Below are 72,089 nucleotides of genomic sequence, written 5' to 3' on the forward strand. Positions count from 1 at the left end.
GGGGCAATTTTCTAAAATCTGAAAACAAAATAAAAAATATTCCTACAAAATTGGCTAAAATTATTGAAGAGAATGCAACAAATGTTGGAGGGAATGTGGAAAAATTGGAACACTTATTCATTGATGCTAGTATTATGAACTGATCCAAACATTTTGGAGTGCAATCTGGAATTATGCCTCATATTATTTAACTGCTTATATGCTCTGACCTAGCCATACCACTACTAGTTCTATTTACAAGATGAGCAAGGAATAAGGAAAAGAGCTTGTATATTCTAAAATGTTTTTAGCAACTCTTTTTGTGATGGCAAAGTACTGGAAATTGCAGGGATGCTCATCATTTGGGGAATGGATAATAAACTGTGGTATATGATTGTGCTGGAATACAATTGTGCTCTAAGTGATGAATTCAGTGATCTTAGAAAAACAGGAAATGATGAGCAAAATGAGAACCAAGAAAATATTATATACAGTAGAAAAATAAGTCATTTTGACTATTATAAATACCCAAATTAACTATAAATGACAGATAAAGAAAATTATCTGCATCCAGATAAAGAACTGATAAAAAGTAGCATGTATAGAAAATTTTCGATTTATATGTATACATGCATATATATTTATATGTATACATTGTGTCTAATAGCAACCACCTTAGGAAAGGAGGGAAGAAAAAAGGAAAAAAAAGAAATTTCTATGATAATTTTATTATATGTTTAAAAGAAATATCACGTGGTACATAATAGATTTGCAGTTGCATTTTCAATCATCCTTTTACAAAATTTATTCTCTTTTATAGAAGTGCCTGTTTTATTCCATAAATTTAAAATAAAATAAAATTTTAAAAACCTATACCTCACAGGGTTTTCTTAACCTGTAGTCAGTGAACATGTTTTATAAAAATTCTTTTTGATAACTAGGTTTTAGCTCCATTTTTTCCTTTTAAATTCTATTGATTTTATTTCATATATTTAAAAACATTATTCTGTGATGGGGTCAACTCATACTTCTAAAAGGGTTCTCAAGGAATAACCCTGAAAGTTTCTGAAGAATGAATTGTAATCTTCTTGAGAGTAGGAATTGTTTTAATTTTCATAATTGTAATAGCCCTTATACAGTGCCTGGAATATTGTTTAATATATGTTTGTCATATGATTGAGTGGGAGGGAAACATTTCCTCTTAGTACTAGAAAGTTAGGCTTTTGCCTGCTTATATCCCCCCAAAGCATACTGTGATGCAAAGCATTTCCCACAACAAGAATTAACTCATGTAGTTTGAGTCCTGATGCTGACATTTAGATTCCTTATCTAGGTAAGAAATAACACCATAACCACTTCTGGGGAAGTAGGAAATGTGAAGAGAAAAATAGTTTCAAAGGAGAGGTGATCCTTACCTAAAATGTAATTGAGTAGACAATGGAGGAACTGAATTGTTCTTGCAAACCTCTTAATGCTTCAAATTCCACCATTATGCCTGAATAGTTTGACATTATAGTCCTAGAAAAGTCATAAAATCAGTTTTCAGTCTGATAATACAGTAGCATTATATTTTTATGACTCAATAGTTGGCAATAAAAAAAGTAGACTGATGCATTTTTCCAGTGTTAAAAAAAGGAGAAAGTAAATGGATTTGAAGGACTTCAGCATGTAACAGTGGAGGAAGGGAATGTTTTGCTTTGTTAGTTATGGGGTAATAAAGTTGCATTGCTGGGCAGTCCTCTGAAACCCAATACAAGTTGTCTTTGTCTCAGGTCTTGTTTACATAAAACATCACTGTTTTTGTTTGTTTGTTTGTTAGTTTTTTGGGATGCAAGTTCTTAGGATGCAAAAATTGTGCCTTCTAAAACATTTGCAGATTGTTTTTAGATAAACTTTTGTTGTCAGGAGAATAAAAAGATGTATTATTTTATTTTAACAGATGCCAAATATTAGCTTGGGAAATTTTTCCCCTTAAAGTCAATTGAGAAGAAGATTACTAAAGAGTCTTGGCAGGTTGTTTTAGGTACACAGTTGGTTTTTTCAACTTAAATTCTAAAATCAATTGAGAAGAGGTATTTTTAGCAGATTTAGAGTCAGGAAGATTGGGATTTAACAGATACTTGTGTGTGGTTCGCAACTTCTACCTTCCCTCTGAGATTATGTATGTTTCATGTACACAGTGGCTTGCTTGTTGTCTCCCCATTTGAATGTAAATTCCTTTAACATATGATATATGTTTATCTTTATATATGTACTACTTAGTCTAATTCCTTGCACATAGTAAGCATAAAGGCTTATTGGTAATCTTGACTTAATCTCTCTGAGCTTCAGTTTTATCATTTGTCAAATGGGATTTGAGAGGCAATGTGGTTTGAAAAGGGAAGACCTGAGTTCACTTCTTGCCTTTAATGCATTCTAGTTGTGTGACCATAGTCCAGACAGATCACTTATGTTTTAGTGATTCTAGCACCTCTTTAAGGTTGTTATAGATTGTCTTATTGTTAGTCTGCATTTGTACACAAGTATAAGACTACTGGTCTGAAAAACAATAACAATCAACCAATCATTTTGGAGTTGAATCATTTCATTCATGTCTTTACAGATAAGAAACCGAGACAAGCAAGGTTAAATGATTTCTCTATGGTCACACAGCTAAGTAAGTGCCTGAGATGGGATTTGAACTCAGGTCCTTGTTACTCCAGAGATAAACTTTATACACCGCACCACTTAGCTGTTCCTAATCAACAAATCAATATATCAATAAATATTTATTGGGTGCCTACCAAGTCCAAGCGTGAATAAATAGAATGTGACTCAAAAGTAATCAAATCAATCAAGTATCATAATATAGGCAACATAATACAGTGTAGTATTGAAAGAATCTTGGAGTCCGTCAAACCAGTTTGGATTATACCTCTAGAATTGCCAGTTATGTAATAAAACAGTTGCACTGGATGGTCTTTGAGATCCATTCTAGTCCCTTATCTGTGGTTTTCTGTATACATATACATACATACATACATACATGCATAAACACATAAATATTATTTATGTGAATGAATATGTAAATGCTTTGTAAACATTAAAGCTCTATAGAAAGATGATCTATTATTATATCATTCTTGATAATGTTTTTATCAGTGAGAGAAATTTGATGTATTATTTTCAAATTAATCTATTTATATTTATAAATTCAAATTTTAAAATAGGGGTTTTTAATCTTTTTTTGAGTGATAGTCCCATTTTACCTTCTGTTTAGGCCTTATGGACCCTTCTCAAAATTACTTTTAAATACTTACTATAAAATGCACAGAATTATAAAGAAAATCAATAATATTGAAATTTAAGTATTTAAAAAAATAAAAGGTAATGAATTCCAGGTTAATGGAATTCCAGGTTTTTGAATGAACAACTCATATTAGATATATAGATAAAACATTTATTAAGGAGTTACTATGGGTCAGGTAGTATGTTGATAAATAAGATATTAAAGCTAATTTGTGCCCTTTTTTTGGAATGATTAATTTTTTCAACTTTTCCCTGAAATAGAATTTCAAATTCTCATTTCTAGTTAGCACATTTTAATGTCAAACTTGAACAAAGCTATTAGAATGAGTCTATCAACTTCAGATCTTTGGACACTCTTTATTAGTTGATGACTAGAGAAACCAGGATATTTAACTCCTTACTGTCTATTAAAACACATAGCTCCAAGGGTGTTAGAAAAAATTTCAATTTTTGCAATCTGATTATTTAATTAGTTGGTGTTTCAACATCCACCATATTTCAATGATGCTTGGTTCTGTTCATGCCCCACAGGTTTATCCTTTATTTCTATAATATCCCAACTTGCCAATTGGTTGTCTAGAACATCAGTTTATGCCACACTCTGATTTACTTCTCTTCATCCTAGTTTTAATTATCTTGTTGAACCCTCTTTGAATCCTGCTGTCTTTAACAAGGAGTTACAGAAAGCTGCATCTATGTTACTTAAAAATCATTATTCACATCATGAAATATTAATGGACATTCTCTGATAGAGGAAGCATATACCTACTAAACCATCTTTCATCAAGAAGTTATAAATATATCTATAGATGTCTCCTTAAATTTGCCTTGATCTCAGATATTAGATCAGTGTTTAGTTTGCCATTTCATTTGTGGATAGATGTGAGGTGCTGCCTGCTGCAATATTATCCCATCCATCAATGAAAATGCTGCTGCAGATGGAGAATTATTTGTAAGTTAATCAAACTATATGTTAAGATAAAGTTTTCTTCAACAGTTTTCTTCTCTCAGGGTGAAAAAAAGCAGCTTGAGAGTAATGATGAAATGGAAGGTTTAATGAAAGCATTCACTGGATAGGCAGTACAAATTGTAACTGGAGATAAAATAAATCCCCATAAAATATAATAGAGATTGATTCTTTCTCCTGGGAGTTGTCAGGAAAGGTAATCACAGTTCCAGTTTATATCTTCAGATGTCCAATTCCCTCAAAGGAGAAGGACAGATGATCTACTTTTAGAGGGGGAAACTTCTCCTAGGAGAAAATAAATACAAGGTAGCAAAGATTTCAAAATTCAAAATCTGTATGATTATCTCAAATAAATTTGTATATGGATCCTTATTGAGTTCTTGTTGTGGATGCAGAGTATATCACTATAAGAAGTTTACCCATATGAGGCACCCTTTATGAAATTCAAAGTGCAACTCTGATTTTCATGGTGGTGAACATTGGAGGATGGTTAACCAGCATATTAAAATCATTTCAATGCTTTACTGATTCTGATGGATAAGTAGGTATAGTATCTCATTAATGGATGTGTATAGCAGATGTTATTCAAGCTGTCTCTAGCATCAGGCACAGATGGGTTGGATGTGTGGCCTGCCAAGACAATAGATGGACTTTGGCTCACAGGCAATTCTCACTGACCAGAAAAATGCTACTGGCAAACAAAAAATGCACTGAGATAATCCAACACTGAAGATTTAGGTTAGTGACAAAAATAATATATTTGAATCATTTTGTTACAGGAAGAATTACATAAAATGTTAGGTATGTTTAGGGAAAGCATTAGAAATTTGTGGAGAATAATGGTTGGTCCTTGATGATGATGATGATAATAATATAACTAAGCAGTGGAAGTTTCAAAAAAGAGCAACTAAAATGAACAAGGATATAGAGAGACTGTCAAATGAAGTTAGACTAAAAATATTAGAAAACTTTTCTTTGAAAAAAAACAAGAAGTGGGGTTTGATAGAGATTATCCAGAACAACCACACTTTGTTCCAAATTAAAGAACTTGTGCAATATTGCTCTACCTTGAAGTTTGTCTTTCATTAGTCATATCTTAAAAAATCATTAAAGGCAGTCATTTTGATACAAACAGATTCATCAACCCTTTTCTTTTTTAGTATTCTCTTAATTCTTGTCTAATTGTGAAAACCTCATTCTCCAGTTTCTTTTCATTCTAACACTTCCTCTTAATTTTGTCTCCGTGAAATCCCTTATTATAACAGATAAAGAGTATTGTTCATGATATTATGACATTTATATGATAGGATCAGAAATTTAGAGCTGTAAAAGATTATAGAAGCCCAAGTCCAATTCCCCCTTTTTTCCCCATAAATTGAAATCAATTGAGGTGATATTTATAAAGCACTTAACACATTGCCTTTCACATGGTAGATGCTATTCAAATGCTTATTCCATCCCTGTTAATAACGATAAGATAGAGGCACTCATGGATATTAAGTGATTTGATCAATTTAATACAAGTAATAAACACAGGGGCAGAAATTAAACCCAGGACCAACCCCTGGTTTCATAGTCACTGTTTCCTTCCACTGTACTGTAGAGCAAAGCTAAATGGTTTAGTGGATAGAATACTGGGCCTGGAGTTAGGTAGACCTGAGTTTAGATGTAGTCTTTGATACTTACTAATTGTAAATCACTTTAATTCCATGAAATAAGATTAATAAATAGCTCTTCTTAAAATTATTGTGAGAATCAAATGAGAGGTTTTTAGTGAGGATCAAATGAGATGTTCTTAGCTTACAGTTCCTGGAACATAGTTGGTACTTATTAAATACTTTCCCTTCTTCCTTCCATATATTTTGAAATGAAATTATGTAAAAAGAAGACTCAGTTCTTCAATATCTGCCCCTTTATTTCCTTTTACAGCATCCCAGTTGAATGAAAACTGTTATTTCAAAGCCTGCCTAAGACTTTTTATGCACTAATAAAATTATATTTTCTATTTAATTCAACACATATTGAACACCTACAATGTCGAAGGCATTGTATATTGGCAAAAGTGGAAGATTATTTGCCCTTCAGCAGTTTACATTCACTGGAAGTTGAGTGGGAAAAGATATGCTATACAATTCATATGTACATATACATACTTATATGTATATATATATATATATATATATATATATATACACACACACATATATATGTATGTATAGTGAGAAACTCATAAGTACTAAGATCTATCGAGATCAGGAACAACTTCATGTAGCAAAACACAGTTGAACCTCTTCTTTCTTCTCTCACCTCTTCTGATTTCTAAGTCATCATGCTTTCTTCATTGTCTTTTTATATCTCTAATCTCTCTGTCTCCTTCACTGTCTCATCTTCTACAAACTTTTCAGCTAAACATTCCCTTTCTTTAAATTGATTTTCATGCAATATTATCCATATGGTTCCATACCACAGTAATGACTATGTTGAGATTGCAGTTAATATTAAAGGGACCATTCCTTTGGTAACTTTTAGAATTTTATTAGGAAACAAAGGGATATTCAGCATCCTACAGAATCCATTCCTTTTCATTCTTTGAAAATCAGCATAACACATGTCTTTGTTCATTTCTTTAGAATATTTCTGATTGTCCAGAGTCTTTCTTACTTTCTTTTATTTACTTATTTAGTTCATTTTTTCCTCAATTACATGGAAAGGCACGTTTATCCTTTTGCAAGATTTTGAATTTCAAATTATTCTACTGTCTTTCTTTCACCACCCCTTCCCCATAGCAGGATGCAATCTGATATAGTTTGTACATGTACAAGTATGTTTAATATATTTGCATATTTGTGAAAAAAGAATTAGAATATGAGAAAGAAAAGCATGAAAGAAAATTTTAAAAAGGTGAGCATAGTATTTATGTTTTTCTCTAAGAGGAGCTACATCCATCATACTTAATCATCTCATAATGTTGCTGTTAATGTGTATAGTATTTTCCTGGTTCTGCTCACTTCATTCAGTCTCACTTCTTGCAAGACTTTTCAGGCTTTTCTAAAGTCAGGGCACTCATGATTTCTTATAGAATAAAAGTAGCCCTTTACATTCATATACCATAACTTGGTCAGTCATTTGCCAATTTATTCTGTTTCCAATTCTTTGCCACTACAAAAAGAACTGCTATAAATATTTTTGTACATGTGGTTTTCCCCCCCTTTTTATATTGTTTTTTTGGGGATAAAGGTCTAGTAATAGAATTGTTAGATCAAAGGGTATGCAGTTTTGTTGTCCTTGGGGCAAAGTTCCAAATTGCTTTCTAGAATAGTTGGATCAGTTTCCAACTCCACCAATATTGCTTTGGTGTTTCAGTTCTCCCACATACTCTTCAATATTGATCATTTACACTTTTTTGTCATTTTAGTCAATCTGACAGTTGTGAAGTGGTATCTCAGAATTGTTTTAATTTGCATTTCTCTAATCAATAAGGATTTGGAGCATTTTTTCCATATGTCTCTAGATCTAATTATTTCATCTGAATATTGCCTTTGACCAATTATGAATTGGATAATGATTTGTATTTTTATAAATTTGACTCAGTTCTCTGTATATTAGAAATGAGTTCTTTAACAGAAATTAACCATGAAAATTATTTCCCACTTTTATTTATTTTTCTAATCTTCATTGCATTGATTTTTTGTGCAAAAAAATTTTTATTTAATGTATTCAAAATTATCTCTTTTGAAATTGATTATGGTTCCTTTCTTGTCTTTGGTCATAAACTTCTCCCTGTTCCATAGATCTAACAGTTAGACTTTTCCTTCTTTTCCTGATTGACTTATGGTATCACCATTAATGTCTAAATCATGTATTCATTTTGATTTTTTCTTGGTATAGTGTGTGAACTGCTGATCTAGGTCTAGTTTTGTCCATACTAATTTTTAGTTTTCCCAGCACTTTTTAATCAAAGAATGAGTTCTTATCTTGGAAGCAAGGGTCTTTGGGTTTATAAAACAGTAGATTATTATAGTCATATACTACTCTTTCTTTTGTATCTAATCTATTGATCTATTTCTCTGTTTCTTAGCCAATACCAGACTATAGTCTTTCAAAGATTATTCAGTGACTAAGCCATAGCTTTCAGTACTTTAGGATATAGTTCATTTGGTTTTGGTCACTTGAATAGATGTTCTATTATTATCTCCCTTTTAATGGTCTCCCACTTCTTTTAGTCATTTTTGGTCCCTCCTTTCCAATCCAAAGAGTAGTCTTCTTGAAGAAATCAGAGGAAAGTAAAGCAGTATAAGAAATTTGTTTTGTTCTCTTTAACAGGTAGAAGTCTTGGGATCTTTGTATTTCTTCCCTTTCAAACAATGTCACTTAGGAATCATTTTGTGGTCCTTCATTGTATTGCCTTCATTTTGTATTATAGTACTCCTGGGACTATTCTGACATTTCCATAGAATGTTTTAGTTTTCATCCTTTATTAGGTGCTCTTGCTTCTATCTCTATGTATTTTATTAAAATCTAGATTGATCAGTGAAATTTCTGTGCTTCTGTACCTTCAGACAACTTGCATTTTTCCCTCTCTTTTTTTCTATTTGTATCTTCAGAATTTCATCACTGAGTGAATTCCATCCTTCCTGGTATAGCTCCCCATGTAAAATTTTAGGTAATTTTCCTTCTGCAATAACTTTTCCCTTCTCTTTCTCTGATGCCACTACCCTATTATATATGCTCATTACCACTCCCCTAGATTATCATAAAAGTCTCCTTATAGGCCTTCCATTTTTATTCTCTTCTTCTTATCAGTTTTAAAAATACTAGAATCAGATTTAATTTCCTTATATTTAGATCATCTTCATTCCATCTTTGTTCAAAATTCTATTGCCCTTGTCTAAATTTTCTATTTCTCTGAAATTCATGCAGAGTGCTCTGAACAAAGAAGGTACATTGTTAACATTAGATAAATTTATTTAAGTCCCTAAATGTACACAGAAGTCATCAAGATAATCTATACAAATATTTTTAAACCTGTAATTAAAACTATTCCCCCTCAATACTTAAAAATAAGAATAATTAGCTATCACGTCTCACTGATGATTTTGTTTCATGAGAGTATAGAATTTTAGAAAAGAACTTTTTATTTTTGAAGGAGATGTTGAAAGACCACTAGAGCAATGGATTGGTTATGTCAATGAGCAAAGATTATTGTCAGTCCACCAGTTGTGGAATGTATAGTTTCTATTGAGTATATTTCCTGGTATATATGGTTAAACGAAGAGAGCCCAATTTCTTCCAGATGCTTTCTCCTTTCTACTGGCTAGGTAAATGAAAAAAACACTGGGGTACTGCTAGAAATTAATTTTTTTTTCATATATGAGGATGTCCAGAACACTCAGGCTTTCCAAGAGAAAGGAAGTTTGAAGGAACATATATAATGGAGGCATAAAGCAAAGAGAAAAGTCATTGTTCTTCCTTGGAAGTGATATAGAAACATTCTCTGTTTGAGTTTACAGTAGAAAGAAGGTCTAACATAAAAGCAAATTTTAAATGTTAACTTCTTATGGGAGGAATGCTTAGCCTTCACGTTTTTGGATTTGATGAATTAAGTATGTGCCTCACATGTTGTTGCAGCTTTCTCATGGTTTCTGTGGTGTAGACCTTCCAAGATCTTAATGGAGTTGATTGAAACCTTACAAATGAGAAGGCTCAACAAAGTAGAGAGAGAACTCGATTAGAATTAGAAAATTAAAAAGCCAGGTCTACTTGTGTGAAGTTATGAAGATCACTTTACCTTTCTCCACCTCAGATTCCTTATCTGGAAAATATGAACATTTGCAGATTATCTCCAAAGTCTCTTTCAAATCTAAATCATTTGGCCCAAAATATGTTTGTGCTGATTCTGTATTTGTCTATACCCCAGGATGGACACCTATGACTTTTTTCTTATGTCTAGTTATGTTTCTTCTTGTAAGTGAATAAATTCATGTTCTACTTTAAAAATCATTCTTTTCATTTTAATTAATTCACATTTTATAATTCCTGATGTCTTTGATAAAAACACATTTGTGAACTTGCAAAGCCAAGGAACAGAGCTTAGAAATGAAAGGAAGATGTAGCAGCTATAATACCAATATGATCCTGTCAGATATTTAGGTCCTGTCATGATACAGCCTTGAAAGGTTTGGTTATTGAATGCATAATCTTCATAGTACAAAGTTAGCTTGTCTCATTGATCTTTATGAAGGCACTTCAAAGTGGCTGGTTTCATAGCAAGTTTTCAATTCAATTTTGCTGTGTGCCATCAAACAACAGATGTAATGGAAAGAGACAATTGCAATTACTCTGGAGAGGCAATTTTTAGAGCCATACATAGGTAGTATTTGGAAGTACAAATTTAGAGTCATGAACTCTTGGGTTTTAAACTTATTTTTAACATAGATGAGTATTGTGTAAGTCGCTTTATTTCCTAAGTCTCTATTTCTTCATTAGTAAAATGAGGATAGTATTTTGAGTAGTAATATATAGTAGTAAAATGAGATAGCACTGACCTCAATGATTTTTTGTGAATTTCAAATATGATGATGTATGTAAGTACTTGTTTTTCCTGGATAGTGAAATAATAATAATAATAATAATAATAATAATAATAATAATAATAATGAACAATAATACAAGACTTCTCCCATTTCCTGCCAGTTGCTAGCCCTCCTTGATTTTTTTTGTATTTGTTATGTATATATTTACTTAATGAATATTTGTTGATTCTCTAATAGAATGTAAAGACCTTTAAAGGCAGGGAACTATTTAATTTTTGTATTTGTAAATTCAGTGCTGAATGTAGTGCCTCACCTATAGTAGGCATTTAATATATGTTTATTGACTGACAAATCAATTAATGAGAAAATATGGATTTAAATCTCAATTCTGTCACTTAACAGATGTTTTCCCCTCTCTAAAATGGGATTAAGCAATATAATACTTCATAATATTGTTAAGAAGGCTTATCTGTATAAATTATAAAGTACATTAGAAATATTATTGTGGGGTGCCTAGGTGGTGCAGTGTATAAAGCACTGGGCCTGGAGTCAGGAGTACCTGGGTTCAAATCCGGTCTCAGACACTTGATAATTACATAGCTGTGTGGCCTTGAGCAAACCACTTAACCCCATTTGTCTTGCAAAAAAAAAACCCTAAAGAAAATTATTGAATGTTATAAGTGCTTGAATGAATAGTAAATATTTTAATCTCTCACTTTTTTCCTATGGTCGCTATTGTGAAAATGAAATATATTGAGGACTGAGTTTTAATCAGAATGGTTGAAAAGGTAGCATATTCTCAGTAGAATTTCTATAGAGTTTTTTTTTAGATGATGGGTTCAGTTCTGAAATTGTCATGGTACAGATAATACATTTACATTAAAAGGATAATGTGAAATGGAATAAAAGAAGTCTTCTAAGCTGTGTTGAAAGAAGAGAATATAATAATATATATTAATATATACATGCAGCAGATTTATTAGTTGAATAGAAAGTCAGAGTTAGAAATCCTTGTAGGTTGTTTCAATCTATGAGGAAGGAAATAATCTTCTCAAATATATCATGAAATTACATTAAATTTCCCACCCACTGGTCCCTACTGATTGAATAGTAATGAAAACTCAGGTGCAACCCCTTGAAAATGAAATTGTAGTGAAAGAATTAATTCAATAGAATTCATTGTTGGTAGGGAACTTGAAGAAAAATAAAGTTGATACTGAGAGCCCTCCCTCCCTCCCTCCCTCCCTCCCTCCCTTCCTTCCTTCCTTCCTTCCTTCCTTCCTTCCTTCCTTCCTTCCTTCCTTCCTTCCTTCCTTCCTTCCTTTCTTCCTTCCCTCCCTCCCTCCTCCCTTCCCCAAGAGAGGGAGAAAGTGGAGGAAGTATGATAGTAAAGGAGTTTCTGAGGGAAGAAACCACAGGATCAGGAAATGTATGCCTAGAATGGACCTAAGCACTCATTTAGTTCATTTTACAAATGAGAAAGTTGGAGGAAACTAAAGTTTTTTTTAACTAAGATAAGTAGCATAACTAGGATTTTTCAATCAACCTTGAAGTGTGTGTGACTTGAGCAAAAAATATAGTGAAAGAGAGTATGATATATGGTAGATGTGAATAGAGCAGTGGACATGGAATCAGGAAGATGGGATTTCAAATCTTGCTTAAAAATTTACTAGATGTGTAAACCTGGAAAAGTCACTTGACCTGTCTGGCCCTTATTTTCCTCATATATAAAATGAAGATGTAAGAGTCTTTTACTTTCTCCTCCCCAGAATTCAATCCAAAGAGAATATAGCATCATTTGTATCTCTCTCTCTTAAGGAAGAAATGTGGAGTCTTCTGCTTTATAGATTGCGTGCCAACTTCAACCATCACTTGGGCAAACTAGCATATCCTTACCAATTAGAATAGTTTCCACAAAATGTGACAGGTTTGGCTGGAAGCCCATGAGGAAATTATTGTGAGAGGTAAGTGACTTGTTCATGATCACATGACTAGTAGCAATATTAAGAAATATAAATTTGTATTACAGGAATGAAATCACAGAAAGATGAAATTGCAGGAAAAACACAAAAATCCCTTTTTCCTACCACAATAAGAAATGTAGGCTTGTTCGCTCTCACAAGGCTGGAATTTTGATGTCATCTTTTCTCTGCCAATTTTTATGAAGTTCTAACATCATGGATGCCTGTGGTAAGAGCCTTCTTTGAAAAGAAATTCTAAAGAAAATTCTATAGGCTTGGTAGGCAAATTATATAGAAGATTGTTAGCACTTTAAAAGCACTTTTAACATCATTGGAGAAGAATGCATACTCTACATACATATGACTAATTTGAAAGTGTAACAGTCCTTTGGATGTTGATTTTTATTAAAAAAAACCCTCATTTCAGTTTATAGTCACATTTTATGGAGGAGGAAAGATCAATAGCCCCAGGTTTGAATAGAGTTGTAGTGGCAATTTCATTGAGGTTTTTCATGGGAAGTAAATTTCATAAATTTACTTGTCCCTGTAGGCTCACAGAATTGAAATTTTTTAGATATGAAAGTGTGATGTCTTGCCAGAGTATAAGACAACCAGCTGCCGTCAGATGTGCAATGATCATCTACAAAGAGAGAAGAGATTAAACTCCTGAGAGGATGCATATTTGACTGTATACATTTTTTATCTTTACTTTCACTTGTGAGAAGAGGGAATATTAGAATTAGAATGATTTTGTAATCTCATTATTTAAGAGAACTCCATCAAAATTTTACATAATTTAGAAAGTTCTTTTTAATGAACTCCCCTCTTCATTGCAGATTCTTTTTATTAGTTCCTTCCTTCTTACAATGAGACAGCTAGATTTTACAGAGGATTGAGTACCAGACTTGGAGTATGAAGGACTCAAACACTTAATAGCTGTTTGGTCCTGGGCAAATCCCTTAACCTCTGGTTGTTTCAATATTCTTATTTGTAAAATAAGGGTAATGATAATATTTATTTCCCATAGCTATTATGAGGATAGAATAAAATAATTGTAAAGCATTTTGAAAAACTTAAAACTCTCTACAATTACTACTACTACTACTACTACTACTACTACTACTACTACTACTACTACTACTATCATTACCACTATCACCATCCTTTCCTTTGTTCTTGTAATTAAGCCTCTAAATTCATTATGATATTGGATCTATGAGTGTCTTAAGAGTGCCATGTATGCAGATTTCATCTGATACATCTCTAATAGTTGATAAAGGCTGACTTAGAATCACTGAGTTTGTTCTTCTGGGGACTCTTTCATTATGAGACTGCATGTGACAGTTTTCATATTTCAAGAAAAAGGGTGGAAATAGGTTTCTCTTCTGTGATAACTGAACTGACAACTGATAACAAATCTGCTTGATATGTCATATTATCGTTACTTGCAATTTTGTTTTTAAGTCTCCTGGAAAGCTGGATTCTCAAGAGAGCTTTAACAAAGCTTCCTATATATATATATATATATATATATATATATATATATATATATATATATATATATATATATATATATATTTACTGATATACACAACCTATAAAAATATAAACAAAGAAGTCACAGATAATGGAATAACTATCCTTTTTTACAAGGACATTGTTGTTAGATCTATAATGTTTCAAAAACCTTTGTCATTCATCTATTTGATGCATTTAGTTAGAATCCATTGACTAAGTTTCTATTTGTAAAGTGAAAAAAGAAAGAATTTTTTATTTAGAAAAAGTGATGAAGATACCTTTCTCCCTCAGGTATCTCTCCCCTCCTTCTTCCCTTCTTTAATCTTCTCTGGACTTCACAAAATTATCACTATTGTCCTTATATGATTTTTGAGCCAAACCTGCCTCTCCTGGATTTTCTTTTCTAATTTCTTAGTTTCTTACTTTTTCATTACTACCATCCCTTTCTCCTTCCCTCCCTCCCTCCCTCCCTCCCTTCCTCCCTCCCTCCCTCCCCTCCCTTCCTTCCTTCCTTCCTTCCTTCCTTCCTTCCTTCCTTCCTTCCTTCCTTCCTTCCTTCCTTCCTTCCTTCCTTCCTTCCTTCCTTCCTTCCTTTGTCCCTCCTTTGCTTCCTTCTTTTCTTTCCTTTCCTTCTCTCTTACTCCTATTCTTTCCTTCTTTTTAAAAAGCATTACTGAGGGTCTTGATACATGCTACCATTTTTACTTAATGTCCATACATAATTAATTAGACTTTCAAGTAACTTAGAAGAGCTTACTTGTCCCAAAATGTTGCCATTGATCTTTTAATATCCACTAGATGGTTCCTAGGATTTCTCCAATTTGTTTCAGCATCAGAATAAATAACTTATAAAGATACATGTATCACAAAAGATGACTATGAGGACCTAAAAAGGTCTTGTTTTTTTCATGTTTGGAGTTAGTGGAGTTATTCTAGTCAGGGATCATTCTTTATTAGAAAGGAATATTTTGGAAATCACATTTATTTGGAACTGCTCTCTTTCTTGCAACTAGGACAAAGAAAAACTATGGAGGGAAGGCTCAAGAATGGACCAATTATAAAACTTTTGTGCTTTAGTAAGGAAAACAAATTTATTGTGAATAATAAATGAAATTTGATGAAATTTTTGCTTGGAAGAATAACTTTTAAAGATTTTTTTTCCTTAAAGGAAAAACAATCCACTGGCAGTGAATGGTCCTACCATTAGATCATTTGTGTCTGAGCCTATAATCTGCCTGGGGAACAGGCATCATGCACTGCTTAATTGGGAGTATTTTTTAAAAATCTCATGGCCTAGCATTTTATGTTGCACATACTTAATGGCTTAATAAATACTTGATCAATGTTCTAAAATTTTTTGGGTTAAATTAGACCTTAGAGTTCATCAAACCCAATCTTCTTTTTTTAACAAATGGAGAAATTTGAGTCACAGAGGAAACTTAACCAAAGTCATAATGCCAAATAAATTATGGAATCATGAGCTTAATCTGGCATCTGTTATCTAGTGTTCTTACCATACTACTGATTCATACTTCATGAAATTGACCCTTTATGTTGCTCTTTATAATTATTTTCCCCCTAATATACAGATACTAATGGAAATGTCACAGTCTCCCAGATCTAAGTGTAAAATACCCACTCTATTTTGGATGCAAGCAAGAGAAGTGTTTCGACATTTTTTGCTTAATGTCCATATATAATTAATTAGAATTTCAAGTAACTTAGAAAAGGTTACTTGTCCTAAAATGTTGCCATTGATCTTTTAATATATACTAGATTGTTCCTAGGATTTCTCCTATCTATTTTAGCTCTATCTTTATTTTTATGCTTCCACAGTGGATACAATGTCAGCCCTGAGTTAAGAAAACCTGAGTTCAAATCCAGCCTTAGACATTCACTATTTCTGTGACCCTGGACAAGTCCTTTAACTTATGTTTACTTCAGTTCCTTCATCTGCAAAATAGAAAGAATAATAGCAACTTTATCCTAGGGATGTTTGAGGATTAAATGAGATAATAATCGTAAAGCATTTAATGCAGTATCTGACACAGAATAAATACTATGTAAATATGAACTATTTTTAACCTACTATATCACGGTTCTTCTGCTGCTGATAAACAGAGGAATTTGGTAGTACACAAAGGAACTGAAGAAGACTTCTAGTAAAATGGTGTATCTGAATATAATTAAAATTACTTTCTATACCTTAGAATAACAAGGAATACATCAAATCAAAATAAATTAAAAAAATCCAAGTAAGAGGAAGAATAAGGAAGCAATTTCCTCAAAGGTAATTCCTATAGAAAAAAAGCCTGACTGATCCACCTGCAATTTAGAAGATGTCTATGAATTCATTCAGGCCTGGTTGCCTGGATGAGAAAGACAATGGATTGGGAGAGCACTCTTTTTGGGTCTTTTGTAATACTATCTGGAATAGAAAGAAATTAACTTCTGGCAAGAAATATAAGTTAAGCAGAAACCAACTATTTTCTAGAATTTCTAAGATACTGAAAAAACCAACATACCAACAACATAAAGGAAACTGTTAAAGGAGGGAAATGTGTAAGACTTTCAATATGGTGATAGAAATAGTGTGGAAAAGATCAATTCCCCTTCAACATCTGAAAATAGCAAACAATATACTTTGTAGAATAAAAGAATAACAAAAAACAACAAATAAAAACTTCCTTGTAAATTTCACTGGATTATCAAAAGGGTTCAGGACACCAAAATATAAAGAACCTGTGATATAGAACTAAGTGATTTTTAGCATCTTCTGTTGCCCCTTATTTTTAACTTTGCTTATGTTACTCTAGAAATTGAGGGAGATTGTATAAGGTTGAGAGTAATTTTACTTCCTGGGTTGCCAAGGACAAATAATTTATCTTTTTAAGTGACTATCCTATTTGAGATAAGTTTCTTCTTGACTCCTAGGCTTGTCCTTGGGAAACAGCCATTTCAATGCCAGGGCTATAGTCAAATACTCTCTAGTTTGGTAAAACTTGTCAGAAATTTAATAACATAGAATAACTTTATAGAACCCAAAAGTCTTGTCAAACTATGATGAAACATGAGAATACAATTGTAATTGGAATCTCAAACTTAAATGTTACTTTATTTTCCAATTCTTGATGGCAGTAAGGAACAATAGGAAATAGGGATATTATAGGCAAATATAAACAACAGGTTGACATTACTTTAAATAAATACTACCAACGTCTTCTACAAATGCAGTTCAGTCCTACTTGGCATATGGTATTACATTTACAAAGTTCTTTCAGAGAAATTATTTTATTTAGTTCTCAAATTCCATAGTATAGAAAAAAGATAATCCTGATAATTCTGAGGAGTTTGCAATCCCTTTATCAACATTTTTATTTTTATTTATATATTTACTTTGAAGTGTCAAGTATATTTCAAATATCTAAACAAAACCATAGTAAAGTAAATTCCACAAATAGAGGAAAGAATGTTTGTTAGTAATTATGACTGAGGTTATATATGACATTTTACTGTTAGAAGCATGACAATTTTAAATTTTAAAATCTCGACAATTTAAAATGTTAGTAATGTGGCACTGAGTAGTATAACATTTTGGTCAGCTTCATTTATAGATTTCTATATATTTTCTTTTATTTTTTTGCTCTTTATCAATCATACAAGTCTTTCATGAATCTCTGAATTTTTTACATTTTCCATTCCCTATAGCATAGCAATATTCTGCCAAGTTTGCATGCAACAATTTATTTGGCCATTACAAAATCGTTGGATAAGTTGATAATTTCCATTTTTTTTACCCTGTCGGAATTATTGCTGCTATGAACTTGCTTTTTTGTTAAATTTTAGTCATTTATTCACTTCTTCAAGATTGAGTATATAGTTTATTCTCATAAAAATTGGTAGGCAAGAGATAAGACATTTGAGTCATTAAGTATTTTTATTCTCTTGGCGTCCTCTCTCCTCCAACTCCTTCACAGTGCTTTTGGTGCCTTAACTTTTTGCATATTGAGAACCAATTGCTTGTCATTCGGAAAATAGTATCACTTGTTAATATCTGTTTCTGGTACTTGATTTAGTCTGGTTGTTCTTCACATATTTATGTTCTTTAATACTCTTTATCATGAAGGAACTATTCTACTGATCCTAAGACTAGTCCTCAAATGAGATTTCAGAAAGCGGGTAAGAAACAACTGTTTATTAAGTGCCTACTATGTTCCAGGACCTATATAGTAAGAGTTTTACAAATATTATCTCATTTGATCTTCAAAACAACTTAAGGAGGCAGGTGCTTTATAGGAATTCTAAGTCTGAAGTCTAAAGCACAGTTTTTTTTTCTTTCCTCCTCATCCCTGCCCCACTCTAAACATGTCATCAAAGTTCCTGAACACATAGGTTTAGTGGTCACATGACAAATAGTCAACTGAATGATCTTGCCACTGGACTTTGATAACTCTGGAGGAGAGAGTGAGGTTAATGATTGTGCACAGCTCCGTCCCACTCATATCCAATTAAGATGTTAGTGAAGACATTACCTTTGTGATAATGTTGGTTCTCTTCAAGAATTAAAAATAACAAGTTAACTGCTTTATAGACAAAGCTTAAACGGCTTGTCTATAGTCATGCAACTAGTCTGAGGACACTGAGAAATTGAAATTGGGTCTTGGTTTCCTATTCCAGTGCTTATCTGTTTTGCTGCCTATGTGCATCAGAAAAGTAAAAAAAAAACAAAAAAATAAAAAACAAGCAGAGTCTGTTCCTGGGATTATTTAAATTTATGTCCCATTGACAAAACCTGCAGACCTCAGAACTAAATTCATGACACAGTGAAGCATTCATATTAAGACTATGTAAATAACTTTATTATCTGACCCTAGGGAATAATAGAGTTGATTTGTTTTGGCCTGTTGAAATCAGCATCCTTATTTTATTATTATACCTCCTATTTTAACTCTTGAAGTTTATTAATATGGCTATATGGATGATTGTGATCAGAATTCTTAACTCTTTTGTCTAGGTGAAAAGAAAATACATTTAAAGATTATATCTTTATAATAGCCTGAATACATCTCATTAATGGAAAAGGAAATAATAGAGGAGTTTTAGTTAAAATAAAAGAAATTATAAAACATGTATATCCAAGACCATATAATTTTATCACTTCCTTTGGTTATTAAAAATAGTTTCAGCCTTAATTGAACTACATGGTTTTTCATGTCAGACAAATAAAATACACCCACTCAATCTCTCACAGTGTTTCCTCCTATTCCCTTGTGTGTTGTTTTGTTCTACCTCCTTAACCCCCCATGAATACTAACTCATTGGTTAGTGACTGGAATTGATTGGCATGTGCTGTGTTGCCTTTGCAAACGCTTTGGGAGCCCTGCAGGATCAACCTCTTTTGTAAAGAGAATAGGTGACTGGACAAAACCAGGAGTGGATTTTGAGAATTAAATTTCGAGGTGACCCAGGTGCTTAGAGACATAGAATCTTCGATTTTCTCACTGATTTAGCTCTTGAATGGCTGGTTGAACTGCTGGAGGTTATAACGGGAGAATGTTGTTGATCAATTTCATCATTTTGTGGAGTGTAAATATGTGTTATTTATGTGGAATTATTTGTGATAGCAGGGACTGGCAATGTAGGACTATAAACATATGAAAATGGCAAATAAAGATAAATTATTGGTATCTTTTATGTGATTATAACATTAATAAGCTAAAGTGCCAGAAAACCACTGAAATTATTCAGAAAGACAGAGAAAGGGGCAGCTAGGTGGCCCAGTGGATAAAGCACCGGCCCTGGAGTCAGGAGTACCTGGGTTCAAATCTGGTCTCAGATATTTAATAATTACCTAGCTGTGTGGCCTTGGGCAAGCCACTTAACCCCATTTGTCTTGCACAAACCTAAAATAAAAGAAAGACAGAGAAAGAAACAAAGAGGAAAAAAGAAAGGACAGAAGAGAGAGAGAGAGAGAGAGAGAGAGAGAGAGAGAGAGAGAGAGAGAGAGCTCTTTCAATTGTCTATTTTTATTCCATCTACCCTAAAAATAATGCTAAATGTATTCAATATTTTTAGGCTTCCAAAGAAATTACTTTTTTAAACAATTGAAGTTTATTCCTTTCAAAGTTAAAATATTTTTAATAATTGTAAGCATTTTTGGATATGATTCATATTAAAATGGTTGCATTGTTTCTTGAATTTTTGAGTGGAGTCCCCTGAAGGTAATCTCATCTTTTGTTGTGATCATCATCATGACCATCAATTGTCCAAGATGACATAGTTTCTCTTCAGTGGATATGTTACTGAAAATAAAGGTTAATTATCAATATAGATATTACTAAATTATAAATGTATAGCTCATGGAAATTTATAAAGTGCTTTCATAGAAGTTATCTCATTTAGTACAAAATAATTGCTTACTTATCCCCATCTTGTAGACAAATGAACTGGAAATCAGGGAGTTTAGTTGTTTCACCTAAGATAATTAAACTAAAAGGTAGTTGAATTGGGATTGAAAACTAATTCTTGCTCCATCTCAAATTCAGTAACATGCTTTCTGAACTCATTTAATTGTTACAGGATTTTTTTGTCTTTTCATTTCATATCAAGCAATCATTATATTTAATTCTAAGCCTCCTCTTGCCTAATTTACCCTCAAATAACTTTACAACCTTTATCTAGAGTTTTGAAAATTGTAAGACTTAGGTTGTTAAAATTGTATAAAACCAGTGATAGTTTAAGAAGCCATAGCATCATAGATTTAGACTTGAAAGGGATATTAGAGATTATCAAGCTCAACTCTCTATTTGACAGATAAGAAATGAAGTTAAATGACTGTTCAAGTGTCATCCAGATACTATATTTGAGGCAGAATTCAAATTCCAGTCTTTCTAACTTTCCTGACTCCAAACCTGGTATTCTCTTTACCCTAATACCTACCAGCCTTATAGTATAGTGTATCTTCTTTGTGGCATCAATTTTGACAGTCAGGGATATTTTGTTCTTTCTACATATTTTTCATCTATTTATTTAGAAGTTTGAGGTGGCTTAACTATTTCTTTCCAGGTAACTGAAACTTTTCAACAAATGACTAGCATAGTTTAGAATATCACTGAAATTGAGTAATAGATATTAATTACTCTATTTCAATTATATTTAACAAACACTTTAAGATGTCTGCTTTGCTGGTGAAATTCTCTGACTTGTAAATAAAGAGATGGATAAATCATATATACTGTTTGTTTTATGTTTTGATATAATAAGCAGAAATGGAGATCATTTGTCTAAGATCTCATGATATTTTTCTAGATTGTTTTCTTATTTACTGTTATTCATTGTTCTATGAGGTGGGATTCATCATAATCTTTCACTATCCATTTCAGTAAGTTTTGAAAATAAAATAATTCTCTTGGCTATTTTGTGTCTCTGAATGTTGATGAAACATTTATGCCTTCTTTAATAGCAGAGATTTTGGAGACTGTCTGGTGAGAGAAATTATTATTAACTTACTGAATACTGGGGAGATCCAGAATATTTTTCCTTTTTTACCTTTCCCCAAAATTTATTCCATCTAAATCATCTCATATAGGTGAAGTTGTTGCTGCCCTTCTCCCCCTAGAAAAACTAAAGTATTTAATCCAATGGATTCCAGCCCATTGTGTTCTTCTCTGGATTGGAAGGGAGAAATAGGTCCTTTCTCTAAATTGATCAATGCTGGAGGTGGTCTAGCATTAAAAGTGACATAATCAAAGTCAAAGTTTCTAATGCTTAATTAGAATATGTCCACTTTCATTATAATATTCATTATTCACATTAATTTTTAGCCAATCAGAATTGATTGCTGTCTGTTGAGAACTCTTACTTTTCCAAGGACATATAAGAGTCAAGAAACTATGATAACATATTTTTAGTTTTATGAGAGACAGCCAAATTACCATCCTTTTATCAATTATCCATTAGAAATAATTAATAAAATGTTAACCAGAAATTTTGTCTCTTGAAGTTTTTATGTCACAATAGAATACTATATACATTGTCATAAATATTTTCTGTTTTTGAATGTATATTAAATATTTTCATTTTATTGAGGAAGGATTCACTCTGAGGATGATATGACATGATTAAGTTGCAAAAACAAAAGTTAATACTAAAATGAATGTTTTGATTGTAAGATTGGAGTTATAGTTTTAACTCTTATTCATTAACCACTTTTCAGAGTCAAAAGTTCACTTAAATAAGGTCGGGTTGGAGCTGTTGTAATTGCATATTGTGCCTTCTTATCTTTATCCTTCCTTCCAGTTTGGTAGTTATTTTGACCTTTTCTCTGAGTATTTAATGATCTGACTGCACACAGACTACTGATTTAGAAGTGAATCCACTTATTAAGGTATAGCCCCTTTCATTTCTTTGTAATGTTAAGTATTTTGCATTATCATTATCTTCTTGAAAATATATTAATAATATATTTCTCATATTTTGCCAACCTGTTCTTTTTGTTCTTTCTTAATTTAAGAAAAGACCATATTGCTCTCCATTCTTCCCTGTGCTCACCATGACTCTGATGCCATTTGGTGTTAATGTATATATTAATTGTTAAGTTCTTGTCTGAATCTTCATAGCATTTCCCTATTTCTCCATTCCCTGCAACAGATGATGTTTAAATAGTAATTACCTTCAGAGTAGTTTCTTTGCTTATGATCATCATGAGCACTTCAATGTAAAATGGTAAAGTGTTCTATCCTCAGGGCATGTAGAGGTGAAACTAAAGCAAACAAATAGACATAGGATGAAAGAGATGACAATGAAGCTTCATTTCCATTCTAATAAATCACTAGAATATAATATGAGAACATGTAAAAAATACGTTGATTTCACCAGCTACATATAGAAGAAATCAAAGACATCTACGTTGGACACAATATTATATTGAAAGTACTAAGGAATAGTACTGGGCAACTAGATAATGCAGTGAAAAAAATGTTGGGCATGGAACCATGAAGACTCATCTTCCTGAGTTTAAATCCTATCTCACAAATTTACTAGCTGATGAATCTGGGTAAGTCAGTTAGCTTTGCCCCAGTTCCTCTTCTGCAAAAGGAACTGGAGAAGGAAATGACATTTCCCATTTAGGGAAAAATCTCCAATAGGGATTTTTAGCAAGCTCTTTACAAATAATCACACACACATATACACACAGACACACCCTGTCTTCACAAAGTGGTTAGGATAAATTATACTTTTTAACCGTTTCTTTATCACGGGCTCCTTAAGTAACCTTCCCAGATTAATTACCTTAAAATATAATTATTTTTTGTGGAAATAAAACTGATACAGCCAATTTTAGAAGAAATGCAGAAAACTGGGAAATGGTTTTCACAGCTGGAATTTCTGATAAAGGCCTCATTTGAAAAATATACAGAGAACTAAGTCAAATTTTTAAGACTACAATTCATTCTCTAATTGATAAATAGTCAAAGGATATGAATAGGCAGTTTTCAGATGAAGAAGTTAAAGCTATCTGTAGTTATATAAAAATTTTCCAATCATTATTAATTAGGGAAATGAAAATTAAAATAACTGAGGTATTTTACCCATCAGATTGGTTAAAATGACAAAAAAAAAGAAAATGATTAATGTTGGTGAGGATGTGGGAAAACTAGATCCCTGTTGGTGAAGTTGTGAACTGATCCAATTATTCTGGAACACAATTTGGAACTATATTCAAAAGACAATGAAACTGCGTAACCTTTGAACCAACAATACTATTACTTGCTCTATATCCCAAAGAGATGATAACAAAAGTAGAAATACTCACATGTACAAAAGTATTTATAGCAGCTCTTTTTGTGGTGGCAAAGAATTGGAAATTAAGGGTTTGCCCTACAATTGGGAAATGACTGAACATAATATGGTATATTAATATTAAGGAGTACTATTGTTCTATAAGAAATCATGAGAAGCCTAACTTCAAGAAATGTGGAAAGACCTTATGAACTGATGCTCAGTGAAGTGAGAAGAACCAGTAGAACATTATATACTATAACAGCAACACTGTAAGATGATCAACTGTGATGGATGCAGCTCCTCTCATCAGTTTAGTTATCATGGGCAATTCTGTGAGACCTGTTAAGGAAAATGTCATCTATGTTCAGAGAAAAAAACAAACAAACTATGGATTCTGAACACAAAGTAAAGCATACTATGTTCACTTTTTAAAAGTTCTGTTTTTATTTTATCATGTTTTTCTCCCTCAGTTATAATATTTCTTCTTTGACAACATGACTAATATGGAGATATGTTAAACTTATATCAGATTGTTTGCTTCCATGGGGAGGGAGGTAGGAAGGGAGGATGGTAGAAAAATGTAAAACTCAAAACCTTGTAAAAAGGATAAATGTTTAGAAAACTATCTCTGTGTGTAATTGGAGAAAATATTTGGAGTAAAAATATGATGGTGAAATATTTAACAAAATAATTAAAAATATATTTAAAAAACAATTTCATTGAAGTTGGGGAAAATGGAGCACTATGGGAGGTATAAAAGAGAGAATAAAGTGAGCATTCCACTTTATAAGAATGAAACAGGGTCTAATGTCCTTACTACATATATTCTCATTTGTAAATTCAGGATTATAATAGTACCTACTGCAATGGATTATTTGTGAAGATCAAATGATAAAATGTATATAAAGTTCTTTGAAACACAATAGAAAAATTATTATTATTGCTAATGACAGTGATTTAAAAATTTGAATTAGTGTAAAGGCTTATCTCCATTAAAATGTCTTCCATGTAGGTGATGAAATCATTGAAATTTCATTCATGGATACAGATAAACTTTTATTCAAAAATACTTTGATCATACATACTAAGTGAATCACAAAACAGGAAAACATGCTTTTTCTTTTAGATTTTTTTTTTTAGATTTTTGAAGGAAATGGGGTTAAGTGGCTTGCCCAAGGCCACACGACTACATAATTATTAAGTGTCTGATACCGGATTTGAACCCAGGTACTCCTGACTCCAGGGCCGGTGCTTTATCCACTGGGCCACCTAGCCACTCCAGAAGACATGCTTTTTAAAAGTCTTTTTTTTACTTTTTAAAAATACTGTGTATCGCAGTAAAGGGTCACTATACTGTGTATCAAGTAAAAGGTCACTATAGTTAGTGAGGCCATACAATTTCTGCTATTTCATAATGGCATTCTATATCTGATATTTGTTCCCATTCTAGAGCATTCCTGGCAACATTCAAGACCCTCTTGGAATAGACCTAATTGAATGATTTGTGCAATGAACTTCAATGAACAAACCTATAATTTTGCCTGAGAATGAGAAACATTTACCACAATGAATCAGGACTATGGAATAATTTCTAGCTCAATAATTCATAGGTGACATTAAAATTACCCATATAAATTGAAGTATGTAATCTTTAAAAATAACAAGATTCAGAATCTTTCTGAAGGAATGTAAATAATTTATCAATCAAGGTCTAGGGTGTATGTTTTCCATTTATCCAGAGAGAGGTATTAACAAGGAAAAGAAGAGGGGCGGCTAGGTGGCCCAGTGGATAAAGCACCGGCCCTGGAGTCAGGAGTACCTGGGTTCAAATCCGGTCTCAGACAATAATTACCTAGCTGTGTGGCCTTAGGCAAGCCACTTAACCCCATTTACCTTGCAAAAACCTAAAAAAAACGAAGGAAAAGAAGCAAGGAATGTGTCCTTGCCACCAAGAAAAATGGACAGAGGAAAAAAAGGCTTCAGATTATATTTTAAGTTTATATACAATATTTATATCCATTTTAAAGTGCTGAGCCTGCTGCTAAGCTTACCTTTAAGGGAGAGGTAGAGCTATAGCTCCTACACTGTAAGCTCTGAATGCCAATGGAGATGGTATCATTTTACATTTTTTCAAGGTACAATTCAGTTTTGGATGAAGTAGGTAAATCCCGATTAACAACAGAAAACCATCTTCTTGCTCTAACACCAAAACTCATAGGGATCAAATTATGTTCTGATTGGAATTGAGTGGGGAAATGATAAGTCCTGTATACTTCTGAATTTTTAAACACAGTGGAGGCAGGTAACTTGTGTCTGCTGTTAATTATGATCTTGCCAAAGATGGCTAAGCAGGCAGGTTTCTTACATGTTGTCCATGAAGAGATTTGCTTTGTAACATATACAAGAGAATAATTGAATCTTCACAGACACAGGACAGGGAAGAATTACAGCCTTAGAATTTTACTACTAATGGACAATTCTTTATTCCTTAAGAACGTTCAATATCTCAGTGTTGATCCTCATCAAAGAGTATGACAAGACATCATGTTCATTTATAATTTCTTGATAGATTTTTCCCAGATATCAAAATAGAGCTAGTCTCAAGTTCCAACTACCAAAGTACAGATAGTTTCTTTATCAAGTCTTTGTGAATTTGATTTTTTAATACTTATGCTTTCCTCAGTCAGAAAGCTCCTTCTTAAAACTGAACCTTGTTCATGCCTTTAAGGACCTAGGGAAAAGGCAGCATCAGTCTCAAATGTACTCACCCTATCATTTATTGTTTATATTCTTATAACATAAATTAATCATTGTATTCATCTGGGAGTTTGGTGTTCAGGGTTTGTTTGCTTACAAAAGCTATTTTCTGGAAGAGTGGAAGGCAGACAACTTCCGGTCAATAACAGACAAGCTAGCAAGATCTATAGTGATAAAGGGAGCATTTTACAAAATAAAAACTGAAAATAATGGCAGCAAAATTTTATTTAACAGGAATACAGATAGCCAAGATAATGATCATGATTTTCAGTTTTTAAATTCAGCCAGTCTTAAGTAGCTGCTAGTTACTCAAGCACTCTCACTTGTGGCTCTAAGAAGTTGTAGCTTTTTGTAGGTGTCAGACTCCACAGCCTAAACCAATCTGAAGGTAAGCCGGGAGGACCTTGAACACATTGATGAGTTAGGAGGATGCATGTGAAGACTTCCCCTGGTAAAATGGGTGGATGAGAACAATTTGCTCCAATGATCACAAAGGCTAAAGTTTAGTGAGATACTGACCAAAGTCATTCACTGCATCCTGGCTCATCTCCCTTTGTCTTTAATTTTGATTTGCCTCTAGACTTTGATGACTCTGGGAGAGAGAGAGTGAGGTGGATGAGTCTGAGCAATTCAGCCTCACTTAAATCCAATTCAAATGCGAGTGAAGACAAAGACTCACAATAAAGGATGGAGAACCTCTAAAGGTCTCATGTAAGAGGTGGTACTTGAAATGTTTTAAAGGAAGTTGAAATTTTCCAAGGTATCCAATAGACTATACCTAGTTCTAAATAGAATTAAAGTCTTCCACTAAATGAACTATTCTATTGTTTCATTACAGCATGACGTAATCCTTCACATTTATATATTGTCTTATGGTTTGCAAAGTGTTTTATTTATATTCTGTAATTTAATTATATCATAGTCTCATAACAACTGTATGAGGCAGGGGCTATTATTACCCACCTTTTACATGAAGAAACTGAGGATGAAAATCTTTAAGTGACTTTGCTCAGGGGTAACATAGCTAATAAATGTTTTAAGCTGGATTTGATCTCAGGTCTCCCTGACTCCAAGTCCATTCTTCAATACAATTTGCCATAAACTACCTCACGTTCTATCAGTAAGGAAGGTTTATGCTACTGTATCATAAACTCTGATGTATCCTTTGAAGCTAGAAAGGCTTTGACTATCAGCCCAGTAAAATATTGCATGTCTCTTTTTGAAGAACAAATTAACTAAGGGCTAATTTAAAGAATGGAAATAGATTACATTTGAAACGTGGCTCTAGTTTTGAGTGGTATCATTGGTACCTATAACCTATGTGGCTATGGATAAGTTACTTTTCCTTGAGTTTCAGTTTCCTATAATGTCAAGTCTAATACTTATTGAAGATTGGTTGAAGGAAATTTCATTACAAGTTTTGCCTTGAAAAGAGAAGATATGGGATGACATAATAATAGTTTTAAATTCTTTGAAGAGCTGTAATTCACAAGAGGCAATAGATGTAATTTGAGTGACTACAAGAGAAATGAGTAGAAATTTGAGGTGGTATGTTACCTACTTGAAGGATTGTGAGTGATCCCGAACCTGGGAACAAGGATTATCAGAATGGGTATGACAGATAAATGATGTTTTTTATTCTACATTATTAAAGAAGACAATAACCTCAGGTAGGTGAGGCCATGACAAGCACATGATTTGGATTTGAGTTGGGGGGATGTGCTAAGTCACCAACCTCACTTTCTCTCAAGAGCTATCTGGGTGCAGTGGGCAGATAAGAATCAGGAAGACTGGAGATGGCCCTGGTTGTGAGGCAGTCAGGGTTAAGTGACTTGCCCAAGGTCACATAGCTAGTAGGTGTCAAGTGTCTGAGACTGGATTTGAACTCCCATCCTCCAAACCAAAGCCTGTGCTCCACTGCACCACTTGGCTGCCTTGTGACAAATGGGATTTATCTATTAACTCTAAAACTTGTGATATCTACATGCATTAAATGCTCTGCACTTCTTCAATTTATGTCCAATACTTTGTGATTCCATGGACCATAGCAGATCGAACCTCCAAATTCTCCCAAAATCTTTACAAGTTTTTTTCATTGCTTCTATAATACTCTCATCCTTTTCCACCCCTTCTCCTTTTGCTTTCAATATTTAATATCAGAATCTTTTCAGATGAATACTATCTTCTCATTATGTAGCCAAGGTATCTCAGCTTTAGCTTCTGTATTTGTCCTTGCAATGAGTAGTCTGAATTAATTTCTTTATATATTGGATGACTTGATCACCTTGCTGATTAGGGGACTTTCAAAAGACTTCTCTAGCTCTAGAATTTATTGATTCTGCAGCATGTAACTTTCCTTATGGTTCAGCTCTCCTAGCCATTCATTCCTATTGGGGGAAAAGCAGATTTGACTATACAGTCCCTTTTGGTAAAGTTATGTTTCTACTTTTTTGTATGTTGTCCATATTTGACATAACTTTTCTTCAAAGGAACAATTGTCTTTTAATTTCATTATTACAATTGCCATCTTCAAAGTTCTTTGAGCCTAAGAATGCAAACTCTGATACTGTTTCTATTTATTTTTATACGATTTTCCAGGAAATGATGTGACCAGTCATCAAGATCTTATTTTTTATGTTAAGCTTCATGCAAGCTTTTCAATCTATTCTTTTACCATAATAAAGAAGCTTCTTAATTCTTTTTCACTTTCTGCCATTAGCGTTGTATTTTCTACATAGCTGAGATTATTTCTGTTTCTCTTGGCAATTTTAATAAAGTCTTTGGATTCATCCAATATGGAATTTCACATGATGTACACTCATATAAGTTAGATAAATAAGGTGACAACATGCAGCTATATTATATTCCTTTTTCCATATTAAATTAATTAGTTGTTCCAAGTTCAAGTTGTTCCAAGTTCCAAGTTGCTTTTTGGTTCATATACAAGTTTCTCAGAAGACAAATAAGATGGTTTATTATTCCCATCTCTTTGAGGTCTTGTCACATTTTATTGTGATCCACATAGTCAAAGGATTTAATATAGCTAATGAAATAGATGTAGATATTTTTTCCTGAAATTGCTTTCTCCATAATACAGTGGATATTGACAGTTTGTGCTCTGGTTCCTCTGCCTTTTTGAAAGCAACCTTGCACTTCTGATAATTCTCAGGTTCCCATATTGCTAAAGACAAGCCTATAGAATCCTACATTTAACCACACTGACTTGTAAAAGATCACTTTTCCCCCCCAGCAACTTGAACATCCTTTGTCAATACTCTTCTTTATAATTGGGACATAAATCAAACTTTGACAATCTAGTGGTCACTGTTGAGTTCAAGAAATTTGCTGGCACATTGAGCAATGTTATTAGCTTCCTAATGCCCACATGACTTTATTCTCTAGGAGTCTGTCTCTAAATCAGTATATTTCTTGCATAATTTCTGTGTATTTTTCCATACTTTTTTATTTTTTCAAGGCAATGGGGTTAAGTGACTTGCCCAAGGTCACACAGCTAGGTAATTATTAAGTGACTGAGGCTGGATCTGAACTCAGGTCCTCCTGACTCTAGGACAGGTGCTCTATCCATTGTGCCAACCTAGCTGCTCCCTCCATCCACTTTATAATTCTTCTTTGTCTGTTACATTTCTTTCATTTTTGCCTTTTATCATGTTCATTTTATATGAAATATTGCCTTGATATCTATTTTTCTTAATGAGAACTTATCTTTTCCATTCTATTGTTTTTCTTCTATTTCTTTGCTCATTTAATAATCCCTTGCTATTTTTCTGGAATTATGCATTCAGTTAGGTAAATCTTTCTCTTCTTTATATTTTCTTTTAGTTTTTATTCAGCTATTTTTAAAGTCTCATAAGAAAGTCATTTTGGTTTCTTGCTCTTATTTTTCTTTGTAATTTGTGCCTTCTAAACAATATTATGAAACTCTATATGAACTATGAACCATCATTCTTTGGCACTCTAACAGATCAAACCCCTTAAATATATTTGTCACTTTTACTTTTTATTCACAAAACTTACTATTTATGTCATGCCTATAAGGTGTGATGATTTTATCTACTTTCCTTAATTTATCTGAATTTTCCATAAGAAATTTATAACTTTTGTTGTAGTCAGCTCCCGGTTTCATTTTAATAGACTTGTCCTCTTTAGTCTGCAATATTTATAATCAATTTGATTTTGATATTGACTACCTGATGATGTCTATATGTAAAATAATCTTTTGGGTTGTTGAAAAAGAATTTTTGCTCTGATCAGCAGGTTATCTTGATAAAAATCTATTAGTGTCTGTCCTGTTTCATTTTGTACTCCAAGGCAAAAGTTACCTGTTATTTCAAATAACTTTTGATTTTATTCTTTAGCATTCTAATCCCCTAAAATGAATTTTACATTTTTGGGTGTTATTTCTAGAGGATACTTTAGGTCTTCATATAATGGACCAACTTTGACCTCTTTAGCATTGGTGTCAGGAGCATAAATGAATACATATCAATCTGTCATTTTTGAGATTATATCCCAGTTCTGATTTTCTCACTCTTTTACTGTGAGAGTTATTTCATTTAGTATATATAAAATGATCATCTGAATTAAATTCACCCATTTCTGTCTATTTAAGTTCCTTAACAACCAATATGTAAATATTTAATCTTTTCATCTCTCACTTGAGTACAAACAGCTTACCTTGCTTCATAGAATTTAAATTCCAGGTTCTTATGCAATACTGATCTTGATGACATCAGACTTTCTTTTTGTCACTAGACATATTGACAGTTGCGTTTCCTTTCACCACTGGTGCAGCTGCTTTATTCTTTCTTGAACTACTTTTAATTGCCCTCTACTTTTTTAAAATAACATGGCGGCTAGGTGGCGTAGTGGATAAAGCACCGGCCCTGGAGTCAGGAGTACCTAGTTTCAAATCCGGTCTCAGACATTTAATAATTACCTAGCTGTGTGGCCTTGGGCAAGCAACTTAACCCCATTTGCCTTGCAAAAACCTAAAAAAACCCAACATGTCAGACAGTTTCAAGTCTGAGGGTCTCAAGTTCTGGTATCCTATCTTTTTATCATTTTAATACTATCCATGGATTTTTTTTTTTTTTTTTTTTTTGGCAAAGATACTGGAGTGCTTTGCTGTTTCCTTCTTCAGTGTATCACCTTTTATCATAGCTCTCCACCATGACCTGTTCATTTCTCCTAGTTCAATAGTGACTAGTTTGAAATCTTGTGCCATTGATGTCCATATCAAGTGTAGGATCATTTACCACAGGGCCCAGGCTAAGAGGCATTTGACCTGAACTCTAAATGAAGTTAGAAATTTCCATCTTTGAAAGGGGAAAAAGTTTCTTTGTATGGAATCTAGAAGACTTTTCCATTTTCCTGAGGCAGGTAAATTCCTAGCTTAGTGCTGTTTCTTTGTGATTTAACACTTCATCTAAGGAAATAAAAAGTCTTTCCCCTGCTGTTTGTCATTGTACATCCAATTGTAAAAGTCAAGACTGGGAGTGCACCAGGACTCTGTCCTGCAGGAGACTGTAAATTTCTTGAATGCAGAGATTATGACCCCATCATTTAGAACTTTGTCTTCAAAGTAGTAAATGTTCAATAAATGTTAAATAAATTTAATTGAGATATTGCTTGGGCAGAAGAAATTTTTGGTCAAATTCAGAATGGACAATGAAATCTCTTCTCTCTTAGCTTTGGTTAATTACATATTGAGAAAAGAAGTTATATAATCATCTACAATTTACTAAAAGGAATTAAAGTAAAATATTTTGCAAACTTTCAAACCACACAAACTTATAAACACAGTCATTGTGAAACTCTTTTAATATTTACCCAATTGGTTAGCATATCTGATCTATAAACTTGCTTTTTGCTGGAACCTGGTATTCTTGATTCAAGTGATTCACTTTTGCCTCAAGGATTTTAAATTCTAGCTCTTTACCTGCATATGATTGCCCACCCCTCATGAATTCCTTCCCTATTATGAGAAGGAAACCAGTAAATTTGTATTCCTAGAATAATTTCCTTCCACTCATATTTGTTCTGCTTTGAAATAGCAGCCAGGGCTGCCAGCAGAGGCTCCTCTGGGTATTGGAGACCATCAATCTGTTTCATAGCTTGGGGCAGAATGCTTTTCTTAAGGAACACTTGGTGAATAAAATAGAATGAGTTTTGCTCTCATCAGGGAGGATCTAGGGTTACATTAAAGGCATAGTAAGCTATTTAATGCAATCTGAATCTGGGATAGGAAAGAAAGTCAGCCCTATCCTATATGGTTGGATATATGATTCTTGAAACTTTGACATTGATAATAGCTGAAATTAGAACTTGGTGACTGTTATTGAGTAAACTCAAACAGAAAACAAGGCACTTTTAACTATTCCAAGAGACAATAGAATTGTGAATTATTTCTATAACCAATAACTTGTATCTCCTCTCTAAATTAAATAAGTTTAGGCAATTTAAGCTGTAGAAAACTAGGAGGCTTGGTTACCTATATCTCTAGTACCCTGTGTTACTTCCAAACCAAAAACATTAAAAGGAATCTAACCATCACTTTTCATTGATTTTTGTGCTTTTTAAAGTTCAGTTCTTGTTTTCTCTTACAAACATATTAGTATACAAAGACTGACATCTTTACTTTGGAAACTTTCATTGTAATTCTTTGATTAAAGTCTCTTCTGATTAAAGTAGGATGATTAGGGCCTCTAACTTGACTAATTCCCTTTTCACTGCCTCCACAACATTGAAATTAATATAATAGACAGAAGGGAAATTTAATTATGCATGCAAAAGTGAAATTATCATTCATATAAGATTTATTGTCTTTATTTGCATAGAATCATAGAATGTAATATTAATTTGGGGCTATGTTGCTTATGGGAAACTTTCAAAATGAACCCAAATTTATAAAGAAATATGGCAAAACTATCCAAAGTACATATCAGCCTTGTAAGGATCTGTCTTTTCACTGATGAGGGTGCTGTCTTTTCTGGTGAATATCATAACCCCACTATGACTTACAAATTTATCAATAGTTGTTATGACCAAGAAATATATTAGCATATGATAACCAATGCTCTGTTGCTAAGGAATCCTTGCACTCAGCTAGTCTGGTCTTTAAATGACATTCACATGTGCTACCCATGTATCTTCCTAATCTGGACTGCTAGAGTTTGCACACCAAAGAGCACTGCTTTTAAGAACTCATGCCAAAAAGTCGTTTCAGAGGATGACTGCAGTGAGAGATAGAGTGCCTAAGATATGGGAGGTGACAGATCCATTCTAGTGGACCTTGCTCAGAACTAACAGGGAATACTTTGTACATCTGAAAGGCACCTTTTTTGAAGGACATTGATAAGAAATTATGAAGATGGTGGAATTTGAATCAATATAATAGTTTCCAAGAGGTTGAGATAAAGAGAAAGTATCTTCCAAGAACTGGGACAGTCTATGCAAGATAAGAAGGTGGGAGATGGACATAATGCATGAAAAAGTTCAAGAAGGCTGATTTGGACTATGCTTTATGATCAAAATTGAATTTATACCAGGAATGACAGTTTGATATAAGAATTATTCATTATAAATGAATTTTTCCTTAAATTGATAAGAATAATTTATCTAAAACATCAGCAAGCATTATTTGTAATGGGGATAAAATAGAGAACTTCCTAGCAAGAGCAGGTGTGAAACAAGGATGCCCACTTTCACCACCATCATTTACTATTACATTGAATATCCTAGCAATAACAATAAGAGAATGGAAAAAATGGAAGGAATCAGAATGGGAAATTATGATAAAACTATGTCCTTTTGTAGATGACATGATGATATTCTTGTATCCCACTTGATTCAGGGAAATGATGTAGAGATTTATGAATGTAGTAGAAAAAAAAATTTGTAATCATAAATGCTGTTACATCTTGTTAATAGGGTAGGTTACTGACCTTGAGATATAATTTAACTCTCATTGTCTCATTGTTTAATGTAAAAATTGTATCCTGACCACCTCCCCCCCCCCCCCCCCCCCCCCCCCCCCCCCCCCCAAATCTTCAACCCTCTATCTGATTCTGGTCACATAAGGGGGAAGGGAATTCCCCTTTTGCCCTCAGTGGCCAGATAAGGGGAAAGGCTATAAAACCTGAGTTGGACCTTGGATCTGAGATCTTTGCCCTTCTCTCTCTCTGGCCCAATCAACTCTGCTTGGCTGTTCTTTATCTCTTTACCTATCTCCCTCTCTCAGTCTCTGCTTCACTCTCTGCCTACTAGGCCTTTATTATTCATTCTGTCTTGTGTTTCTGACCCTTTGGGAGGAGAAGTTTTTAACCTGTTAATTTTGTTATATTTTATAATAAAATCCCGAGCAATTTTAATAGCCCTGAGAGTGTTGGAATTTATTCACCTTTGCAGTGGCCCCACCCAAAATTCCTGTGCTTATCTGGTTATCCCTGATCCCATCAACAATGCAATGATTCAACTAAAAAGTTAATTGAAATAATTGATAATTTTAGTAAAGTAGCAGGTAAATCTGCACAAATCAAAAACATTCTTATATGTCATAAGCAAAACTTTAAAAATAAGTGATTAAAAAAATACTATTTAAAATAACTCCAGACTGTGTTAAGTACCTGAGAGCACATTTGTCAAAAAGTATACACAAATATAACAAATACATAAACAAAATTATAAAAAAAATTTTGAGAGAGATAAAATTACATTTACATAATTGGAGAGAAATTAATTGTGCATCAATAGACAGGGCAAGCAGAATAAAAATGACAATTTTACCAAATTAATTTATATATTCAATGCCATGCCAATTAAATTACAAAAATTATTTTACTGAATTAACAATATAAAATAAAATCTATTTGGATAAACAAATAAAAATATCAGAGATAACAAGGAAAAAATGTAAAAAGGCAGGAGATCTAGGTATACCAGATCTTAAACTGTATTATAAGGTAGCAATTATCTGGAACTGGCTAAGGAATGGAAACGGAGATAAATGGAATAGAGTAGACTTAAGTTTACAGTAGCAAGTAAACACAATAACCTTGTATTTTTCAAGTATAAAGACTTAAAATTTCAGAATAAGAATTCATTATTTGCTTAAAAAAATGAAGGAAAAATTGGAAAGTAAAATGGCAAAAACTGGTCATGGACCAATATCTCACACCATTTACCAAAATAAAGTAAAAATGACTTAGCTATAAAGAGAAATTTTCCAAGAAAATTAAAGTACATTCATAGATTTTTGAGCTGAAAGTTTCATTTGATTTCTAGTTTTTTTTTATTTTTTTAGATAAGGAACTAGAAACCCAAAAAGGTCAAGGAACTGACCATGGTTATCTAGTAAGTGAGAAAGTTAAGATTCTAATACATGTCCTGTGACTCCATAATAAGTGCTCCTTCTTCAGTAAGTCAAAAATACAGAAGAAAAAGAAAACCCAGATACAGAAGAAAAAGAAAAAGAAAAATACAAAAGAAAAAGAAAAGGTCCCAGAGTTAGAAATACTGGCTGAGTTTCAAATTAGTCTTATTGCTCTGTGAAGGACTGTATCATCTGTTCCCCATCCCAGCATCCTGCATTCACTTTCTTGGATCAGAAGGTGTTTGAAACAGGGACATAATGGTCCCCTGATTAAACAAATCATGCAACTTTATTGAGTATGATTCAGGTGTTAATCTCTTGTTGGTTAAACTTTTCTTATTTCTTCCATTAAAGCTAATGTTCCTTAGAAATATTTTTCAATTTTTATGAGAACTAAAATATTGTAAAATAATCAGAGCTGACATTTTTTATAATGAGTTAAGGTTTACTAAATCCTTTGAATGCATTATGTTAACTGCCCCTAGAAATAATGTATAAAACATTTACTATATTTAACAAATGCTAACACCCCATAATAACAAGTTAACAGAGTCAAAATTCTTGCATGTTTTTTGATTAGCTACTTGTTTTTGTAAAGTATAATTTGCAATTATATGAGCAATATTTTGGCAGATGGAAACAACATATTACATAATAGGCTAAAATTACAAAAATATAGGCATTGCTGTTGCCTATCAAAATGAATTCCATGAGAGACTTGTCCACCTGAAGTCATTGTTTTGTTCAGCATCTACCAAATGTTTTGAAAAATCCCTAGATATTTTTCTGTACCTCGGTGATCATTTTGCTTACAGAGATGAGTTAATAAACAAACTTATTGATGTCTACCAAATGAAGCTGTGTTCTCATTGCAAAGGGTTCTTCCTCCAGTGATGCAGATCATAAACATGTTTGTCCAAGTCTCCACAGTTTTGCTGCCAGAGATCCATTCCGCATGCTAATGACTGGATTATGTTGATGTTGATACAATTTTGAGGGTGTTGAAGGATCCATTCTCTGATGTTCATGAAGGTAATTGAAGGTAGAGAATAGATACGAAAGCTATGAGAAATCTCAAATGTGTAACTACCAAAAAATGCAACTGAAGAGTACATTGACAATTATGAAATCTCTCTCTCTCTCTCTCTCTCTCTCTCTCTCTCTAATTACATAGGAGCTGTAGTAAATGGTGTCCAAAATATCTTAGTTTTAAGCTTTTAAGTAGTTTTAAGCTATTAAATCTGTTAGGACTTTTGGTTTATCCTGTTGCTGAATTAAATTGAGTTTAGCTATTCCATTAAAATATCCCAAATTTATTATGGTGGAAAAGTCATCTTAATGCTTTCATTTTCCTAAATCCTAATAAATTTTGTTAGGTCACAAATGATGGCAAATAGTAGGGAAGAGTTAGTCAACCAAGGTTGAGGGAGACTTTAAAACTTTGCATAGAGAAAAGTATAGGGAAAGAGATACTAGTAATAACTGAGGGGAGATAGCAATAACATGGAAGGTTAAGAGGGAAAAAAATTACCACAGAAAGGATAAATATTTAGCCTGAAATGTCTAAATAAAACAATATAGTTGACAATTAGTGAGTGCCCCAAAGAGGAAAAATCAAATCACTAATATTAGAAATGAGAAAAAGAGATAACGACTAAAGGACTTAGAAAATCATTGGTTTCGCAGGACTATAATAGTGAATTTGAAAATTCACCAAAAGACGTAAAGATGCATAAAATATCCAAACTAACAAAAATAATAAACAGACAACTAAATATAATAATCTCATCAGGAGAAATCAATCTCCAACAAAAAATTGGACCCAAACTGATTCATAGACAGACCTGATTAAACTTTTTAAGAATATGTCCTTTACTATGTAGACTTTTTCAAAAGATAAAAGTGTCAGACTGCATATTTTTTTTAAAGAGGCAAATATTGCATTGGTCCTTGAACAAAGCAAAAATTTGAGGAAGAAATTTATATATGTTAATCATTACAGACTATCAAAGCAAAAATAATAATTAGCCTAAGTATACATATATGATGTACAAATACATATGCATGCAGGTATATGTAATAAGATAATTACCTTACCGTTTAGCAGTTTTTCTTGCTAAAATGGATTTGATTTTCCATGCTTTAAAAAAACTCTTCAGAATATTAGTTATAATTCAAGAATAATTTTGTGGGTTAATTTTCCATGGCTAGAGTGAGGAAGACCTGAGTACAAATTTGATCTCAGACACTGACTTGCTATGTGACCCTGGACAAGAAACTTGCCTTGGTTTCTTCATTTATAAAAACTGGGGAAGAAAATGGCAAACTGCACCCCAAATGGGACTATAAAAACTGAACATTATTGAAATGACAGACATAGCAACAAACACAGCATCAACAACAAAACACTTCTAAACTGCCAGGTAACTGGTTTAATTGTATCATTGTTGTTGTTAAGATGGTGGAATTTTCTCAGTTTCCTCAGGACCCTGACTATGTGGTTGCCTGCCTAATATTCTAGGATCAGTTTGGTTATATTTAGATGCTTTCATCATCAGGTTCCATATTAGGTACTGAATTTTTTGGTTATGACAACCTTTATTTACTCATTTATAAAAGACTAAAAATCTATATCAGTAGTAGAAGTATACCCAAAAATGAAATTTTATAATTATATATAATGTTATATAATATACATATAATCTACATATAATATATGCTAGAACTGTATATATAAGAGAACTATATAAATATTATATAACTATATAACCATAACTATAACTATATATATATATATATACATATATATATATATATATATCTATATGAAATGGAACACTATTCTTTTTCCCTTCATTTTCAACAAAGACCACAACATCAGGGAAGTGATGTCATTACAAGGACATGAACTGGATTTGATTGGGAGGATGCTGTGTTAAGCCATCAGTCTCACTTTCTCCTCTAGAGCCATATGGATCCAGTGGCCAGAAAATAATAAGGACAACTGGAGAAGGTCCTGGATATGAGGTAATCAGGGTTAAATGACTTGCACCAAGATTACATAGCTAGTTAGTGGAAAGTATCTGAATTTGGATCTATACTCCCATCCTTCAGAATTTAAGTCCTGTGCTCCATACATTACATCACCTAGCATCTTTGAAATGACCAATACTTCCAATTTTGGGTGAAGAAAAAGCAGAAAAATTGGGAACCTTTGAAAATCCTATTTTTAGCCAAATTGCTTCTAAATGTTTTCTCATTCATATTAGCTCTTGGTTTCAGATAGATATTTTTCTGTTGTGCTCAGAACACTGTCATTCTCTACCTATTATTTTTAATTTTTTTAATTATGAATTATGCTGGATTTGTCAAAGTCCTTTTTAATATCTGCTTCAAGAGAGGCAATGGAGCATAATAAATACAGTAGTGAACCTGGAGCCTGAAAGATGCAGATTCATATCCTGACACTTAACTGTGTGACAATCAAGTCATTTAATCTCTCTACTTCTCAAATGTCTCATTTGTTAAACTTGTATCATAATAACAGCAATACCTACCTCATAGAAATGTTACATAGTAAAAACAAAATAATCATAGTCAGTTTTTGTTCTATATTAATATAAATCATGGATGTTTGGGGTTAGTATAGCATATGGATATTTTTTCTGATATTCTACTTGGTGGTGATGAACAGTTATTTAAGGCTTTGCCTTATCATATTGCCTATTACCCAGTATTTTAGTAAACACTTTTATGACTTTGTTCATTAGGTAAAGTGTTTTGTAATTTTTTCCTAATTTTTTTTCCTTTGCAGAATCAGGATCAAAACCACATTGACTTCATAAAAGGGAATGGATAGACTTCTGCCTTCCTCTTTTTATTTTAAAGAATAATATATGAACACAGAGATAATCTGTTAAAATAATCTATGAGACAATGTCAGCTAGTTGTTATTATTATAAGGTAAGTAATAATGTTTTACCTCATTGCTAGCTCTGATACTAGTCTATTTGATCAGTTTCTTATAGTTTTATTTTAATAACTTTTAAAAAACATAACAATCTATTTTATTTCATTTCTCTGATTTGCTAGACTTTAACTGTGTTTATAAAATTAATAATGATTTTTGAGTGTTTTATGTGATCTTTCTATTTCATTTGTCACTTTATTGATCTGTCTTCTTTTCCTTTTAACTTTTCAATAAGTTTCCTAATGGTTAGTCAATTTTACCCATCATTTTGAAATGCTGGTTAATTTATTAACTTAATTTTCTTTCATTAATTTGATATTCTGAATGAGTACTTCTTTCGATTTCTTTAACTTTTCTTTCAATTTTTATTTAGATTCAAGTTTACCTATTATTTACCTATTATTTATTCAAGTTTAAAAATTATTCTATCCATTTTCATCTTATAAATGTGTATAATCAATGCTATATATATATATATATATATATATATATATATATATATATATTGCCCAAACTGCTTTGTTTACAACCCATGAATGTTAATACACACAGTATTAGTTTTGTTGTTATATTTACATATATATAATTATTTTTTCCTAATTTCTTCTTTAACTTAGTTATTTTGTAATTTATCAGTTGCAAATTTTAATGTAAATATATACCTTTGATTAATTTTTGGAATATTTAAAGTACATATGATTTTTTTCCTTTTTGGATTTATGTATATCTTTTCTATGTCCAAATTATTTTTTTTGTGAGATTTTGTGTTATACTTTAAAACAAGGCATACCTTCTCCAATGTCCAGGTACTTTTTTTTACATTTTTAAAATTTATTTTATATTATTACAATAATCATGTTGTAAGAGTAATTATAAACCCCTTCCCCCCCCAAAAAAGATGAGAAATCTCAAGAATAGTGAGAGGGTGATAGAGGAAAGGATAGTCAGATATAACATATTTTTTATTTACACATTACTAAAATATTCTTATTTAAGAGTAAATATATTATTCCTCCACCACAAAATATAAAACCTCATGTGAAATAAAGTAAAAGAAAGAGAAAATATGTGTTTCAGTCTGTGTTCTGATACTATCAGCCCTGTCTTGGATAACATTCTTTATCATAAGTCCATCACAGAAGTTACTTCTGTATTTTTCCACAGTTGCTGTTGCTGTTGCTGATTGTAATTCACTCCATCCATTCCTCCCCACTACCATCTATTATATTTTCTCTCTCCTTTCACTCTGTCCCTCTTCTAAAATGTGCTGTAGGGTAACTGAGTGGCACAATGGATAGAGCACTGTCGCTGGGGCTAAGAGGCCCCAAGCCCACATCCCACCCTAGAGACCCAGCAACCACTTGGCCTCGTGGTCCCAGACAGGCCACCCAATTCCAGTACCTTACAAAAAGTAAAAAAGGAAATGTGTTATATTTGACTATTCTCTCCTATGATCTACCCTGTCCTCTATCACCCACATCCTCACCTTGTCCCCATCCCCTTCTCTCCTTTTTTTCTCTAGATGTCTATACCCTATTGAGTGTGTAGGCTGTTTCTTCTCTGAGCCATTTCTTATAAGAGTGAAGGTTCCCTCATTCCCCCTTGTCTTTCCCCCTTCCATATTATTGCAAAAGCTCATTGTAAAAAAAAAATCTCTTATATGAAATATCTTAGCCTATTCCACCTCTCCTTTCTCTTACTCCCAGTACATTTCTCTTTCACTCATTGACTCCATTTTTCCCATATATCTTCAAATTCAGCTCTCTCCTGTGCTTCATCTATAAAAGCTCCTTCTCCCTGCTCTATTAAATGAGAGGTTTCATATGAGTATTATCAGTATCATTTTTCCATGTGGGAATACATGCAGTTCATCATCATTAAGTCCCTCATAATTTACCCTTCTCCTCCACTCTCTATGCTTCACCTAAGTCCTGTACTTGAAGGTCAAACTTTCTGTTCAGCTCTGGTCATTTCAACAGGAACATTTGAAATTCCCATTTCACTGAAAATCCATCTTTTTTGCTGGAAGAGGATGTTCAGTTTTACTGGGTAGTTGATTCTAGGTTGTATTCCAAGCTCTTTTGCCTTCTGAAATATTATATTCCCAGCCCTATGAGCCCTTAATGTAGTTTGCTGCTAAGTTCGGTGTGGTCCTGACTGCAGCTCTACAATATTTGAATTGTGTCTTTGTACTATTTTCTCTTTGACTTAGGAGTTCTGGAATTTGGCTATAATATTCCTGGGTTTTTTTTTTTTTTGGTTTGTTTTTTTTTTGGGGGGGGGGACCTCTTTCCAGGGGAGATCAGTGGATTCTCTCAGTTTCTATTTTACCCTCTGCTTCTAGGATATCAAAGGCAATTTTCCTGTAGAAATTCTTTTCCTGATCATGACTTTCAGATAGACCAATAACTTTTAAATTATCTCTCTTGGATCTGTTTTTTTCAGATCAGTTGTTTATTCATTGAGTTATTTCATATTTTCTTTTAGCTTTTCATTGTTCTGGCACTGAATAACCGTGTTCTGATTTCTCTCAAAGTTATTAGCTTCCTTTAGCTTCATTCTACATTTGAAGGATTTGTTTTTCTCAGAGAGCTTTCTTATCTCCTTTTCCATCTGGTCAATGAGGCTCTTTAAAGCATTTTTATCCTCAATACTTATCGAACTGTTTTATCCATTTGACTTAAGCTAGTTTTTAACATGTTATTTTCTTCAGCACTTTTTTGAATCTCCTTGACTAAGCTGCTGACTTCGTTTTCATGTTTTTCCTTCATCTCTCTCATTTCTTTTCCCAATTTTTCTTCTATCTCCCTTACTTTATTTTCAAAATCTTTTTTGAGCTCTATCATAGCCTGAGCACAACTTCTATATTTCTTGGAGCCTTTAGATGTAGAAGCTTGAACTTTCTCAACTTCACATTGAGTATTTTGAGCTTCCATGGAATTATAGACAAAGTAATTGTCAATTGTCTGGTTCCTTTTTTTCCTGTTTACTCATTTCTCCAGCCTATGCCTGGTTTGGGGGTGCTTCCTGAGCTTTTGAGTTTTATTGGGACACCCCCACAAGGACCTCAGTGTGTGAGGCTCTGACTACTCTTCTGGTCTGACCACTAGCACACCCCTCTGCCATGGGGCTGGGGGGGGGTGTCCCTGCTCTATGGGGGGCCTAGACTGCTTATCAGGATCTGAATGGTCAGAGCCTAGAGTCCTGTTCCAGGGACAGAGGACAGACCTCGGAAGTCTCCCTCCACTCTTTACCTTTGGTGGGCTGAGCACTCAGGGCACAGCTACCTGGAGGCTCCTGCTGGGTAACTCCGCAGGCCTGCTTCCATTTCCTGCATCTGGGCTGCTATGGCCACACTGAATGCCGTGACCATGCTGAGGGCCTAGGCTTTGTACTTCCTCTGACAGAGGTTTCCCTGCTGATCTTCCAAGTTGTGCTTGGTGATCCCTGGGGTGCAGGTCAGGAAACTGCTTCTGTTGCTGCAAGCCATGGCTCCCAGATGCCCTGGGCTGTTCCTGGGAGGCTGAAGTTCTTTAACTCTGGTGGGGCTGCCCCTCTAACACAATGGAACAGAGTTTTTCTACTATTTTCCATGTTACCTTGGGCTGGTAAATTGCCTCACTGGATCTTTCTGTCTGTTCTGTCTCTCGAAAATTTAGTTGTAATTATAATTTTAAGATTTTTTGAAATATTTTGGAGAGAGCACCTAGGAGAGGCTCTTCTCCTGTCACCATCTTGGCTCTGCTCCGCAAATATTGTATACTTTTGAAGAGTTGGGACTATTACTTTTGCTTCAAGAGCCCTTGAAGCTAACAATGGACCAAGGGTATGAACACTGACTTTATTTGGTCACTGGAGGTAGAAGGTAGAATCATAGGAACAAAGATATAGAGTTGGAAGAACTTTCATGGGTCTAAGGCCTGGAGTAGTTGATTGACTTTCCAGATCACACAGATAGAGCCGAAAAAATAATTAATTATTTCTTCCAGAGTCCAAAAGTGTAGATATAGTGGATGGATAGTCTGCCTGGTGGTTGCTAGAATCTTAATTGTGTTTATAGGAAGTTGTTTGAATTTTATGCTGTTTGTAAGTCAAAATTATTCGTCAGCCTATGGCTGTTGCTGTGTTGAGATGTGGAGATATAGTGATTCTGGTACTTTCTGGAAACCTGAACTTTGGATAGACCAGTAGCCAACTATTATTGACTAAAAATATAAAGACTTGTAAACTTCTGGATACAAGAGTTGTCAATATAGGCATTTGGTCTATCACCTGCTAAAAACTGGAGCTAGTTAAGTTTTTTCTTTTCTTTTCTGTCACTTAGTACAATATCTTGGGCTTGAAGAAAAGGAAACTGAAAAATGAACAAGGATATGGATTGGCTATAGTCATATCTGACCAAGTCTATAAAGGTAAGAAGACAGAAAGTAGGATCTAACTTCTTTCCAGTGTCTCAATTTGAGTGTGACCTTGACAAAGTAGCTAATGAAAACATTATGTTCCATTTTGAAACATGTAACACTACTCTTTAATGGCACTATGAGTTGGGTCTAACCTATGGCTCTGAATACTTTCTCTGAGTATAACACTAGGTGGAGTCCTAAGGTAGTGTTTTACAAGACAGACAATGGAGAAAATCTGTTGATTGTTGTGTTTCATAGGTCCTCAAGATATAAATCAGACTTCCTTACTCTTGGAATCGGACTGAAATATCAGAATTTTTTAAGAAATATGATTCAACTTTCCCTAAAACTTCTTTAAGACTATTGAAGAGTATGAATATGTTCTCAACAATAAATCATAAATGATAGAATGTCTCAGTCTTTTCCCATTGAGATTTAAATGTCTTCCTCACCTTTCTGTGACTCAAAATATTGACTATTTACATGTATATTACAGTAGCCCTTACTGAATAAAACTGAAAGTAAAGAGAACATCAGAAAAACTATCCAATAGTGTCACACCCATTCATAGTGGTACCTGAAATCTCAAGTCCATCATTTTTACTTTCTAGAACTGGAGAGACATGTCCAATGAATATATTAATAGGGGGTTTGCCCCTCAGTCATTTTGAGCTTCAAATAATTTTGGTGATATTCTCTGTTTTTGTTAATCAAATACACCTCAGAAACTGGATGAACCTTATAGAACCGAGATACAAATTCTTCATAGTCTAGAGCAAATCCTGTGGGTTACCTCACAGAGTGAAGTTATATGTTATCTGATGTTCACTTCTACAAGTCTCTGGCCTGGTTCTTGTGTACATTCTGATAAGGCAGTGTCATTTGACATTATCTCTCATGAAGGGATGGGTCACTAATTGAGATGAAGGGAACCATCATTACCTGGAGATGGAGTCTTTTGTGAGAAGTCAAGAACTGTTTTGTAAATATATTGCTGTAAAATGACATTAAAATAACCTTAAGCAACTGTTTTCTTTTTTCTTTTTTAATTATATGCTATAGACATTTCAATTTCACTTTTCTCTGAGGCCTAGGAAAGGCCCCAGAAGGAAATAAATGGACAAATAAGGATTATGTTAATAAAAATAATACCAGCTTGCATTTGTATGACATTTTATTGCTAAGAAGGCATTTAATATCACTATGTAAAATAATTCAATTTCTACTTCTTTTTCTTTATCAGATGTCATAAATTTAGTAGGATCCTAGCAGGAGGGATTTGTTTAAGTCAATGCAGATAGTAAATGGCAGAGCTGGCTCTTGAATTCAGATCTTTTGATTCCAAGTCCTGGGGCTTTTCCATTTCTCTATTCTCTTAAATGGTTACATTTTGAATGTAGAGTGAATTTAAGATGTGACTATAAATGCAGAGTAGATTCAGATAACTGCATAAAAATGTACAAAATGTGCCATGAGATTTCAGGGGAGAGAAGGAGAGAACTTGTGTTTTTTCACAGTGGGGACCAGAACAATCAGAAAAGGTTTCATGGCTTTAGAGATGATTAGGATTCCAAGAAAAGGAGATCATGTGAGGATGGAGAGTGGAACACTTCAGTCTAAGAGAGTAGTGTGAGGAAAGAGAGGAAGGGAGGAAGAGAAGAAGAAAAACAAACAAGGAAAGAAGAAAGACAGGAAAGAAAAGGAAGAAAAAGAAGGAAGGGGAAATAATCAGAACAAAGGGCAAAAAGTAAGGAAAAGGGGAAAGGAAGGTTTGAAGGGAAGGAAGGAAATGGTTGTTGGTAGAAAGGAAGGTTGAAATTGAAGGAAAAGAGGAATCAACCATATTCAGCATCTACTATGTATGTGGCAGGCAATCTGCTCATTGCTTTACAGATATTTCATTTATTCCTCACAATAACCTGAGAGGGAGATGCTTAGTATTGTTGTTCCCATTTTAAAGTTGAGGAAACTGAGGCAGATAGAAGTTAAATGACTTACCCAGAGTCTTACAACTAGTAAGTTGCTGAGCAGTTAGGACCCAACAAGTGAAGGATAGGTATTGCAGTTTACCTACAGTTCAGACTGCATTGCAAACTGCCAGTGTTGAGTATAGCTGGACTATGTAGGACCTTTAACACCAAGAGAAGACTTTGTTTTTTATCTAATGGGAAATCCTTGACTAGTTTTGATATGGCAGGTGACACCACAAGAATTACAAATAAGTCTCTCCATTTGTTTCTTTTAAAGCTGCAAGAGAGCCAGATGTCATTAGAAGACTAGTTGACATTGATTTATAGCAGTGAACATGGGAAAAGAGAAGCTTCAACTCTGACTTTTTTGAACACCTGGGAAAACTTCACCACTTCACTCACTATTTGCTAGCTTTGTTCATGCCTGTCCACTTTTGAGGGCCCTTTCTCCCTATAGCTTCCCTTTAAGGGAAAATGAATTTCAGTTTGGACAGCTCTTTTAGGTCAGTGTTTTCATCTAAAACTAGAAATGGCCAGCCTGGGGCAGAAAAGAATTGGAAAAGACTCTATTGGCACCTATATTGTGGTGTTTTGTGTGATGTGTGGTGGAGTACAGGAGAAATTAAGACTAGAAACATATGAGAGACAAGGGACTTAATGGGGCTGGCAATCGGCCGTCCCTGTTTAAAATCTTTATCAGCAAACCTGGGAATAAAAGGTAAACCCGTTTTCTTGAAAATTCAGAATAGGTTTAATATGGCTTAGATTGCCTCTTTGGCTCTCCCTGAAGCAGGAATCTTAATTGGCTGTTCTATTTCTGCAGCAGCTGCTGGAAATCTTGTCCTTTAACAAGCTGCTTGGCCCCTTCTACATCCATAGCAAAGGCTATGGATGGATACATGGATATGGTGTCATTGCTGCATGGGTATTGATGGGTTCACAATTCATTGATGGTGAAGTCTGCCTGAAGCATCCACTCGGGAGAGCAAGAGAAAATGAGCTGCCTGGGGGGGAATAGCTTTAAATAAAAGCAGAACAAAACTGTACTGAAAGTCTGGGAGATGCTTTAAAGTGATTAAGGCAGAGAATTGCCTAATAGTGAACAAGTCTCCTAGGAGCTAATTATTCAGAGACTATGGGAGGGAAACAGCCCAGTGGCAGGTGAGATAAGCTTTCTTTTGCATCAGGTGAGAAGCCTTTCTTAGGTGCCTTTGAACCCCAGGAGGATTAAAAGCCCAAGTGACTTTAATTGTCCATTCAGTAGAACTGGTGGAATGAACCCAACTGAATTGGAAGAGTCATGTTCATGCCTTAGTCTCAAATTTCATGCCCAAAGGTAAGTTCTATCTCTAAGTGATAAGATAGAATCTTAAATAATAGTCAACCAGGTTGAAAGAGAGAAGCCATTTGGGAAAAGGCTGCATTTGTGGGCAGATACTAGGACATGAATCAATCAACAAGGATTTATTAAGCATCTACCATATGTTGGGCACTGTGCTGATTCTAGACATTAAACTGAAAAAAAAAATGAGACATTTTCTGCCTTCAAGGAAGAAACATCCTATGAGGGTGGGGTATACAATATAATGATAATAAACAAATTGATATATGCAAAATAAATATGAAGTGATTGAGGATCAACAACTGGGGAATTCAAAATGCCTCTTCAAAAAAGTAATGCTTAATGATCAGAGAGTTAGTACTGGAACGGACCTTATAGGTCATCAAGGCCAATTCCATAATTATATAGATGAGGAAACTGAATCTCAAGGAGATTAAATGACTTATCTAGGGTCACAAATCTAGGAAATGTCTGAGATAGGATTTGTAGCTATGGCTCTGAATCAAAGTCCTATCCATTATCCATGAGTTGAACCTGAAGGATCCTAAATGTTTAAGAGATGGAAAGGAACTCAAGCATTCTAAGTATGGGATATAACCTATATAAAAGCTTAGAGATGGAATATTGAGTGTTCTGTGAGAGAAACAGCATGTGGGTCATTTTGATTGTAGTACAGTGTTTAAAGTGGTAAAATATGTAATTAGGCTAAAACCAGCTTGTGAAGAGTCTCCTTTGGATCTCCCTTAGAATTAGTTTTACCAAATCTGAAATCCAATTTTTATGATCATAGAGATAGAGTTGGAAGGGACCTCAGAGTTTGTCTAATACAACTCTTGTTTTATAGATGAGGAAACTGAAGCACAGGGAAGTTGCGCAAAATTACAGTTATCAACAGAGCCCGCATTTAAAATCAGGCACCATGATTTCAAATTCAATTTTTTTTCTTTTTTTTTCACTACAACATATTTTCTTCTCTAGTTTTTATGAGAAATACTGTGGAGTAGAATTACTACTGGACTAATTAAGGAAATATAGATTCTACAACAGAATTTGCCCCATTTTTAACTGTAGGCAAGTCCTTTCCCTCTTCAAATGAAGTAGATATCTCTCAAAGGCCTAGTATGTACAAGTTTTTGGATCAGTCAATTCCAAATATAAATAACTCAGATTCTATCTGGGTGCTAAGAGAGTACAAACTGAATTTCCTGCAAGCTGTTTTATTTATCATTGATCAATACTTGATAAAAAAAAAAACTGCTCTTGCTACTCAAGTTTTCCATACCATGGGTAAACCTGACTTCTTTCTAGCTGCTTTATTACTATGCTTCCTAAGGAACTCTCTCTTTTTTTTCTTTTTTTTCTTTTTTTTAGATTTTTCAAGGCAATGGAGTTAAGTGACTTGCCCGAGGCTACACAGCTAGGTAATTATTAAGTGTCTGGGGCTGGATTTTAAGGAACTCTTTTAATAAAAAATTTGCCATATTAGTCTATTTTTACCTAAACATATTTTTGTTTTTTTAGGTTTTTGCAAGGCAAATGAGGTTAAGTGGCTTGCCCAAGGCCACACAGCTAGGTAATTATTAAATGTCTGAGACCGGATTTGAACCCAGGTACTCCTGACTCCAAGGTTGGTGCTTTATCCACTATGCCACCTAGCTGCCTCTACTCAAACTTTTAATGTGTGAGGTGTCACTTTTTCTTCATGACTTATCTCTGAGTTGATTTCTTTACTATTCCATTAAAAAACATTCCCCTTTCCAACTCATATTTCTTTCCCTTATTTCCTGACATTGGAAAAAAAAACCCTACATGTCTTGTTACCTCATTTTCTCTCTCCAATAAAAAAGTACATAACAAAGGCCCCTAATTTCTCCTCTTTCTGTTGTTCAATTTTCTCCCCCCAATTCTTGCAAATTAAAATTCAAATTAACCTTTATAATAGTGGTTCTAAACCTGGGTCTATAGGTTTTTAAAAGTATTTTGATAACTATTATAATATAATTAGCCTACATATGTTGTGCATTTCAAAATATTATTCTGAAGAGTCTCTAGACTTCATAGAGAGTCAAAGTGGTTCATGACACAATAAACATCTTTCCTTGGAGCCTTTTGTCTTTCACTTTTTTTGAGAAGCTACTAAAGGCCTTTGAGACCATTCTTGCTTTCTTATTATATCTAAAGTATATTTGAAAGCTGGTGTAGTGAAACAGAGACATCTTTGGAATGAGAAATTATAAGTTCTCATCACTGCTACTGGACAAATTACTTCCTCTTTCTGGGTCTACTTTTCTCATCGTTAGAATCAGACAAGTGTATTATATATTCTCTAAGGTCTCTTCACACTTTTTCCCCTATAAACTTTGAAATAATCACAGTAAGAAGCACTTCCCCTTTCCTGTGCTAGAGTTCTTTCTTTTTATTTTTTTTGCAAGGCAAGTGGAGTTAAGTGGCTTGCCCAAGGCCACACAGCTAGGTAATTATTGTCTGAGGATGGATTTGAACTCAGGTACTACTGATTCCAGGGCTGGTGCTCTATCCACTGCACCACCTAGCCTACCTGCTAGAGCTCTTTACAAGAGATATAAAGAAATCATCAAACCCTAACCTAATCCGGACTTCTGGGAAGCAGAGGGAATTCCTTTCAATCATGCCTCTCAGGGACAATTTGAGAATTCAATAACTGGTATTCTGGAGAAAGCAATATAAAATCAGACTTTCTAATGATGGTGGAAAACTTTAGGCTCTATAGCAAACTACTGGGGGAGATATCTTGGATTCTTCCCCTAAAATTATATCATCTATGAGTATAATCATAGAATCACATACTGTTTGAGCTGGAAAGGACCTTAGAGGCCATTCAATTCAAATTATTCTTGCAGGGCTTCAATTAGAGGGAGTTAATCAACGTGTAGTATGATATAGTGAATGAATATTTTTTTCAAGAAAGAGTTGACCTAGATAACTACTAGAGTACCTCCCAATCCTAAAAATTTATGTTTAATTGAAGGAAAAAGTGATTTTTTTCCAAGGTCTCACAGAGGTAGAAAAATAGCAGAATTAAAGTTTGAAATCATGTTCTTTGATTTTAAATCAAACCTTAAAAAAGAACAATTATACCATTTTGACTTTGTTATGAGATCCATGGGATTCAATGTTAGTACCAAAAATGTTGTGTTTTTGGTTTTTGAAAAAGAAAATTATGTAACAGAAATGGCAGCAGAAGGAGGACATTCTGAAGATGATTGAAAGGACTTTGTATTTTTGGAAAAAGTAAGACAATTTGGGGAGGGGAAATTTAGAAGAACATAAAAAGTTGAAAAAACAAACAAAGAGGGCTCATTTAGAAGAACTCAATCTAAAAGAGGAAATAACTTTCTATACTTCAGAACTTTAGAGCTAACAAAGTGATACTTAAAAATGGGAAGGGGGATATTCATTGTTAAACCAAGAAGAATAAAGGATCTGAAGAAGCAGAGAAGGATTTTGACATATAATCACCGCTTTAGAATTAAAAAGGATCTTAGGAGCACATTACTTATCCTTGGAAACCAGATCATAGAGGTACAATGACTTGCCCAAAGCCACACAATTTAATTTTTCTGAATTCAAATCTAGTACTGTTTTCAGTGCATCATATTGACTCTCATCTGGTATATATCATGGGGTATGAGATTGGCAGAATGTCACACAGAAGAGGAGGGAGAGAATGACCATTCAGCATATAGGACTAAAAAACAAATTCAAGATTTTTTGTAAACAAGTTTTAACTGGGTCAATGAAGCAATTGCTTGTTTTGCAGAAATAAGGCTGTGGACTCATGTGTTTTCAATTTGGAGTTCATCCATCAAAGGTCAAGTGAAGAAGAGGAGAATACTAATGGTTGGCAAATCTCTACTTAGACTGAATCAGCTTTTTGTTGATCTGTTAATCATAAAATGGTCTTACAAAGGCATATATCCAAGACATAATACAAACCTTCTTAAAACTTGTCAAATAGATAATTATGACTAATTTCTCGTGCTTCACATGGAAATACAAAATTAGTAGGAGGATGCCAGGAAGTATTATTGGGCAAGACAATGAACATAGGTATCACAGTAGAATTTTTATTACTGATACCTATGGAATTCCAAGAATGTAGAAGAGAAAACATGATAACCAAATGGTTAAGAAGATGAAATATGAGAATGTGATTTGTTATTTCTGGTACCACATTTAAAACATAGGAATAACAGGCTGTTGGGAGGGATGAAGTGTGCCTGTTAATAATGTGCTAGAGAAGATTAGCTTTATATCAGATTCCCAGGAGAGTATATTTTGTGTAAAAAGAATTCAATCAGGCTTAACAAACTGTGGTATAAGTATGTTATGGAACACTATTGTTCTATTAGAAACCAGGAAGGATGGGAGTTCAGGGAAGCCTGGAGGGATTTGCATGAACTGATGCTGAGAGATGAGCAGAACCAGAAAAACACTGTACACCCTTACAACAACATAGGGGTGATGACCAACCTTAATGCATTTTCCCATTCCATCAGTGCAACAATCAGGGACAATTATGGGGTATATACGATGGAGAATACCATCTGTATCCAGAGAAAGAATCATGGAGTTTGAAAAAAAGACCAAAAACTATTACCTTTAATTTAGGAAAAAAATCACCTGTTATCTTATTATGTAATTCTGCTATCTCTTATACTTTATTTTTCCTCCTTAGGATATGATTTCTCTCTCATCACATTCAACTTAGATCAATGTATACCATGGAAACATTGTGAAGACTAACAAGCTGCCTTCTGTGGGAGGGTGGGGTGGGGAGGGAAGGAAGATTAGGGGGAAAACTGCAAAACTCTAAATAAAATAAATAATAAAATGTAAAATATAATTAGTCAAATGACAAAAGAAAAAAATTCATTCCAGGTACTAAGTTATTCAGAATCATACAAGACAAAATCCAAAAGGAGTCTGTAGTAAAATCCTTGATCTCAAATTCCAAAAGGAATTGTAAAAAGGTTAAGCAACAAAAATAGCAATAAAAGTATCAAGCATTTATATAATACTATAAGGTTTCCAAAGACCTTTTCTAATATCTCATTTTTTTTATCCTGGGGGCTAATTGCTATTATTATTATTATTATTGAAATATCATTTTGGGGCGGCTAGGTGGCGCAGTGGATAAAGCACCGGCCCTGGAGTCAGGAGTACCTGAATTCAAATCTGGTCTCAGACACTTAATAATTACCCAGCTGTGTGGCCTTGAGCAAGCCACTTAACCCCATCTGCCTTGCAAAAACCTAAAAAAAATGAAATATCATTTTGCAAAAATATTAGCTAAGAATCTTAAAGCAAGATCATATGCACCAAATAGCTCATTATTTTGGTAAGAAAATTGAAAGAAAAAATATGATTTTTTGAGGTAGTAAGTACGTGTAGTTAATAAATGGTAGAGTTGTGAAATGAACACAATCCATGGTTTTATCCCACTGTATCATTCTGCCTCTCTTAGACAGTTGTTAAGAATAGATATCAGAAGATAAAAAAATAAAAACAAGTTCATATTAGGGAAAACGTTTGGAGTTGTCTAAAAAGTATGATGTGGAAATTTAGAGAAGTTACAAACCAACTTCAATTTTTAAAGGCATATACAAAAGATAGAAACAAGGACAAGTAAAAATTAATTAACCTTCTAGCATTTATTACTCTCCTAGGAATTAGGGATAAAAAGTAAAGTAAAAAAACAGTTCCTGTCCACAAAGAACTTTAATTTTAATGGGAGAATGTAAAGAAGTATATGGAATACACATATGAAATAGATATAAAATAAACTTGCTGGAGTTACTATCATATTAGGGAGGAAAGTCTCATGCAGAAGATATTTGCAAAGATGAATATTGAAAGAAATCAGGGATTTGAAGAGGTGGAGGTGAGAAGGAAATGTATTCCAGGTATGAGGATACTCCTGGAAAGATGTAGAGTTGGAAGATGGGGTGTTGAAGGTAAAAAAAAAAAAATGGAAGAAGCCATTTTAAGTTCCTGGCAAAAATACATGAGGAAGGTAATATAAAATAAGAATAGAAAAGTAGAATGTGGTCAAATTGTGAAAAGGTGAGATGAGTTCATGCCAGCTTAGATTTACTTTACTTTTTTTTTCACAAGAATATTGAAATGATAATGGAAATGTTAGAGATATATTTTACTTGGATTTTAACAATGTATTTGAAATATCTCATGTTGTTCTTAGGGAAAGGGTAGAGAAATAAACTAGTGATATGCATATTAACTGGATTTGGAATTGTTTAACTGGTCAGCATTAAAGAGAGAGATGGTATAGTGTTTTTGATAGTGTCTCAGACTTGGACTCCAAAAGATAATGTTTAAAATCTTGTCTTATGGGGAAGCTAGGAAGGAAATGCAATGAATAGAGCTATGAACTTGATATCAGAAGGACTTGATTTCAAATTTCATCTCAGAGGCATGCTGCTTACAAGCTGTGTGACCCTGGGCAAATCAATTAACTCCTATTGTCTGAAAAAAAAAGCTTATCTTTACACTTGCAAATTGTCTTAGTAGCCTTGATATAAAATGATAGGTAACTGGAGTAGATGCCCTCTAGTTCTAAGTTTATAACTCTATGAAAACATATTTATCAGTTGTCCATGGACAATGTGACAGGTATCCAAAGTGCAGTACCTCCAAATTCTGTATTTGTTCTTTGCTGTTATAGCTGTTATATAGTTATATTTCCTTAGGAAATTTATAGATGATGTAAAATTAGGAGTGGTAACTAACTCACTGGATGATAGAGGCAGATTCCAAAAAGATATTGACAGGCTGCAAGACTGGACTAAATCTAACATGATAAAATTTAATGGGGATAAATGCAAGGAGTCATAGTTGGGCTCAAGAAATTGATTTCGCATTTATAAGATAGGATAAGCATGGTTAGACAATAATTTGTCTGAAAGAATATATGGGTTTTTAATGGATTGCATGCTCAATATGAATTAACAGTATGACATGATAGTTAAAAACATGATAGCAATCTTATATTTAGAAATTTAAGACTTCAAAAAATAGAGTTGATAATTTGTACTCTTTTAGACAGATCACATTTGGAGTTAGAATGACAACACAGTTCAGGTGAAAATTTAGAAGAGGGCAGTCAGGCTACTGAAAGATCTCCATTTTGTTCCATACAAGGATTCTCAAAGGAACATAGAATGCCTGTTTTAGAAAAGAAAATACATGGGATTGGTTGTGAAAACCTGATAGCTGTGTTAAAGTTTTGAAAGACTTTCTCTTGGAAAATCTTACTTTCTGTGACTCTGAAAGGCAGAACTAAGAGGAATTGATAGATGCTAAAGAGTAGCAATTCTGGATTTTATGAAAAGTGAATTTTACTAGTAGTTAGTGCTATTCCAAAGTGGAATAAAATGTCTTGGAGGTGGAATTCACTAGAATTGTTCAGATAGAGCTTAAATGACCGTCATTTTTGTTGTAGAGAAGATGCTTATTTAGTATGGTTTATATTACATATTTCACCAATGTACTTAATCTGAAACCATATGATTCCACAATATGAGATTGAGAGTAGAAAAAAAAAGAAACTGGTAGATGAAGGAAGATAAGTGGGTATTCTTGACAGGTGGGAGGAAAAATAAAACAATGCCAGAGGGTGTTAGGAAACAGAAATTGTCTTGAAATTTTAGCTACAGTAAGGCTAATATCCTGTGGGATGTTTGCAGAGGTAGATGTTTAATTGAATAGAGAAATTAGGTCTTAGCTCTCTATCCTACTGAGCCCACCACTAGAACACATGTAAAATTTGAGCTATGAAGGAGTTGAAAATAACTTGGAAAGATTCCAGAGTAAAACAATAGATGTGATTAAAGACAAGAAGAGAAGAATTTAAAGTAGCAAAATCTTTAAAGTTGGCAAAGTGACAACTAAGAAGAGATACAAATATATTCCAGAAATTACAAAGCAAGTAAAAAAAGTAAAACAAGGGAAGAGAATTAGTTTAGCTCGATTTAGCTTTGACACAAGTGAGGCGAAAGACTGTAGTGGAATGTGTGGAGCAGAGGATCAGGAGTCAGAGAATCTGGGTTTGAATGTTAGTTCTGCTTTTTACCTATGTGAAAATCATAAAATCCCTTTTTGACCTTGTTTCCTAATCTGTAAATGAAGACATTGGATTAACAGACCTCTATTATACCTTCTGTCTCTAATTCTGTGCTTCTAAATGTAATACTAGTAATGGTATGTCCTTTCATTTGAGTCCTGTTGACCTATTCTCTGTCTTTTTCTCTCTCTCCCACTTTCCCCCTTCCATAATCTGTCCTGACTGACAGGTCTAGATTTCCAGGGAGACATTTACCACCACATGATTACAATTCAAACTCTCTTAGGACCCAAGGTTGCTAAGTGGGAAGAATGATACAATCTTGCCTTATAATGTCGTTTTGCAGCTCCCACTATTATCCTTATAATCTACACCAAAGCTTTCATTCAAAATGATGACATCACTAATTTTGAAAATAAAAATTTTCTTGATGAATATATTAAATAAATATATATACTAATCCTCAATATACCGATGATTACTCAATATAAGACATGCAAAAAGAATCACTATATCATAATCCATATATAAACAACTCATTGTCCCCCATCAATTCACATAATCCCCATAAGGAGCTAATGGGCACACATGACAGAAACATAGCAGGGAGACACATGATTCATGACTCTGTATTGCAGGTATTGATGTCATTTGCCCCTTTGTGAAACATCACACAAAACCCTATTAACTCTTCTAATTGGTTTTGTATACACAGTATTACTGGTATATCTACTCTTCTAATGATCTCAAAAACTGATGAACAAGTGGCAAGTTATTTTTTGCTAATATATCTTTTAAGGAAAAATTATTGATCATAATTATAAACATGTTCCTTTAAGTCAGAGAATTGTAAAACTACGTATTTTCATTTCCTGAGCAAAGCAGAAAAAACCCCAAGCAGTTTCTTACTCAGTTAAAATGTTATACTGTAGAATAAGTATCTTTCCTAAAAAAGTGGAACTCATAGCAAAAGTCCTCAGCTTCATTCTCTGGGCAACATACACAAAATTCAGTTAGATCTTTACTCAACAGGATGCTTCACGTTATACTTAAAAAGTGACTGTAGCTTTATTTCTTGCTTCTCCCTCTGAAATAGAAAGGGGGCAGCAGAGAGTAACCAGGAGTCACTGGGAGGTTTCACTTTTCTCAGATTGTAGGTGGCACGAAAGGGCAATAGCTAAAACTGCTTCAGAATTTAGATCTTTTAATTAGAAGGCTCCAAGCCTTTTTTAGGCCAGTCTTTGATGGCATTCTTCTATTCCAATCAACACTCTCCCCAAAATAACAGTTAAAGCATTCCTGTCACCTGATAGCATCTTCTACCTCAGTTCTTGCTGCTTTCTTTACTGTACCTGTTCCTGTAGAACACTTCAACACTTCTACTGGTTCTGATCAGAACCTTCTGTTACTCTGCAATTTATCTTTTCCTTAAGTGGTAAAACTCTTAAAACTCATCCTTCTCTCAACAATGAAACTAGAATTTTCTAATTCATCATAGCATAATTTACAAATGATTATCACTTTATGAATTTTAACTTCTCAAACTCTAAAAATCAGTGGTTTGCAAATGAACTGAAGGGTTTAAAAAAACTGAAAACCTCAGTAAATTCTTTCCCCCGTAAATAGGTCCTCTAAATTTTCTATATTTCCTCCTTCCAGTCTGTGTCTAACATTGAAATAGAAAACCATCTTATATTGCATTTAAAAGTGTTTAATGCACAATTTTCCTCTCCTTATATGTTACTGTACTACATCATACAAAAGGGACAGTAATTTATTTTACACAGGATGATTTAATTCTTTCTATGTTAAGTTCATCTCTGCTCTCTTCAACAGTTCCTATATGAAAAGGAGTATAATTCACAAAAGTAAAATATGGGGAAAGAAAATCTTTTAATTACTAGTGACTTTCTTTCTACCCCATCTCTCCACTTTGGAGTTAACTATAGCAGAAACTCATGAGTTTTTAAATATAAAGAGGACAAGAGAAGAAGTACAGGGTGCCCCATTTGGCCTTCATATTTACTTTTTAAACAGTTATGATCAAAAAGAGAAATTAGATATACATGAAGAATGAACATTTTGATTACCCCCCTTCACATTAGCTTTAAAAGGCATCAGTCTGAATTTTCAATTACTTTTTGTCCCACTTAAAAATTAAACTTTGAAAAAGCTAAATAGGTTTTCCATTTAAAAGAGCAGAAATATTTTTTTCTTCCCCAGCATTTTCCTGTCTGACTTGGGTTCTGGGATCCAGTCCAAGGATTCCTAGTGTTCTGTGGACATCTGCCAACAGCATCGGCAAGTCGCTGCACATTTCCTTATCTAAGGAGGCAGCAAACAAATGCTGAAATGCTTAGGCAGAACTAAGTTCCTTTCATTTTTATCTTAGCCTGATTTTTTTCAGTGTCATCCTTTTGTAAGCAAAGAAGCTGTGTTTGGAACTCTTGGTGGAGGATTACAAACGAGCCAATCAGCACTCTCTATTCCCAGCTCTGAGTTTGACTGTAATGAACCTGTGCGGATGGAAGGAGGGGATATACTCTTTGCTCACTCGAGCTTTGGGTCCATTTCTTTACTAATGAGGCTTCACTGACAATTTGCTTCACAGAGGCCACAGGCTAGTAGATGCTGCTTAAGTTTTAGGTATTACATTAAAAACCTAAGAAAATGAAGGAGGATAAGAACCTGAGAAATTTTAGACTGTTGAGTTAAAATTGCAAAAGAGAATAATAATTCAAATTTTTATGTTGCTTTAAGTTCAACTTTGTCAAGTAGTCAATGCAAACATTATTACACTAGATTTACAGATGAAGAAAGTGAAACTCAGAGGGATGAAGTGATTTGTACATGGTCACATAATAGTGTTCAAGCCAAGATGTAAAAACAGGTTCATTGACTAGGTACTCTTTTACTCTTTCCACACTACATCCAGAGTCAATAAGATACTGTCAAATGTACGCATCATTTAGAAAACAAACCAAAACATGAATATGTATTTTGCTAGCCAGGAACATAAAGAATAATGATGGCACCTCATATTTACATGGAACTTTTGGGTTGAGTGTGTGTCTTAAGATCACTTGATTCCCCTGTTTGTCTTTGTCATGCACCCATTCTTCATCCATATCATCCAATTCTTGAGCTGGGTTGACTTGCCCTAGGTATTATTATCCCTGTAAGGAGAGTTACACATGATTAATCACATATACATGGTTGAATAGTTAGACTGGAGCCAGTCTATAGAGAGATTTGAAATTCAAGCGGACAGATTTAAATTTGATTAATTTAGGACAGTGATTCTTAAACTTTTTGGTCTTAGGACCCCTTTATGTTCTTAAAAATCATTAAAATATCCTCCTTCCCCAAGAAGTTTTATTTATGTGGGTGATATCTATCAATATTTGCCATATGAGGAATTAGAACATTTTAGCTTCATCATGAAAATAGTTTTGACTTTACAGATATCCTGAAACTAAAGATCCAGAATGGTTACTAAATTCCTCCTACCCCATCACCTCCCCTCCCCAAAAAACAAAGTCTTGCATCAGCACAGATGGCTTAGAGGATGCAAACAGTCAGTATAGAATGAAAGTATAAGCCTATTTCAGAAATGCATGAGATGGGTAATTCAGAATGAAATGGTAAAAACTGAGTAAATGAGGGTAAAACTATAAATAAAAATCTGAATCCACAATGAATTGTAAAGATTAAAATAATTAAAAAGATGAAGAACAAGGAAAACTCAAAATTTTCTAGATGTGGAAGCTGGTATGAATAAGCCTAAAGATCAGGTGAAAATAGTGGCTGGCAAAATAGGTTACATTAACATAGAATCATTAGTTTGAAACTTTGAGAACAAATCAAATCTCCAAGGGAATAATGTTTTTGTTGAACATCCTTTCTTTTCAAAGAGGCTCAATAACATCATGGGGTGATATCTTAACTTGTGCATTGTATTTGAGTGAGACAGAGTGTTACAAAATTTTTAGTCTCACTCTCTCTTTCAGAGTCATCACAGTCTAGTGGCAAGACAAAAGTCGAGATAACTGAGCCAAAAATATCCTGGCTCAAAATGCAATGCATGACTTAGGTCTCTTTGATATATTACTCAGCCTATTTCAACTACTTTCATGGACTTTGGAATAATTATTCTCATCTGTTTATTTTGCTCAAGGGAGTAGATAATCTTCAAACTCATCTATGAGTCTGAGGTCTCTCAATTACCCTGAATCTGGTTTAACTCATCTACTAAGTCAGTCTAAGTGGAGTGTGACCACTATCCCTAAAGATGCTTGCTTGTTCCTTCAAAGAAATAATAATTGTACTAAGGAAATAATAAATAGCAAGAATTTACATAACATTCAAGGTTTGCAAAGCACATTATACATAGTTTCACATTGATTTGTAAAGTATTTTATATGTTTTCTTATTTGATCCTCAGAGCACTAGGATAGCTATTACTATTATACTATCATATTATTATATCACAATATTATCATTAAATTTAGACATGAGGAAACTGAGATTGAGAGAGTCTTTGTAATTTGTTGAGTGAAAATGTTTAAGACTGAAATTGAGTTAAGTCCTTCCTCAATCTGATTCTGAATCTATCTACTTTTCCATTTAGCTAAGATGCTTAGATCTAAAGATAACATATATATATGTGTATATATATATATATATATATATATATATATATATATATATATATATATATATGAAATTGGAGAGTTAAGAATTAGAAGACATGGATGACATCTACTGTCAGTGGCGGGAGAGCTGAAAAGTGGGAAAGCAAAGAAAGTGTTCTGTCACAGAATACAAAAGAAGATACTTTTAAGGGATGTGTACCAATTCAGAGGGTCAATAATGTTGTGTACTATAAAGAATTTGTGCAGATTGAGGATTAAGAAAATGTCATTGGAGATCACCAGGAAATTTTAAAAGAGGAATTTCAATAAACTGGTGCTAAATGAGGCACTGTGGTTCATTGAATTGAATGCTGATCTTAAGAGACTGGAGCTTAATTAATATGTTTGTTTTGTTATATATTATTCCCTATGGGATCATGAATAAGCCACTGACCTTCTCTGGGTCTATTTCCTTATTTGTAAAAGGAATGAATTAGGTTATCTGATAACTAAGGTTCCTTTATCTCTAGATCTATGATTCTATGATGGAAAGAAAGGAAGTAGATGGAAAGAGCTTTCTAAGTGAGATGTGAATGAGCACAAGCAAAATGAAGACTATCTAGAAGATCAAGCTCCTGATATTACAGATGAAGAAATTAGAGCCCAGGGAAAGGAAATAACTTGTTAAAAATCCTACAATTGATCAGTTGTAGACACAAGACTTTAAAAAAATTGTTCGATTCTCATCCTATGTCTTTTTCACCATGCCATCTTGATTTTTGAAGGATTTTGTAATGTGGGCTAAGAATGGACTTCTCCTTATAGATTAAAAGTCTGACACATTCTTAAAAAGAAAGCAACAAAAGTTTTTTGCTTTTTTATTGGAACACAACATTTGATATTCAAATGCTCCCAATGACAGAAAATAAAAATCTCTGATCGTGCATTATTATGATAGAATTGCAAATTCAAGTGTTAGACAATTTGATAATAAAGTGGCTAAGAGAATTATTACTTTTAAATGTATATATTGGAAAACTATTATCAGCTTATCAAGTGGAAATGTTCACAGGCAGAAATTCCATACTTCTTGTAAATCACTGTAGGTAAATGAGAAAATAAGGAGGATTATCAGAGTGGATTTTGAAGAGCCAGCTGTGTAGTTTGTGAAAATAGAATCTTGTTGGGAATTAATTAAGTAAACCAAAGTTAAAACCTTATTATACATAAAAAGATAAAATCCTGATTTGAATGCAAAGACATTTTCCCTGTGAGAGTCAGGGATGAGATGCTTTTGTGTCCACTGAATAAAACCAACATGGATTAATTTTTGAAAATGTCACATGAATAACATAAGAACTTTAAAACTCCTTAATGCAATAGAAAAGAGACAATGTAAGTGTAATGGAGTAAGGGATTGGAATTATCTTTTATCAGCTTTCTTTTTTTGTGACTTTTGATTGTACCTTCTGAATTGGGTAGGAGCTGTTATGGATGAGACTAACATAATGGAAAAGGATTGGATTTGTGTTTGCAGACCTGAGTTTGAAACTCTACCATTTACTAGTGCTGTGACCTAACAGAGTAACCTAATCTCTCAAATTTTTAGTTTCCTTATCTATAAGGAAGGGAGTTGTGCTAGATGACCTATAAGTTGCCTTCCATCTCAATATGAGATTTGGAATAAATGACCATTCGGGTGAGACAATGATGTAGATGGGACTTGGAGTGGTGGTAAGGGAGAGGAACAGACAAAAATAAGATCAGTGATCTGCAGAAAGACCTCAAAATGGATCCTGTCTCTCTCTGCCAGATAGCAACTAGCTGGTAAATCTCAGTCTAGTACATAGATCAGTGATAAGAACATTGGTTCTGGAGTCTAAAAATCAGGATTCAAATAGTGCTTCTACCACTTACTACTTGTGTGACCCTGGGAATCTGGATCTCAGTTTTTTCATTGGACTAGCAGGACTTTAAGTTTTCTGCTCCCTCTAAATTTGTGATCCTATGATCTTTCTCGGTTTCACCTTTCTCAATTGTACAATGGTGATACAAATACTTAAAGTATTTATTTTTTTTTTATAAAGTTCTTATAAGAATAAGATAAGAAAATGTTTGGGAAGTCTTTCTCAAGTCAAAGCATTATGTGTATCACATTATTATCTTTTTGGATGAGATTTGAATTTTTCATCAGTATAGAAAGTTCCCAATAATTAAATTCCCTCCTTCAATGCATAACTGCTACTCTTCTTAGAGAATTACTTTGTATGGTGAGATTTGCCAGGGATCACATGGATAGTATTTGTCAAAGGCAGGACTCAAACCCAAATCCTTCTGATTTGAAAGTCGGTCTTCTATCCACTCTTCTATATTGCCTTGCCAAGTGATTATCACTACCACCAGAAAAGGAATAAACTCAAATATAAAGTGACTTCTTATTAGAAGAACTGACCTGGACTTGGAGCACAGGTGAACAGTGATTTCAGAATCTTTGTATAACACATATGAAAAATGCATCAACTTATGCAAAACCCAATTTAGGCTGCTGCAAGCTCAGCAACATGACCATGTTATCCAAACTCAACAAGAATGGGGAGGGATAGAATGAGTACATATTTTTAAACCCTGGACTTTAATAAGAAACATTTAGGAATTTTTCAGTATCAAATTACAACCTATATTTGACACTGGAACACTAAATTTGATTCTCTTTTGCTCTAGGGTTATTTCTGAATTACATCAGATTAATAGTTAGTTTTTGGCAGTTTTCATATGCTAGCAAAGGTCTTTTAATTTTAGTTCTATTTGTTATGTGTACCCAACATAACCTTTAAGGTTCATGGTATGTATATATTTGCAGGATTATTGGATCTTCCCTCCATAATCTTATATAAATAGAAGAAGAGTATTCAATAGTGCAAACATTGCAGTTTACTAGGGAGAAAGAAAGGAACATTTTGTCTATGTGAAAAAGTATCATTGTGTAATAGAAAGCAAAAAGCATTAGATTAGGAGCTGAATGAATTGGGTTCCAATAAAGGTTTTGTTACTTGCTTCTATGTGTTCTTACTGAAGTCATAACTAGACTCTGGGTGTCAATTTGCTTATCTTAAAAGTGAGGGCAGTTGGACTAACTTTCACAAACAATAAATTTCCTAACAGTTGAAGTCATCTGAAGTCGAATGGGATGCCTTGAGAATAAGTGAAGGAAATCTTGCAGAGATTGGAAGACTACTGTAAATATTTCTTTGTAGTATATATTGGCCATTGAAGACCCTTCCAGTTCTTCAATTCTACCATAATTTCATTATAAAAGAGAAAAACAATTGTATTTGATGACATCCTCCTCCAGCACCTATTACATGGAGAACAAAGATTCTGGGGAAATTAAAAACAAACAAACAATAAAAAGTGAGTTAGACATGGTTCTTGTTTTCAGGAAGTTCACCCTAGACAGGGAGATGATATGTATATCAAGTACTACCAAAGAGGTTATCACAAAAGTCTAAAAGTACAGAGGTTGCATTTGAACAAAATTTTGAAGAATTATACGCTCAATTTCTAACAGCCACTTTTAAACGTTGCTTCATTTCCCTCTCCTGCTGACCACATATTCTTTCTCTCTCTCATTGTGTTTCTCTAATTTCAAAACTCTCTCAGTGGCTCACCATAGCAATCCCCTTTTCTTTTCTATTTCTCCCTTTCCACTCCCCATCCTTCACACTGATTTCTGAGAGAGGAATCTTTGAAATGACATCTTTTCATTGCCTTTATCTTTCTACATCTCAGAACGGAACTGAACAAGAGAAGTGTAAGGAAACTAGATTACCTTTTTGAAATTGAAAAGTAATTTTAATAACATTATGCTTCTCTCTGAAACTAAAGATTATTTTTTAATTAAAAAATGGTTTTAAAAATCAAATATTACTTTGATATCTAAAGACCATGGGAACTGAAAATAATGATCTCCTAGAAGGTAATGACCAAATGTGTAGTAAACATAAACAAATCATAAGCCATGACAAAAGAAAACTTGGATTAAAAGGAAGAAAGCACAAAACAGGCTGGTCATAGGGCTAGAGTCAGGTGTGACTGAAGGGCAGTATAATCACTCCACTGGCACAATATTGAGGAAGTCTAAAACACCCAGGATTTCATGTAGAATTTCTATAATAAATTTGGAAAGAAATAGACAAAAGTGGCTTTAGGACAGGTAAAAAGAACTTCACTGATGAGATCATAATTCCATTTTGAATCAAGTAGTTGGTGTCTTGGGACATACAGATCTTGGTGTTAACTGTGTAGGCCTAAGGTCAACTTTTATAGATATTTATCCTGCTGAACAAGTTAAATTTCAAGCATAATGAAACAAAATAAAGCAATAGAATGAAAAAATGCCCAGTGTAATTCCTTCTTCCTTCTATCTTTCTTTCCTTTCTTCCTCCTTTTTTATTTTAGGAGCCAAAAATGCTTTTAATTGTTGCACTGTGAATTTTACTTTGAACTATATATCTTGCTACTAATAACTCACAATTTTATAATGCTTTAAGATTTATAACATGCATATTTTAATAACTCTAAGGGTAAGAGGATTCATCACCGTTACTTCATGGATAAAGAGATTGAGCATTTGGGAATTTTAGTCAAACACCCTGAAAGTTTCAGAGATAAGAACTGAATCAATTTTCTCACCCTAAATCCCAGTCTTTTAAACAAATTGCATGATCTTTTGTGACTAAAATCATAAGTAATGAAATATTGTCATGAGTATTTGATGATCTAGTCCTCGATATAGGGAGAATATAGGACCTGTGTATTTTTTGTATCTCCAATGATGTCAAAGCTTTCTTCCTCCTAAAATCTCCAAATTTGCCTGCCACAGTATCTCAGAGTCCCTATTGGAGCTACTCCAATTTCTTGAGCTTCTACTATTGTAGCATACTGCTGATGTTTGATGATGATGATTTGTTTTTTGAAGAGGTCCCTGACTTCAGGAAGGTGATACCCAGGCATGCAGGTAACTTGAATTTGATTGAGGGGGTGGCTATGCTAAGTCACCAGCCTCACTTTCTCCTCTGGAGCCATCTGGGTCCAATGGTCAAATATGAATCAGGCTGATGAAATAGCCCTGAATAAGAGGCAACCAGAATTAAATGATTTGTCCAAGGTCACACAGCTAAGTGTCTAAGGTCAAATTTGAACTCAGGTCCTCCTGATTTCAGGACCAGTGCTATATCGCTGTCATCAGCACTGTTAGGTGCTGCTGATAATTATAATAGAATAACATAGCACAAGTCCTTGACCTCACAGAAGATGATTTAATCTCTTTTATGACTTCCACAAGCTCTGATTAAAATATTAAAATGTTACTTAGGAGGAATTAGCAATAATCCATTAGCACACAGATCCATTATGAACACAGATATGACCTTGAGACTAGTTGGGGCTCTGCAATTTTGGCTGGTGTGAAGTATCAGCCTATTGAATGATACGTTTATTGTAGGGCACACCCAGGTGTGCTGCCTGGACAAAGAATGAGTGAATTTTTATTTAAGCATTTATGTTGGCCTTAAGGGAGAGGATAAAAGGATGCTTAAGGAGTTAGAAACTGATGACAAACATTTAGTACCAATGCAGCTATGTAGTTGTTTGACAGAGTACTGGACCAGGAGTCAGGAAGACCAAAGTTCAAATTTTGGCCTCCCCCCTTCTCCTTCTCTCCATTCCTTCCTTCCTTCCTTCCTTCCTTCCTTCCTTCCTTCCTTCCTTCCTTCCTTCCTTCCTTCCTTCCTTCCTTCTTTCCTTCCTTCCTTCCTTCCCTCCCTCTTAGTATTCTCCAATGCACATAGATATTTAATGCATGAAATATAGTCATTGAATTTTAGAAGTCATGAAATAACTTGACCAAAATCATGCAGGTGATAGAACTAGGATTAGAAAATAGGTCATCTAATGATGAATCCAATACTTTTCCTGATTCATTATACTGGTTCTCACATGTTTAAACTATGTGGTGTTTTCTTACTTCCCCCTCCTGTTTTGTGCCCCCTCCCTACATTTCCCTTCATTATTTTCTCTTCTTTCCCTCATACTTTATTCTCTCCTCAGCCTTATTTGCAAGTTGTCTCTTTTTGACAACACATTGTGTATGTGTGTTATCCTTTCCTTCTCTGTGTTCTTTCACCTCTACTTTCCCCTCCCCTCTCCCTTTTCTTTTTCACAGAGGGCAGCAATAAAATAGAGACTGAAAATGTGTTGCCACCTCCAGCATGGCAGAATTCTGAGAGAACCATCAGACAAAGAAACAGAACAAAGAAAGGAGCTTTGTACCTGACTGGCAAATATAGATTTGGTAAATGAAGAACTTGCTGCAGTGTAAGTATACTCAATGTATTGCCAAAAAGAGACAACTTGCAAATGAGGATAAAAGGAGACAACGAAGAAAAGTAAGAAGGAAAGAAGAGAAAATCATAAAGGAAATGTAAGGGAGGGGGGACAAAATAGGGAAGGGGTAGAAAGAAAAATAATCGATAGCTTAAACATACCTCTTACTACATGAAAGCTGCCAGATCCAAATCTCTTTTCTTTTCTGATCACAGGGATTTGCTACTGGAATTTCCTAAAATTATCTTGCATAGCTATTTGTTTAATTTTTAGAAATCAATGCTTAATTATAAAAGCTTTCCTATTACCTCTTAGATAAAATGTTAACTCCATGATTTGCCTTTTAAGACTTCTAAAAGTTTTGTTCCAATTTGCTTTTCCAACTTTTTCACTTTACATCTTTTTTACATACTTTGTCATCAAATTGGAATAAAAGGTGTTTTTACTCTCAGGTTTGAATATACTCATCCCCTAGTTTGATTTACTGAAATTGTACTATTGCTACAAGGCTTGACTCAAATACCACCTCTTCTCAAAAGCTTCCCCAATACTTGATTTCTCTTTCTACAAGTTTCTATGGAACACCTAGTCTTGTTGTTCACTTAATCTTTTCCACATTCAACTTACTGAATTGTGCCATATATAAGTATATATTAATTCTCTTAGATGGAAAACTACTTATGGTTGGAAATATAACTTGAATTCTCAGGAGCAGGATCTATGGTATCAGAACTAAAGGTTGACAGATAACATAATTATGTTGTAGACAAAACAGTCAAGTATTAGAGGAAAAACAAAAACAAAAACACCAGGCCTAAAGGATTTCAAAGGAATTAGAGAACAGTGGGTTCAAGCATAGGTGGGGTGGGGAGCTAAAAAGAAGAATTTGCAAGCAGGAGTAGAGATTAGAAAATTTATTTTAGCAAAAATTCATAAACAAGATTAACCACTTACTAAATTCTAACCTTAATTAAGTTCTTATATTATGTGTCAGACACTATCCTAAGGGCTGAGAATATCCATGATAATAGAAAGAGATCTCTGTCCTCAAGGAATGTACATCCTAATGGAGAAAGACACCAAATAAAGGTAAACTAAAAAGTTGAGGAATGGAGAGAGGAGAGGGAGTCATCTAAACAGGAACAGAGTTGAGACAGTACAGAGGATCAGGAACACAGCCTGGAGAAGAATGAAGATGTAGTTGGCCTGGACATCCTCCCTAAAATGGAATTACTGATGTTTGTCCTTCATTATCAAAGAAGATCATGGCATCAGGAGAGATGCTGTCATGACAAACACATGAATTGGATTTGAGGGAGGAGTACTGAGCTAATCAACAGCATCACTTTCTCCTTGGGAGCCGTTTGGAACAGTGACCAAATATGAATTGGGACAATAAATGACTTACTCAAGGTTCACAGCCACTAAGTGTTGAGGGTTTGAGACTGGATTTGAACTTCTGTCCTAGTGATCTAAGGTGCCAGAGCCAAGGTTACTCCTTCTGTTACAGAGTCTTGTAATATCCATATGGAGGCATGGGTTCAAATCCCACTTCTGACACATTGGAAGTACTAGGAAGAACCAGTCAATCTGAGAAAGAAGTCCCAGGGGAAGAGAATAATTCAAGTGAGGAATCCAGGGGGAATTTGAAACTTCTAGGGAGAAGAGGGCTTTTGTGGCAGGGTAGAGAAAGTCTGAAGTCAAGTTTGGAGAGTCTTTGTCTTCAGTATGGATGATGTGAAGACAAAAATAAGGAGTATCTGCCCTTAAGAACCTTTGTGGAAGGATGAAGCACAATAACAATAAATTAAAATCTTATGCAAAGTGCAAAATAATGAGGGGGCTCTATTGGAATTCATTAGAATATAAGCCCATTGCATGTAAAGATTATTTCATTCTTTGTATATGTATGCTCAGAATCTAGCACAGTGCCATCTAGTAAGTGTTTAAAAATTGTCATTATTTTTGGAGTCATTTTCAGTTATGTTCAACTCTTCATAATCACTATTTGAGGGTTTCTTGGCAAAGCTACTAGAACAGTTTGCCATTTCCTTTTCTGATTCATCTTATAAATGAAGCAAAGATGACTTGCCTAGGATCACACAGTTAATATGTGTCTGAGGTCAGATTTGAACTCAAGAAGTTGAGTCTTCCTAACTCCAGGCCTGGCACTCTACTGCACCACTTGGCACCACATTCAAAAAATACTCTTGTTTGATTGAATGATTCAGAAGGATATTAAAACCTTGGGAGATGAGGAAAGGCGATGTGGATGGATTTTAAAGAACTGAGTAGGGGAAAGCATTCCAAGTGTTGGGGACAATTTGAACAAAAGGGTAAGAATAGTCAGTAGATGCAGTGTCATAAATGGGGAATGACAAATTAGACTGGTTGGAACTTAAGAGTTCATGAGGCAAATGTTACAAAATATGCTTGGAATGGTAGTCTAGAAGCAGATTGTGGGGGGGACTTAAAATTGCACAGGAGCTAGTATTTTATCATAGAAATAATAAGAAACCACTAAAATTTTTAAAACAGAAATGACATGATATCATCCTTGCCTGTTCACTCTCTCTCCCATATCCACTCTATTACCATGTCCAAAATTTTTTCCTCTGACATACCCACTCTCTTGGTACAGGCTATTACAGATGAACCTTTGGAATAGCTTACTTCTTACTCCAGTCCAACCTCATCAGAGCTTACCAAAATGATCTTCCAAAAGAGCATGTTATCCAAGTCATCTCAGAGAGAGTATTAAATTTGGAGTTAGGAAGGCCTGAGTTTAAATACGGTCTCAGACACTTTCTAGCCCTGTGATCTTGGGCAAGACATTTATTCTCTGTTTGCTTTAGTTTTCTGAATTCTAAAATGGGAATCTTCGAGGGTATTGTCAAATGAGATAATATTTCTAAACAAAGAGTTCCTGGCACAAGAAAGTACTATATAAATGCTAGCTATTTATCATTATTCATCTACAAAGTTCAGCAATTTAACCTCTAGATTAAAATATAAAATAAAATTATAAATCCTTCCTAACCTGACCCCTTCCTATATTTCTAGTCTTTTTATACTTTACTTTTGACATCTAGGTCTTCCTGAGTTCAAATCTGGCCTCAGACACTTGCCTCATTTTTTCATTTGTAAAATGAGTTGGAGAAGGAAATGACAAATCATTCTAGTATCTTTTCCAAGAAAACCTCAGATGGGGTTGTGGAGAGTTGGAGATGACTGAAAAATGATCAGACAACAATCAGTACCTTACTTCCCTGCAAATACTCTATGCTCCAGTCAACTGTCTTCCTTGCTATTTTTCAAAAAGGACATTCCATGTTCTGACTCTCTCTTTTGACTGGCTGTTGTCCATACTTGGAATCTCTACCTCCTCTCTTTCCTTTCTTTCTTAACATCTTAATTTCCACATTCTTTAATAAGCCTTTCTGAGTTGCTCCAAATGCTAGTGCCTTCCCCTCTATGACTGGTTCCAATTTATCTTGCTTCACATAAGATTTTATTTCTCTCTATTAGACTGTGACGAAAGTGATTGTTTTCAAATTTCTTATATCCTTAATGTTTAATACAGTTCATAGCATATAGTAAGAGCTTAATAAGTGCTTGCTTACTAGTTTGGCTTACTGTTTGTTAACAATTAAACAAACAACATTTGATTTGGCAGAGCAAATATCACCTTAAAGATTCTCCTCCAACATATGCCAAAAATCATAACAGGTTTCTAAAACTACATAGCAAGTTATACCATTTTTTTGAGGAATCTCAAATATTCACAGAAAATAAATCTCAAAAAGGGGAAATTTTTTCCTTCACTATTGCCATTATCATGGAGCATGTCCAGTAAAGCTCCAAATGGAAGAACAATTACCTATAAATGATGAGGGTTTCAAGATATTTCTATTTGAGGATGACATTGACCTGATTATATCAAGACTGAGAAAATTGTGAAGTTTCTTAAATGAGGTCACTTATCATTCAAAAAAGTTCAATTTAATTATCCACATAAGAAAAACCTTGTGGATGAAGAATGACTGTTGTACACATTATGATACACTGGTAGATTTTCAGTCCATAGAACTGGGCCATTAATAAAACCAGAAAAGTTTATTTGTAACATAGCTTTTTTTATAACTTACTTTATAATAACAATAGTAGGAATAATATAACAATTATCATTATTTTATATAGCAGGGCAATGAGAGGATTCAGTATAAAGCAATAAATTTGCATTTTAAAAAACCTATATGATAATAAATGATAAATTGTGTTCAAAACTTTCCATCTTTACTTCCTTGTAGGTTTTTTCTATACCGTGCATTTTTAATTTTTTTCTATTTTCCCTTCCTTCCCCAATAAGACTATAATTAACTATGAGTATGAGTATGTGCATATATGTATTTACATATATGTATATATATCATACATATCTATACTTTTACATATATATTTAAGACAGTACTATGCTTATTTCCATTTGTCTCCTTTTTCTCTGAAGGTAAATGTTTTTTAAAACCATTAACCTCTGACCTCAAGTCCTTACTGAGTTTTGTTCTGGGTCCAACTTCTGCACGCCTTTCCCCCTCCAAGTCCAGGTAGTCCTCTCCCCACTCCCCTTCCATCTGCCTCCCCTTTCCATGCTAGAATTTCTCTAGCTCCTGGAGAATTTACCTGTTCTCTGCTATAATCTTCAGTTCTCCCTTCTGTCATGGAACCGAAACCAAGAGCTTAGCTGTCCTGTAAGTGTTCATAGTCAATAATAGCATCCTGTACCCATTGTTTCTGTACTCACCAGACCAATTTGCCCAGGACTATGTCTTGATAGCAAAACTGGACCTGGCTTCCCTAGTCATTAGAGGTTTCCTCCTTTTCCCCTGCTCAGACACACCCAACTCCCCACACTATCAGGAAGATGAAAATTCTTGTGACTGAGGCTGAGGCTACCTCCCAATCCAGCTATCCCCAGAGTTTGCTATTTGCTGTTTCAGTGGAGATAGCCTATAGGTGTTTACACTTCACTTTTCCAACCTCAGTCAGGAGAGATATTTCCTTGGATCTTTTCTGTTCATCTTAGGAGA

General features: G+C 33.8%; 1 long non-coding RNA gene across 1 annotated transcript; it reads left to right on the top strand.

The window, feature by feature from the left end:
* Positions 1 to 39,055: 39,055 nt before the first annotated feature.
* Positions 39,056 to 49,706, top strand: LOC141514947 (uncharacterized). The gene is made up of 5 exons (XR_012476161.1): positions 39,056 to 39,204; positions 39,992 to 40,140; positions 44,472 to 44,559; positions 49,234 to 49,283; positions 49,384 to 49,706. It is a non-coding gene; the product is annotated as an uncharacterized LOC141514947 (long non-coding RNA).
* Positions 49,707 to 72,089: the final 22,383 nt, after the last annotated feature.

Source organism: Macrotis lagotis, chromosome 1 (genome assembly GCF_037893015.1).
Source record: "Macrotis lagotis isolate mMagLag1 chromosome 1, bilby.v1.9.chrom.fasta, whole genome shotgun sequence".
NCBI classification, from domain to species: Eukaryota; Metazoa; Chordata; class Mammalia; order Peramelemorphia; family Peramelidae; genus Macrotis; species Macrotis lagotis.